Source organism: Nicotiana tabacum, chromosome 23, assembly GCF_000715075.1.
Source record: "Nicotiana tabacum cultivar K326 chromosome 23, ASM71507v2, whole genome shotgun sequence".
NCBI classification, from domain to species: Eukaryota; Viridiplantae; Streptophyta; class Magnoliopsida; order Solanales; family Solanaceae; genus Nicotiana; species Nicotiana tabacum.
Genome location: NC_134102.1, coordinates 72,844,459 through 72,916,547, shown reverse-complemented (window position 1 = coordinate 72,916,547; position 72,089 = coordinate 72,844,459). Strand labels below are relative to the sequence as shown.

The window sequence follows — 72,089 nt, the reverse complement described above, 5'->3', positions numbered from 1 at the left end:
CTCAGGCCGAACTGGGACAACTGGCTGCACTGGTATAACCTTTGGGGCATGGTCAACTTGGGCCCGTGGCTCTGGAGTACGGGCGGCAGGAGTCTATGCTCCTCCATCGGCCTGAGATGTGGCAGGAACAAGTGGAATTAACCCTGCCTAAGCTAGAGTGCCAAAAATGCTCAAAAACTGGGCAAGAGTCTCTTGAAGTGCAGGAGTAGTAACAGGCGTCTCAGGTGTCCGCTCTCCAACTGGAGCTACTGGTGGCTCTGGTGCAGCAGCTCGTGCAGGTGCTCAGGCTGCACCACATGGTCTTCCTCGGCCTCTGGCTCGGCCTCTGCCCCAACCCCGGCCTCTTGCGGCTCCAATAGGGGGCACAGGTATATGATGATCGAATCCAGTTGTGCGTGTTCTCACCATCTGTGAGATAATAGAAAGATAATTGTTTAGAGCTTTGAAATCAACAAAGGCGCACGATAAGGAATCAAAGAAGTGAATATTTCCTAACAGTTCCATAGCCTCTCGAAGATAAGTACAGACGTCTCCGTACCGATCTGCAAGACTCTCCTAAAGTTGCTTGTGACTCATAACACCTATGAACCTAGTGCTCTGATACCAACTTGTCACGACCCCAAATTCCCTTCGTAGGAGGTCGTGATGGCACCTAGTCTCTAAGACTAGGTAAGCCTATCAATGCGGAATAATCATAAATATCTGAAATAAATAAACTACAATTCAAATAATTAAACCTCCCAAAACCCGGTAGAAATAAGTCATAAGCTTCTAAAAGTTTATTCTCAATGTCTTTATATATCAAGTTCTAAAGAAAAACAAGGAAGCAACATAAAAATGATAGAAGGGGACTCCGGAGTCTGCGGATGCTGGCAGATATACCTCGAAGTCTCCATGCGCGGGTAACTCACTGACGTCTAGACTGGTAAGATGTACCTGGATCTACACAAAAAGATATGCAGAAGCGTAGTATGAGTACACCACAGCGGTACCCAGTAAGTGTCAAGCCTAACCTCGGTAGAGTAGTGACGAGGTCAGGTCAGGCCCTACTGGAGAATAAATAATGACATGGGAAAATGTTTAAACAATTTAACAAGATAAAATGACGATAGAAGTGAATGAAGTAGTATGTCACATTTAATTACACCAAATAATGGCAAATAAATACCTCGTGGAAACAAAACAGAATTTCTTTTCAACTTTAAGAAAAATCACAATAAAAATTAAAGGAAACTCCGGCCATAAATCAATATCAACAAGGGCACTACCGAGGTACCGCCTCGTAGTCCCTAATCATAAATAAATTCATAATATCTCATTTTCCTTATATCATCGCGGGAGCCTTCACAATTTATTTAAAGAAAATATTTTTTTCCGAAATAGCATCCCGCGTTTTAGCCACCCTTATCACACCGCATGACTTCTAGTAGTTTCCCCTACTAGCCATGCGTATCAAGTCACCATTATCTCACCGCATGCATTTCAATACCCAGACCTTATACCACTGCATGCGTATTAATATCATAATATATCATAATTTGTACCCCAAGTGCCCAAATATTTCAATTTGCCAAAACTAAATCAACGACAATATTTTCCACAATAGCTCACAGCTTATGCCAAAATAAATCATCAATAATATTTTTTTTCCACAATAAAGAGCTCACGGCTCCATCACAATGAGTATGAAAATCTTACACAAATATTCAGAAATAAATAATTCAGCAAAATAATATTTCAAAATCTTTAATACGTTGCTTCAATACCAAATTTAAAATGACAAATACTTCATATTAATAATATTTATATTAAACAAAATCAATTTCAATAATGCACAGAATAAAAGAAACCAAGTTTCAGCTAAACAGGTAAAACAATCAGCAGGAAAAGGTCAAGCAAATTTAAAGTATACAAATCAAATCAATGATGGAGAATATAACAAGATTTAATAAATTAATTAATACGCAACAGTGATCTTCACAATTTAAAAATATAATCCTTCATATTTAGTCTGTGTACACACTCGTCACCTCGTGTACACGGCTTTCATCACATTACAATTAATACCAATCCTAGGGAAAATTTCCCCCACACAAGGGTAGACAAGTCACTTACCTCGACTTGCTCCAATTTAACCAAGTAGTATGCTTTTTCCTCGATTTTTCTATTCCGGTCGACTCGTATCTAGTCATAATTAATTCGATACATTCAACAAAAATTATAGAATCAATTCTATAAGAAAATACTATATTTTTCAATAAAACTCCGCAATTAACTCAAAAATGGCTCATGGGGGCCACGTCTCGGAATCCGGCGAAAGTTACGAAATATGAATGCCCATTCAACCACGAGTCTAACCATACCAAAATGACTAAATTCCAATAACAGTTCGACCCTCAAATCCTCAAATCTATCCAAGAGGGCTTTCGAATTTTTCTAACTTAAATCACCAATTAAATGTTAAAAACAGTGATAGATTCGGGTAATCTAACAATGATTGAGTTAAGAACACTTACCCTAATGTTTTCTCTGAAAATCTCTCAAAAATCGCCTCAATCCGAGCTCCAATTTGTTAAAAATGGAAAATGGGTGCCCAGGCTTTTACTCATCGCGATCACAAACATCCACACGCGATCCCGAAGCACAAATTATTACCCAAATTAACTCTACGCGATCGCATATATCCTCACGCGATCACAGAGCACAGAGTTCCCATCTCTACGCGATCGCAGTCCTCTTCACGTGATCGCGAAGCACAAAACCTAGCAGCCCTCAATTAACCCTACGTGATCGCAAATAATGCCACGCGATCGCGATGCATAGACTAGCCCAACCTACGCGATTGCGGTTGAACTCACGCGATCGCGAAGAACAAAATTAACACTGCCTCAACTAACCCTACTCGATCGCATCCCAGTCCTCCCGATCACAAAGAAGGTTTAAAATACCAGAAATCAGCACCTACAAGCAGTGCCAAAATGAAGGAAAATACTCTGAATACCATCCAAAACACGCCCGAGCCCCTCGGGACCTCAACCAAATATACTAACAAGTCCTAAAATATCATACGGACTTAGTCAAGTCTTCAAATCACATCCAAAAATACTAAAACAACACATAGATTCAAGCCTAATGAACTTTGAAACTTTCAATTTCTACAAATAACACCGGAACCTATAAAATCAAGTCCGATTGACCTCAAATTTTGTACGTAAGTCACAAAATGACATAACGGAGCTATGAAAAGTTTCAAAAATGGATTCCGATCCCGATATCAAAAAGTCAGCTCCCCGGTCAAACTTTCAAACTTAAACTCCTATTTTAGCCATTTCAAGCCTAATTTCACTACGGACTTCCAAATAAAATTCCGATCACGCTCCTAAGGTCCAAAATCACCATACGGAGCTGTTGGAATCATCAAAATTCTATTCTGGGGTCGTTTGCACATAATTCGATATCCGGTCACTATTTGAACTTATTTTTTTTTATTTTTATCAAAATTCCATATCTCGAGCTAGGGACCTCGGAATTTGATTTCGGACATACGCCCAAGTCTCAAATAACAATACAGACTTACCGGAACTGTCAAAACACTAATATGAGTCTGTTTGCTCAAAATGTTGACCAAAGTCAACTCGGTTGAGTTTTAAAGCTCTAATTTACATTTTAATCCATTTTTCACATAAAAACCTTCCGGACAATTTTACGGATTATGCACGCAAATCGAGTAATGATAAATAGTGCTTTTTGAGGTCTTATAATACATAATTAATTATTAATTTTAAAGATGATATTTTGGGTCATCACAGTACAACATGAGGAAAAATCCATCTCTATGCTTGTATGTCATGTGTGCATGTCAATGCGATGTAACTCAGTGATAAAATCATATGCATACTCTCAGAGTATCATTTCACTCAGTCCTCCCAGTCACTCAGTCCTCATAGTCACTCAATCCTCCCAAATCACTCGACACTCGCACTCAGTAGGTACCTGCGCTCACTGGGGGTGTGTACAGACTCCGGAGGGGCTCCTTCAGCCCAAGCGCTATAATCTGCATGGATAACTCACATGCTATAATATCATATCCGAATCTGCACGGATAACTCATGTTCCATAATAAACCAATAAGGCCTGCTGCAGGCGGGCAACCCCGATCCATATAATAGTAATAATATATATATATATATATATATATATATATATATATATATATATATATATATATATATATATATATATATATAAGCTATATTCGCTGCGGCGTGCAGTCCGATCCCAAAAATATCCTCACAATCAAGCCCTCGACCTCACTCAGTCATCAATCTCTCCAGTCTCTCTCTCATGGGCTCACAATGTCATGAGAATAGTCCAAAAATGATGATATGATGTATCAATAAATAACAACAGAGACTGAGATATGATATGCAATGAAATGAATATGACTGGGTATGAATTTTCAATTTAAAACAAATAATTCACAGCAATATGAGCTCTGTGGGTCCCAATAATACTGGCACATAGCCTCAACATGATTTTTAATATGTTTTTCAGCTCAATTTATTTAACTCATAAAACTGCATAGAAAATGCCAAGATTATTTAACTACAAAATTTCACAGAAACAATTATGTCATAATTTCTATAGTGCACGCCCACACGCCCGTCACCTAGCATGTGCGTCATCTCCCAACAATTCACGAAATACATATATTCAGGGTTGATACCCTCAAATCCAAGATTATAAGAGTTACTTACCTCGAACAAGCAGAATCCAATGTCGAGCAAGCTAAACAATGCTCCAGGAATTCCATTCTGCGCGTAACAACTTCCGAACGGCTCGAATCTAGTCACAATTAATTTGATTCAGTCAACCCAAATTATAGAAATTTATTCCATATCAAAATACTAATTTTTTCACAAAATCCGAAATTATACTCAAAAATCGCTCGTGGGGCCCACGTCTCGGAACTAGACAAAAGTTACAAAATTTGAACGCCCATCCAACCACGAGTCAAACCATACAAATTTCACCAAATTCCGACATCAACTCGACCCTCAAATCTTCAAATAAAGTCATTGAAGTTTTTTACCATTTTCAACCCAATCTTTACCCATTTGAACTTAATAAACTTTCCATAAACCTTATTGATATATATAAATAATACTATTATACCCAAGAATCATACTCTTAATCACCCATCTTTACCCAAACTCGAAATTGAAGACTAGGGGTTAGAACCTTATCTCTTGGGTGAAGATCTTGTGATATTTCCTTGTTGGATTTCAAAGCTTGAACAAGATCTTGATGAAAAAAGCACTTGAGCTTCTTCCTCTCTCTAGAACACTCTCCCTTCTCTCTAAAAATGTCAGATTTTTGCTCCAAAATGAGTCCCAAAGCCTATTTATCAAAATGGGGTCGGGTTATGAAAATAAAAAAATTAACCCTCCGAAAGCAGGTCTGCAGTCGCATAATGGACCGCAGAATGGGTATGCGGGTCGAAAAATGGGTGCAAAAATCGGTGCCAAGAACTGGGGTGTTCTGGTCTATTCTGCGACCAGTTTGCGGTCGCATAACCACTTCTGCAGTCGCATAATGGTCGCAGAATTGCCGCAGAATCTCATTTTTCCAGCCTTTGGTAATTTGGTCATAACTTCTTTTAGGAATGTCCAAATGACAAACGGTTTGAAGCGTTAGAAACTAGACTCAAAGATCTTTCATTTGATGGGTAATAAACCATATAAAACTTTGTATCATGATAGTTATGATCATTTGAAATTAGATCTTGTGCGAACTCACTTGACTTTAGTCTATTATGAAATTTCTAACTTCTATATTCGATGCCGAAAGCGGACCTATTCCAATTTTCGAAATCGGATTCCGACCCCAATATCAAAAGTAAACTTTTGTCATTTCAAGCCTAATTCTACTACGGACCTTCAAATAATTTTTCGAACACGCTCCTAAGTCCAAAATTACCATACGGAGCTATTGGAATCATCAAAACTCCATTTCGGGGTCGTTTACACATAAGTCGACATTCGGTCACTATTTTAACTTAAGTTTTCAATTATGAGACTAAGTGTCTCATTTCACTCCAAAATCCTTCCGGACCCAAACCAACTAACCTGATAAGTCATAAATCAACTATAAGGCATAAATTGAGCAGTAAATAGAGGAACGGGGCTGTGATACTCAAAATGACCGATCGGGTCGTTACAGGACTGCAGCTTTAGAATAACGGATTTACAGATTAAAGGTATTACAACCCTATAGGCATGATATCTAAATTGTTTGCGCAACGAGGCAGTGAAACAATTTGAGAATTCAGAATTACCAGCGTTTGATTTTATAAACATGCTTCTTAGACGAGTAACAATATCTTATAGGCAGGATTTCTAATAGTTGGTGTTTGAACTTTGATTTTATCATGCTTGCCCTATAAGCAGGTCATCTAGGTGTGGAAGGATAACGGAAGCAGCTAATTAATTAGTTAAAACCCTATAGTCATGGTATCTAGATGAGCATTAGCAAAGGCATGTATTATTACATCTTATAGGCATGATGTCTAATGATTAAACAAGTAGTTATTGGCGTTTTAATCCTATAGACATGTTGTCTAATAGCGCACATTAGTAGACATGGAAACATGTACAACATTTACTTAAACTAACATGCTTTGGATAGCGTACACGCATTACACAAGTTAAGTGAAGTGTGTGATTTCCTATAGGCATGATTTTTATGTGTGACACGTCAAGCAAACAACAAGCAAGTCAATTAAATCATATATATAGGTTTTCTACCCGCTTATGCAAGAATTAGGATACCCAACCCCCTTTTCCCACTAATTTTCCCATCATTAGTTATTACAGATTATTACATGCCCAAATAGGATAATAAAACAATTACACATTCAATAGGGCGACTAAAAGCCCAAATACAGAAAATACAGGATACCCAGGTCTGTTTCCGGGCCTTCAACTAAGCCTGGAACCTTAGGTGATGAACAGGCCCACACTCCATGTGGGTATTAATATGCTTCAATTCTGAGTACTAAATTGGCCCAACAGCTAGGCCTAAACCTTAAGACAACTGCTTTGCTTACTCATGGAATACTAAGTAGCCATAACAACACAAGTGACAAGCTAGGTACTAAGCCAGCCAAATAAACTTTAAGACTTAGAAATTTTATCCCTTAATACTATAGCTAACAGAGAGCAAGGATTTCAAAGACACACAAGTAAGGTTACCCAAAATCCCTTACAGGCACATATGGCATAGACATAAACAAGTTCCCAATGACAGGTTTGAATATCATAGGACAACAAAAGCAGAAGTTCAAAGTAAGCATGATTCCAAACTAATCTCAGTTGGACTTTAGACATAGGAGTCTTGACATGGAAGCCCAGAAGAGCCATAATCAGAACAAACAAAGGGTGAAACGGTTTCACAAGAAATCTTTGGTAGGAGAGCCCAATGGTCACAACTAACTTGCAAAACTTAACATGTGAAATGTTCAGGCAAGTACCGGTCACAATACAAAGGTCCTAAATCCAATAGGTAAGCATTCATGGCAAATGATAATAAGCTAACTTCTCGATTAATAAGTCCAATATGCATCATTTGAAGAGGGCCAAGACTTATTCTAGTTGACATAGGGAGAACAGACTAGACATATATTGGGGTTCATCCTGGGAGTCTTAAGCAATCAGTGAGCACACAGCATCAAAGCAAAGAAATAAGTCTGCCTGGGAATTGTAACAATATTGGCATATGGAATTCATACAATAACAAGTTGATTTCAGGGAGGTAGCAAGTTGTACGTGAAAGACTTAGCAAAAACACATTCAAATAAGTTTTGGGCATGCATTAATTCCCTAGGATAATCTAAGTCATGGATTCATGATAAGCAACAGACCTTAAGTAACCAGTTATGCTTAAACATGAAAGTGAGCAATCAATTAGGCTGGACACTTATAATAGGCATGCATTATGGCTAGTAATGTTAGAAAAAGCATATTAGGCTAAGAATTTAGACAATGTCGTTGCATGATTTGCAGAGAAATAGCAAACTGTGCATAAACGATTCAATAGAGAGACATTCAGGCAATTTTGAGCAAGAACCTAATTTCCTACAGATACCAGAAATCAAGACAAGGTGCAATTGACATCAATCAGGTTTTAATTACAAGTCAGACAGGCATCATGAATCAACATAACTAACCATACATGAGTTAAAATCAGGACTTGAATAGAACTGAAGCTAGTGGAACTACAAAGGAGTACTAAAACAAGCAGAATTGTATACAAAGTAGCATAATATCGAAATTAACTCAAGGACATCCAAGTAGCATTAGTGCACAAACAGAAGGAGGTAGAATTGCGAGAGTATAAGGTACTAAGCAGTTGCAAACAACGAATAGTGAGAAACTCAAAATTTCTGAAATAGCAGTGATTGCGGGAGAACAATGAAACCCCAAATCTCCAGTGCTTCAAAGGTCACAAGAGCCTCGAAGTGGGCCCTGAACAGTACTTGCACTGGAGGAGGCTAATGAATAGATTCTGGTGGCCATGACTTTCAGTCGGCCAAAATCAAAGTCTCAGAATAATATAGATGAGTGAGAGTGAGAGAATATTGGTAGTAACAGTAGTCAAGTAATAGTCGTTAAGACCTAGAAGTGGAATGGGGAATGAGGGTTTATATAGTTGTAAAAATTGAACGAACAAACAAGGAAACATAGTTAATCGAACACAGACAAGGAAAGAAAAGCATGCAAAATCAGTCCAGGATCAATTTAGGAGAAAAATCGGGCAAACCCTAGTGTAAGAAGGAGAACACAATTAGTCAAAGATCTCACTGAATCGGACCCATATGGCCTGGTAGTGAATGTATATAGACGAAACACCGTCTGGATCTTGAAGATTTGGAGACGATTGCACTCGATTCAATATGTGGTACTTGCCAAAAATAGGCAAGTACTAGGTGATACCATAACCATGTAAGTAACGAAGAGACAAAGCACAAATGGAAGGAAATTCATGGAGAGATTCCATATTAGGGTCGGAGTTGGAGAGAACAAGGGAGGCGGCTGCTAGGGTTTGAGAGGAGAAGAAGAGGATAGGGAGTATTTGGGGGCGGCTTCTCAGGGAAAATGGGCATTAGGGTTTGGGTTTGGTTTATTAAAAATGGGTGATGGTTTGTGGGCTGTTGATCTTTGAGATCAACGGCTGAGATAGAGGGAAAGAGTGGGGCGGGTCATTTAAATGGGTGTTGTCCGGGTTTTTTAAGAGGGTTGTTTGGTCGTGGGCTGTTGAAGGGTGAACTGGGATGGGCCAAATGATTTGGGCCTGATTTTGGTCCGAAATTGGCCCTGTATTGGGCTATAAATTGAATATAAAAATTTATTTAAAATAATTTATAAAAAGTAAGTAACAAATAATTAAAACATTAATTATGCAGTAAAATAATTGAAAATAATATCTTAAAATTATAAAAATAAAAAAATACTATTTTAGCATAAATAATATAATAAATATAATTATGTATAGAATATAGGTTGTTATAATTGTGTAAATAGCTCAGAAATACAAATGTAATTATATGAAATGAAGTAAAATATTATAAAACATACATGTAGGTGTAAATAATAAATTTGGATGATTAAGTCATCACAAAATAATCTGAAAGGGTAATTAATAAATATTTGAACAATTTAAATGCAAGAAAATCAATTTTAAAGCTATAACAATTATGAAAAATTATAAAAAATACTTATATGACTCTTGTAAATTGGGTAATGATGCAAAATGATATTTTGAAAGTATATAATATTTTATAAAATATGAGGACGAAATTGGGTATCAACAGCTGCCTCTCTTTACCCGGGAATGATGAAAGAGTTGTTGGGCAAAGAAAAATGATGACCAATTTTGTTCGAATGAGCGAGGATGATGTGTTTGGGAAAAACGGGGGCCGAACCCTATTTCTGAGTTACCTACATATCCCTGGTGTTACGGGAATCAGGCCGGGTGTAGTTCTGGATCCAACGGCGAACGAAACCGATGGAGTTGTTATAAGAGTGGTCTTGTGTTTCGAAAAAGGATCTTGTCACGATCCAAACCGATGGACCATTACGAGTGCCCGAGTCCTACCTGTCTAACACCCCTAAGCATACGTCTAAGATATAAACACAAAATAGGGGTAAGTCATGCATAACATCTATCAATAAACTGCTAAATCATATGAATAACATACATGTGGAAACATGCCCAAAAGACATATATATATACAGAATACGGTAGGGCGAGCCGACAAGGCTACTATGGACAACTATATATCAAAATAGAAGCCGACAAGACCACATACTATCCAACTATACATGACTGTCTACAGACCTCTAATAGAGTGTACAATTGTATAAAGGACGGGACTGGGACCTGTCATACCCATATATGTATACAAAAATATCGTAGCAAAACCTAATAGCAGCTCCGGATCAAATGGAGCACACCAACTCTTGCTGAGCAAGGCTTCTAAGAAGGGGGACCATCAGCCTGTCTACCTACACCTGCGAGTATGAAACGCAGGTCCCCTAGCAATAGGAGCGTCAGTACGAATAATGTACCGAGAATGTAAGGCATAAAAATCAGTATATAAAAGACATGAAAGAAACATGAAGTAAAGGACTCAACCTGTAAGTCTGAATAACTCTGTGAATCATGGAACATTTATAATGTCGTGCATATGAGAATAAATGTCATATCATGGATAGGTATATGCGTACATAACATCATCAAGCTTCTGAGGGCAACCCATCATATCATCTCGGATTCAGTGGGTGAAATTATCAACATATGCCAGTTGATCAGGTGGTGGTGCATATATAATGCCATAACCTTTCCCTATACCCCATATACAAATAATATATGTGTATATAACGCCTTCTGGTCATGGGTCAATATACATGTATAAATGAATGCAATGCATAATGAAGTAAATCAATAAGATCTCTCAGAATGTCATAAGATCAATATGCCTTCGGTTAATATCACAAATAAACTTTATCAACTTACGTATTTTCTGAGACCCATGAACAGACGATATGATAATAGGACATATGGGGAATAAAGAACAAAGGCAACCCTAGTACTTCTAATAATAGAATTATTTGTGAAAGTTGCGTGTTTGCTCGTTTCATTGTATCATATGGATCATGCCAAAAGGAAAGATGGGATAGCCTTAACATACCTTATAGAAATATGTCCAATAACAACTCTTAACTCAGCTCAATGCACCTTAATTTACAACAATGACAATGAAGCTATTGTCAAGCTACGAATGGCTCTCTCCTTTATATAACGAAAGTAACTTAATCTGTAACAAAACGGGCAGTATTTTTCCTGATTTTACTTCTTTCTCAAGACTACTATAGATGAGACAACAACACAATACAATCAGCAACTCAAAAACATCTAACTACAATTCGGAACCTATAATACAACAAAAAGCCCAAATATACCATAACACACCCAATCAACATGTTATCAATTAGCCTGAAATTGCAATGACGAACAACCAGCCCACTATTCTACCACATGTGGAATTTCTCCACGCCTTTTATCCTTCCAAACTCCATAAATCAGCAGCATAAGAGGCCAACACGAGTGGACTACAAAACGGTCTACTACAAGTGGAATAAATCGAACTCACGACTTTCGATCACCGTCCCGTGAGTCCTAACTATTAGGAAACGAATTTATCAATCTTTCTTGAGATTTAAAAGCTTAAATACAGTAAGTATGTGTTTTCTTAACTATGAAGTACCTTCCGAAACTCAAACTACAAAGAAAAATAAAGGCGGTATAATGATACTTACGTCGTAGGGATACTAATCGCTTCTTGATTTCGTACCCGAGATGTTAATCCTTTTTGAAACCCTTGTATAAAGCTTAAGGGTAATTTTATGGGTATTCTCTGTTCATTGTCTATGGAAAAATGAAGAAAAAGAAGACTTAAGGAATATATATATATCCACTTTTGAAAAGTCAAAGAGGTGCCAGCTTGGCACCCTAGCATTGGTCCATCTTCAGACGCTTATATCTTTTTATCCAAACGTCGTATGAATGAATGGTTAATAGTATTGGAAACTAAATTCCAATACCTTAAATTTGGTATATAATATGTCCCTAAAAGACCTCATATATCACACAAAATATATTGCTCAAAAAACTTTATTACAAGGCAAATCCTTAGTCGGTTTTTCCGCAACTTAAATTCGATTTTTCTCAAACTTTATATTTTATATCCAAACATCATATATAGTCATATCATGACTTTAAACTCATTTAAATTATGAATAACAAGTCTTATATTCATCTTAACTTACTTAAGACTTCGGTAAACCTTTCTTATCCCTGTAGAAGGATTTCGTCCCTTTTTAGACCACAGAGATCTAGAGAAATTTTGGTAGAGTCTCCTATGTAACGGTACTACTACCAACCTGTCATGTAGAAAACCCAACAATACAAAGACACACGGGGCCACACTCATAAATAACACCAATGGCCTCATACAACCAATGACAATAACTAACATAAGAATCCAATATCATATACGCACCTAAAGGCTGTGATGTCTCAGTATGCTCCTCCTCCGGAAGCTAAAACAAGTGAAGATACCTAGACTTCATGTCTTATTCAGCTTCCCAAGTCATCTCCTCCACATTCTTGTTTATCCAAATTACCTTAACCGAAGCTACGTCCTTAGTTCTCATTCTACAAACATCTCTATCTAGTATAGCAATGTGAGCTTCCTCACATGATAGTTGCTTTGTGACCTGAACATCGTCAACTAGAACGACTATAGAAAGATCTCTGATACACTTACGGAGCATAGACACATGAAAGACTGGATGTACAGACTCCAAGTTGGAAGGAAAGTCTAACTCATATGCTACTTGGCCTACTCTGCGTATAATCTTATAAGGTCCAATGTACCGAGGGCTAAGCTTTCCTTTCTTACTGAATCTCATAACGCCTTTCATTGGTGATACTTTTAGGAAGTCCCAGTCGTCTACCTGAAACTCCAAGTCTCATCATCGATTATCTGCATATGACTTCTGACGACTCTGAGCTGCTAATAGTCTTTCCCTTATAAGCTTAATCTTCTCAACTGCATGTTGTACCAACTCTGGTCCTACTAACTTAGTTTCCCCAACATCGAACCATCTGATAGGTGACCTACACTTCCGTCCGTAAAGAGATTTGTATGGATCCATCTGAATGCTGGAATGATAGTAATTGTTATATGCAAACTCAATAAGCGGAAGATGATCATCCCAGCTACCCCTAAAGTATATCACATAAGTCCACATAGGGATAAAATGTTGTACTAAGATGACCGTCTGTCTGGGGATGAAATGTTGTACTAAGACTTACCTGAGTCCCCAATCCATTTTGGAAGGACCTCCAGAAATTAACTGTAAACTGAGCACCTCTATCTAAGATAATAGATATAGGGACACCATGGAGTCGTACCATCTCCTTAATATAAAGCCTTGCATAATCCTCTGCTGAATACGTAGTCCTGACAGGTAGAAAATGGGCTAATTTTGTAAGTTTATCAACAATCACCCATATAGAATCGAACTTACGCTGGATACGAGGTAAGCCTATGATGAAATTTATATTAATTACTTCCCATTTGCAAGTCAGAATCTCTATAGCCTGCAACAATCCACCGGGTTTCTGATGCTCAATCTTAACCTGCTGACAATTAGGGCATTGAGAAACAAACTCTTCTATAACCTTCTTCATTTCGTCCCACCAGTATATTTCCCTGATATCATAATACATCTTTGTCTCTCCTGGATGAACAGAATAACGAAAATAGTGAGTTTCTCCCATAACCTGCCGGTGCAGCCCTACCATATTAGGAACACATAATCGTTCTAGATATCTGAGGACTCCATCTCCTATAATCTCAAATGGTGCCTTCTCCTTTTGAGGGGTTGTATCTCTGTAATGAACTAGCACAGGATCCTCATACTAGTGTTCCTTCACTTTAGTTACTAAAGAGGATGTTGTCGTGTCCTAAATAGTAACTCATGTATCACTTGAATCCAGTAATTGAACTCCAAGACTAGCTAGCTGATGAATCTCATGGGCTATCTTACTCTTCTCTGGCTATAAATATGACAGGCTACCCATAGATCTACGGTTGAGGGTGTCAGCTACTACATTCGCCTTCCCTGGATGGTATAAAATATCAACATCATAGTCTTTTAGTAGCTCTAACCATCGCCTCTGACGTAAATTGAATTCCTTTTGCTTGACGATATACTGAAGGCTCTTATGATCCCTATAGATATCAACATGTATGCCATACAAATAGTGCCTCCGCATCTTTAGTGCATGAATCACCGCGGCTAAATCTAAATTGTGGGTCGGGTAATTCTTCTCGTACTTTCTTAGTTGTCTAGAAGGATAAGTGACAACCTTACCATGCTGCATCAATACACAACCCAATCCAACGCCTGAAGCATCATAATAGATAGCATAACCATCAGTTCTCGTTAGGAGTGTCAGAACCAGTACTGAAGTCAATTTGTCCTTCAATGACTGGAAACTCTGCTCACAAGCATCAGTCCACTGAAACTTAGTTACCTTCTGAGTCAACTTTGTCAATGGTGCTGAAAGAGAAGAAAAGCCCTCTACGAATCTCCTGTAATAACCTGCCAAACCCAGGAAGCTACGAACCTCCGTCGGTATCATGTTCTAGGCCAAGTCTTCACTGCCTCAATCTTCTGTGTATCAACCTGGATACCCTCACCTGAAATAATATGCCCAAGGAAAGCTACAGAATTCACACTTAGAGAATTCTGCGTACAACTTCCTTTCTTGTAGAACTCTGAGCACAGTACGAAAATAATCTGCATGCTCAGCCTCTGAACGAAAGTAAACCAAAATATCATCTATAAATACAATCACGAACAGATCTAGAAAGGGTCTAAACACACGGTTCATCAAATCTATGAATACTGTTGGGGCATTGGTCAAATCGAACGACATAACACAAACTCCAAGTGCCTGTATCTAGTCCTAAATTCTATCTTTGGAATATCTTTCTCTTTAAACCTTACTTGATGGTACCCAGACCTCAAGTCTATCTTTGAGAAACACCTGACACCCTGCAACTGATCAAATAAATCATCGATCCTCGAGAGCGAGTACTTATTCTTGATCGTCTCCTTATTCAACTGCTTGTAATCAATACACATTTTCAAGGAACCATCTTTCCTTCTCACAAATAACACAGGTGCTCCCCACGGTGATGTATTGGGTCTAATAAAGCCTTTTTCAAGCAAATCTCTTAGTTGTTCTTTCAACTCTCTCACCTCTACAGGTGCCATTCTATAAGGAGGAATAGATATCGGCTAAGTATCTAGTAATATGTCAATAGAAAACTCAATCTCCCACTCTGGCGGAAGGCCTGGAAGCACATCGGGAAACTCATTAACCACCAGGATAGACTAAAGGGTCGGTGACTCTTCTTTCACATCTTGTACCCAAACTAAGTGATAAATATAGCCCTTTCTGATAATCTTCCTTGCCTTGAGATAGGAAATAAACCTACCTCTCAGCGATGCAGTATTAGCTTTCCACTCCAGAACTGACTCCCCTGGAAACTGGAACAAAACCATATTTGATCTACAATCAATGTTAGCATAATAAGATTCCAACCAATCCATACCCATTATAATATCAAATTCTACCATATCTAACTCAATCAGGTCTGGCACTGTAGAACGACTATGAAATACTACTATAAAATCTCTATATACCTGTTTAGCTACTCAAAAGGTTCAATCAACTCAAGTTCTATCCCAAACTTACTAGCAACCAACAGAGTGACGTACGATAAGGTGGAACCTGGATCAATCAATGCATATACATCATATGAGGAGACTGATAATATACTTGTAACAACATCAGGTGACGACCCCTGATCCTATCGACCCGCTAATGCATAAATGCAGTTATGAGGACCGGTTGAGCTAGATGCTCCACTTCTGCCTCTACCACGACTGGCTAGTGCCTGTGAACCTTGCCCGGGGGGGAGGTACTGATGATGACGAACTAGTTATAGATCCCGCTGGCTGAACTATACCTGTACTACCTCTTGTCAGATAATCTCTCATAACATGGCTTGGATAACTACAAGTATAACAAACATCCAACCCCACAAGGCACTGCCCGACATGCTTCTTACCACACTGAGAACATCGTGGCAAGGGCAACCTCATCTAACTTGACTCACCCCTATACTGAGAACTAGAGGCCCAAGAACTATGATTGGGCCCTGAATATGTAGACCGATCAAATCTCCTACCGAAAAACTAGGGGGTGAACTAGCCGATGGCTAAGCTGGATACCTTGGGTACTGATGTCTCTGACCACATCGAAACTCACCAGAAGGACCTGAAGATCTTGCTCTCTTACTCTGGCCCATATCAAGCTTGCAATCGGCCCTATACTTCTGCTTACGCTCCTCTACACCCTAAGCGTATGCCTAAATACGAGAAATAACCATGCCTGGCTGAAGTGAGACCGACATACAGTTATTAAGTAGGTGAGGCTCCAACCCCATCACAAACCGGTGAACCCAATCCTCCATCTTAGCTACAATAGTGGGAGCATACCCAGCCAAAGAATCAAACTGAAGGATGTACTCCCGAACACTTATATTACCCTGCCGAAGGGTCAAGAACCTATCAACTCTGGCCCGTATAAGCTCTGGTGGAAAATAATGATGAAGAAAAGCCTCTGTAAACTACTGTCATACTGATGGAAGGGCATCCTCACCTCTGGATAACTCCCAAGACTCGTACCAATTAACTGTAACATCCCAAAGTCTATAGGAAGCTAGATCAACTGACTCAGTCGTAGTGGCCTTCATTTCCCTCAAAGTCCTCTGCATCCTATTGATAAATACCTGAGGGTCCTCATTTGGATCTGCTCCAATTAATACCGGAGGGTCCAAATTAACAAAATCACGAACCCTCACACTGATGGCCCTATATCTATGACCAATACCTACCTCCTGGCGCCGAGCCTGTGCGGCCACTAATAGAGTCAATATCTGAATAGCATCTCTCATCTCCCGGCCCGGTGTATATGGCTGAGGCGTTAGGGGGTACTGGGGCATGCGCTAGAGCTGGTGCCCCTCGGATCTCTTCTGGAGAGGGCAAGGTATGTGAAGTCTGAGATGGAGTCTCACTCTACGACTTTTCTCGAGCCTTGGTAAATTGTGGCGCTCAACTCGTAGTCTCATCAGTCATAGATTTTCCCTTCTGGGCGGCTGTGGCCTTATTAGGCATCACTGAAAACATAAAATATTGTTAGAAAAATGAATCCTTATAGCACACGATCAAAGATAAGAAGGGATGATAACATCTTATATGTCCTGCAACCTCCTTTTATAAGTGTGTTGCACAACACACTCATAAACAAGACTCCACTAGACACGGTCTGTAGAGAACCCTAGGACAGAACTGCTCTGATACCACTTTTGTCATGACCCAAACCGATGGGCCATGACGAGTGCCCGAGTCATACCTGTCGAACACCCCTAAGCATACGTCTAAGATATAAATATGAAATAGGGGTAGGTCATGCATAACATATGTCAATAAACTGCTAAATCGTGTGAATAACATACGTGAGGAAACATGCTCAAAAGACATATATAACATATACATATATATATATATATATAGACATATGTACATATACATGCGGAATACGGTAGGGCGAGCCGACAAGGCTGCTATGGACAACTATATATCAAAATAGAAGCCGACAAGACCACATACTATCAAACTATACATGACTGTCTACAGATCTATAATAGAGTGTACAACTATATAAAGGACGGGACCGGGCCCCGTCATACCTATATATGTATACAAAAATGTCGTACCAAAACCTAATAGCAGCTCCGGATCAAATGGAGCACACTAACTCTTACTGAGCAAGGATCCTAAGAAGGGGGACTGTCAGCCTGTCTATCTGCACCTGCGGGCATGAAACACAGGCCCCCAGGCAATGGAAGCGTCAATACGAATAATGTACCGAGTATGTAAGGCATAAAAATTAGTATATAATAGACATGAAACAAATATAGAGTAAATGGCTCAACCTATAAGTCTAAATGACTCTGTGAATCATGAAATATTTATAATGCCATACATATGCGTATAAATGTCATATCATGCATAGGTATATGCGTACATAACATCATCAAGCCTCTGAGGGCAACCCAACATATCATCTCGGCCTCAGTGGGCGAAATCATCAACGTATGCCAGTTGATCGGGTGGTGATGCGTATATAACGCCATAACCTTTTCCCATACCATATATACAAATAATATATGCGTATATAATGTCATCTGGTCATGGGTCAATATAAATATATAAATGATGCAATGCATAATGAAGTAAGTCAATAAGATCTCTCAGAATGTCATAAGATCAATATGCCTTCGGTTAATATCACAAATAAACTTTATCAACTTACGTATTTTCTGATATCCATGAACAGACGATATGATAATAGGATACATGGGGAATCAAGAATATAGGAAACCCTAGTACTTCTAAGAATAGAATCATTTGTGAAAGTTGTGTGTTTGCTCGTTTCGTTGTATCATATGGATCATGCCAAAAAGAAAGAAGGGATAGCCTTAACATACTTTATAGAAATCTGTCCAATAACAATGCTATACTCAGTTCACTGCACCTTAATCTACAACAATGACAGTGAAGTTATTGTCAAGCTACGAATAACTCTCTCATTTATATAACAAAAGTAACTTGATTTGTAACAAAACGGGCAGCATTTCCCCTGATTTTACTGCTTGCTCAAGCATACTATAGGCGATACAACAACACAATACAATCAGCAACTCTAAAACAACCTAACTATAATTCGGGACCTTTAATACAACAAAAATCCCAAATATGCCATAACACATCCAATCAACAAGTTATCAATTAGCCTGAAATTGCAACGACGAGCGACCAACCCACTATTCTACCATAGGTGGCATTTCTCCACGCCCTCATCGTCCCGTGAGTTCTAATTATTAGGAAACGAATTTATCAACCTTCCTTGAGATTTAAATGCTTATAGACAGCAAGTAGGCATTTTATTAACTATGAAGTGCCATCCAAAGCTCAAACTACAAAAAAATGAGAGGCGGTATAATGATACTTACATTGTAGGGATCGTTCTAATGTTATCGCTTCTTGATTTCGTACCCGAGATATTAATCTTTTTTGAAACCCTTGTAGAAAGCTTAAGGGTAAGTTTATGGGTGTTCTCTATTCGTGTTATATGGAAAAATGAAGAGAAAGACGATTTAAGACCTATATATATCAATATATATATCCACTTTTGAAAAGTCAAAGAGGTGCTAGCTTGGCACCCTAGTATTGGCCCATCTTCATACGCTTATATCTTTTTATACGGACGTCATATGAATGAACGATTAAGAGTGTTGAATACTAAATTTCAAGACCTTAAATTTGGTATATAAAATGTCCCAAAAAACCCTCATATAATATACGAAATATATTTCTCAAAAAGCTTCATTACAAGGCAAATTCTTAGTGGGTTTTTTCGCAACTTAAATCCGATTTTTTCCAACTTTATATTTTATATCCAAACATCATATATAATCATATTATGACTTTATACTCATTGAAATCATGATTAACAAGTCAAATATTCATTATACGTTACCTTGGGACACACAGGATGTAACAGATCTCTTTGACAGGATAGTGTCGTGAGTAACAGGTGATTTCGGTTGAAGTCATGAATGTGAATTTGAATGTTACGAGTATTTGAGATAAACGTTTGAGAAGCTACGGGACAAAGAGTAAATAATTGATGATTATCGGTTACGTTAGAGATATCAAAAGATGTGAACATTGTGAACGGAAAATGGAGCGAGAATTGCTCCCATTTGTAGAACGGTTACCTGCCGAGTTACCTTCAAAGCTTAAAACATGATGCACTTGAATATATAGGGTTATTGAGGAAATTTAAACATGATGGAAATTCCCTTCGGGCCATGAGAGTTGTCTTTGGACGCTGTGGATGATGTCCTTAGACCATGACGTCATGGGCCATGAAGCGTATGATAAGGGATTCGCAGGCCATGAAATGGTGTCCTTGGGCATGAGGATTATGCCTCTAGACTATGACACCTTTGAATAATGATATGAAGTTTCAAGAGATCCTCATGCCATGGTATGATGTCTTCGGGCTACGAAGATGATCCTTCGGACAATGTGGCGATGTTCATCCCGTGAAATGCAAAGATGCGGTGATACTGATAATTTGATAGAGGGAATAGGTGATGCTTAATCATTGGCTAGAATGAAACAAGGCAGCGCTTTGCCTTTGATCCTTGTCTTGATGCCTTGTTCGAGTCACCCTAAGTAACATCTGGCTACTACAGAAAAATAAAATTTTAAATATGCATTTATGATAAATCATTTGTGAAAAATGCAGTTGTTCAAAATATGTGATGATGCATAAAACAAATATTTTTTTTTGAATCGGAGACAGTGACACGTTCCGAGACATTGCAACCTTCTCAACTCGGAGTTTTGAGGACCCTCCTCAAAATTTTGCCCTAGTTTAGATACATGCTTCCTGCGATACACTTCTTGGCAATCCTTAATGTAATAAGATTGACAAAACTCGAAATCTTGCCTCTGTTTATGATCGTAGAGAGGAATGAATATTTTATTATGATGTGACCAAACCCACAAGGCTGCCTACGTATCCCCTCTTAAATGGGAATCAGGTTAGGCGTAGTTCAGGTTACATCAAAAGAAAGTGCAAACATAATCTCAAACATAATATCTCTTGACTGCGTCCGAATTAATAGTTTTTGGCCATATTTCTCCATCCATCTTTGCAAGTATAAGCGCTCCTCCTGTCAGTACTTGGTGAACGATGTAAACGCCTTGCCAGTTAGGTGAGAATTCTCTTTTGCTTCGTCCTAATACGGGAAGATCTGTTTCAACACCAATTGCCCCGGGGCGAATTGCCTCGATCTAACCTTTTATTTGAAAGCCCTTGCCATTTTATTCTGGTAGAGTTCACCATGACACACTGTGTTTATCCTCTTACCGTCAATGAGAGCCAGTTGCTCATACCGGCTCTGTATCCATTCCGCATCGCTGAGCTCGGCCTCCTGTATGATTCTTAGGGAAGGAATCTCCATCTCGGCAGGTATAACAGCTTCAGTACCATAGACCAATAGATAGTGGGTTTCCCCAATTGATGTAAGAACTATGGTGCGGTACCCGAGCAAAGAAAATGGTAGCTTTTCATGCCATTGCTTGTAGTTGTTCACCATCTTCCTTAATATCTTCTTGATGTTCTTGTTGGCAGCTTCTACGGCTCCATTCATCTGCGGCCTGTATGCTGTAGAATTCCGGTGCTTGATCTTGAATGTTTCACACATGGCTTTCATCATATCACTATTGAGATTGGCGGCGTTATTGGTAATGATTGACTCAGGTACTCTGAATCGACAAACAATACGATATCGAACAAAATTTGCTACGACCTTCTTAGTCACAACTTTATAGGAAGCGACTTCGACCCATTTTGTGAAGTAATCTATAGCCACAAAAATGAACCTATGTCTGTTTGAAGTAGCGAGTTCGTTTGGTTCGATGACATCCATGCTCCCAGGTAGAGAAAGGCCAGGGTGAACTCGTTGCATTGAGTTTGTTGGGCGGCACTCGTATCATATCAGCATGGACCTGACATTGGTGGCACTTCTGTACATACTTGATGCAGTCTGTCTCCATAGTCATCCAGAAATAACCTGCCTTTAATATCTTCTTAGCCAGAATGAACCCATTCATATGAGGACCGCAGGTTCCTGTGTGCATTTCTTCAAGCAATCTAGATGCCTCCTTAGCATTGACACATCGTAGCAATCCCAAGTCAGGAGTCCTTCTATATAGAACTCCTTCGCTCTGAAAGAAGTGGTTAGCCAATCTTCGAAGCATGCGCTTCTGAGTGTGTGTAGCATTTTTTGGGTATTCCCCTTTCTCCAAATATTCCTTGATATCGTGGAACCATGGATTTCCGTCAAACTCCTCTTCAACATAAGCTGGCTGCTTATGAATCTCTATCGAGATAGGATCGATGAAATTCTTGTCCGAATGTTGTATCATAGAATACAAGGTAGCCAATGCATCGCAGAAATAGTGTCAACATCTGGCTATCCATGTCAAAGCACAACAGGTGCGCTCCAACAAAGAGTATCGGGATTCGTAAGGTGTGAACTTCTTACTCAGATAATATATTGCCTGCTCTTTTCTCCCGATTTCATCATACTGCCCCAGGACGCAACCAAAGGCTCCATCCAACATGAACAGGTATGACAACAAAGGTCTTCCTAGCTCTATCAGGGCCAACACGGACGGCTTAGACAAGTACTTCTTGATTTTGTCGAAAGCCTTTTGACATTCTTTTGTCCAGCTCATCGAAACATATTTCAAGAGCATCTTGAAGATCGACTCACATATCACAATTGACTGTGCTATAAAATGGTTGATATAATTGAGGCATCCTAGAAAACTGATCACATCCTTCTTATTCTTTGGCGGTTGCAAGTCCTGAATAGTTTTGATCTTTGACGGGTATAGCTCAATACCACGGCGACTGACGATGAAACCCAACAACTTCCCAGCAGGGACTCCGAAAGCATATTTTATAGGATTTAGCTTTAGATTGTACTTTCGAAGTCGGTCGAAGAACTTTCTCAGGTCTGCTATGTGATCCGAACTTCTATTAGATTTGATAATAATGTCATCCATTTACACCTATATTTCCTTGTGTATCATATCGTGGAAAAGAGTAGTCATGGCCCTCATATAGGTAGCCCCAATGTTCTTCAAACCAAATGGCATTATTTTGTAACAATATATCCCTCATGGTGTGATGAAGGCTATCTTTTCGGCGTCTTCTTTGTCCATCCAAATCTGGCAGTATCCTGCGAAGCAATCCACAAAGGATTGGAGTTCATGCTTGGCGTAGTTGTCAATTAGTATGTATATGTTGGGCAATGGGAAATCATCCTTAGGACTCGCTCCATTCAGATCTCGATAGTCAACGCACACTTTGACTTTCCCATCCTTCTTTGGAACTAGCACAATATTGACTAGCCAGGTTGGGTACTCGACCACTCAAAGGACCTTGGCTTCGATTTGCTTGGTAACCTCTTCCTTTATCTTCAGACTCATATCTGGCTTGAATTTCCTCAGTTTCTGCTTTACCGCCGGACACATGGGGTTGGTAGGTAGCTTGTGAGCTACTATGGATATGCTTAACCCAGTCATGTCATCATAGGACCATGTGAAAATATCCTTATATTCCTTTAGAAACTTGATATACTCTTCCTTCTCTGACGGCAATAGATGAATGCTAATGCGAGTTTCTTTGACTGTTTCAGAATACCCTAAGTTAACTGCCTGAGTTTCTTCCAAATAGGACTTTGGTTTGTTCTTAAAATTCTCTAACTCTTTGATATTTTCCTCAGGTATTATATCATCCTCCAAATATTTCGAATCACTTTCCTTATGTTGCATGATCTCATTATATGTCACAGTCGTAGGTTCATAAGGATATGTAATAATTACGCTGAAACGAATGTAGAAAGATAATAATAAATAAACGAAAGCAATAATGCAATAAAAAACTTAAAATTATGAACAAGTAAGACTCGATGTCTCGAGTAATTATTTCAAAAACAAATACTAAAAATGTCTTAAATGCCCAAAACAATTGTAAAATAAATCATGCTAATTCTACCAAGGCTACCCAGGTACTCGGCGAGCCAGGGATGGTGCAGCAGTCCAGTTCTTGAGAACAACTCCTTCTCCCACTGTCTGAATGGTAAGGTCTTCCTCCTCCTCCTCTAAGATTGCACTGCAGTCCATATCTTCCTCATCCAAAAACAGCTTCCTCATACATGCCAAAACTTCGTCTTCCTCGGATCCCCAAATTATATCAGACGTCCGGTGCAACGGTGGTATGGGTTGTTCTAATGGATAGTAAGTGGCATGCAACAATAGTGTCCAATCTTGATATTCTTGCACGGTATATTCATACCCGAGGCCAAAGGTTGTTGCATGATATTATGGTCGTACCAGTTCCGTGATCCCTTGAAGTTTTCGGCCAAGACCTTTGCCTAGTTCATACCCCAACCACATCAGTATGCTTTCTATCTTATTACTCCACAATCGTCCCTTCTCTATTGCATTTACTCGCTAAAAGTGGTGGTATTTTTCTCCTCCTAATTTTCTTATGTTCTCGATAACTGGCACAGTTTGGTTGATGTAGATAAGGTTGCTTCCATCTTTGTGAATAATCACCTCTTGATGATTCTACTCAAACTTCACAGCCTAATGTAGAGTAGAAGCGACTACCCCAACTGCGTGTATCCATGGTCGTCCCACTAACAAGTTGTAGGTGGCAGATATGTCTAGCACTTGGAATTCGACCTCGAACCAGGTCAGGCCCATCTGCAGATCAAGGTTGATTTTTCCGAAAGTTGCTCTCTGAGATCCATCGAAAACCTTCACATTCATGTTTCCCATCCGTATCTCATTCAGGACTTTACCCAGTCTTTTCAGAGTAGTCAGCGGGCATATGTTCAGACTCGAACCCGCATCTATCAGAACCCTGACAATGAACTTGTCTTCGTATTGCACAGTGATGTGCAATGCTTTGTTGTGACTCAACCCTTCTGGAGGTAGCTTGTCTTCGTGGAAATTAATCTTGTGACTCTCCAGTACCTGCCATACCATATTAGCTAAATCCCTACTAGTGATACCGGTGGCTACATAAGCTTCACTTAATACCTTCATCAAGGCATTATTGTGTGCATCTGAATTTTGCAACTGTGATAAGATAGATATATGGGCGGGAGTCTTTTTCAGGTGATCAACAACAGAGTATTCCATCGCTTGTACCTTTCTCCAAATATCATCAGTGTGTGTCTCCACAACAGGTGGCTTAGATGTGGTCTCTTTGCTTATTCTTCCAAGATTCTCAGGTGTATAAACTCTGCCAATTCTGGTCATTCCTTGCGCAACACCTGTCTCTTCCATCTTGGTTTTTCCTTTTCTTCTTGCCTCCGCCACATAATCCCATGGGACATCATCATACATATAAGACGGTGTTAGAGCTACCATCACAGTGAAAGACGTAGCTACCTTAACTTCAAACGGTGCCTGGGTTTGCACCACAATCGGCGATAGGGTGACTAGAGATGTTTTAGGAGCATCCCCCTCTTAAATAAGTCCGATGGATCCCTCCTAATCCCATTCTTCATTTGTTGCTATCACATTAACTCGTCGCCCTTATGATCGGAAAGAGGGTTACATTTGGAGCGACCTCTTTTGCTTGTTTAACTTTGGTGTCAATCAGTGTCTGAATATTATCCTTCAACATGCGGCATTCCTCAATGGTATGAACCTTCATGCCTGAATGGTAGGCACAAGTTTTGTTAGGGTTAACCCACTGGGAAGGGTTCTTGACAGAAACAACAGGAATAGGGATGATGTAACCAATGACCTTTAGTCTTTCATATAGTTGGTCTATGGGTTCAGCAATTGGGGTGTATTGTCTGGGAGCTATGCGGTCAAAGTTTGGTTGTGGCTTTGGGTAGTTTTGGCGGGCGGGAGGAGGTGAATGGTAATATGTAGGTTGGGTATTATATGTATGGTAGTTGGTGGCGGGGTATTGGTATTTTGGAGGTGAGGGTTGATATGTGGGTGGAGGTATTTTGTATGTGAGGGGAGACTTAGGGCCTTGGGCTACCATCACGGCACCTACTTCTTTCTTCTTCGAGATGCCTCCTGATTGCAAGGCTTTGTTGGTGGCTTACAGTGCCTCCAAATTGGTCACCATTCCGCTCTTGATTCCTTCTTCATCCTTTCTCCTAACTTGATGATGTCTGAGAACTTGTGATTCTCTATAACCATCAGTCTTTCGTAATACTGCGGATCCTAAGCTCTGACAAAGAATTTGTTCATTTGTTCTTCTTCAAGTGGTGGCCTCACCTTGGCGGCCTCTGATCTCCAACGAGTAGCATACTCGCGGAAGGTTTCTATTGGCTTCTTCTTGAGGTTCTGGATATAGAAAACATTTGTCGCGTTCTATGTATTGTACCTGAATCTGTCCATGAAATCAGATGCCATGCTTACCCAATTTGCCAATTCTTTGGATTCTATCTGATATACCATGATAATGCATCTCCTGTAAGACTTCGCATAAACAATTTCATGCGGATTTGTTCATTCTTGCCTACTCCCACAAGCTTGTTAGAGTAAGTTCTCAGATGCACCTTAGGGTCACTGGTGCCATCAAACATCTCAAACTTAGGAGGCTTGTATCCCTTCGATAGTTCTACATCTGGTTGGATACACAAATCTTTGTAGTTCAAACCTTCAACACCCTTCCCGCCTTCAACACTATGGACTCTCCCTGTCAGTTTCTTGAGTTCCTCAACCATGTTTTGGATGAGCAGGTCCTTCTCAGTCGGTTCAGGTATATATATGGTTTGTTACGAGGTATGGGGTAAGGTTTCCATGTATATCGGGTTGTCTTGGTCAGTTTCTGGAACTTGGGTATATGGGTGATCATTGATCGAAGTTTGAGGGTGATCGAAGGTGAGTTGTGGTGCATTTTAAGGGATGTGATAAGTGGTGGTTTGAAAATACTAGGTTGGATGATGGTGGTGGTGTTGAGGGGTTTGCACTGGTGGCGGGTTAAGGTTTTTATGAGGTGCAGGATTGTGATACGTGTGCGTCATGGGACCATTTCTCGTCCTCGAGCAATCAAACTACATTTCTACATAGACACGACCTTTTTAAACAACTCCCATAACTCATCACACCAAGAATATTTAAAACAGATTAAGCACAATACCGTAACATCCTAGCCTCAAGATTTGACTCAAAAGCACCACACACTATTTATAACCCGCTCACTTAATCTAACACAAAGATCAAGCACTACCTTTCCTTCATGAATCAAGTGCGCTCACACAACAATAGAGAGTAGTTCCACACATAATGAAATTTAAGAACAATTTGGAACTCAAGATAGAAAGAATTCTCTCACTCTCAGAAATAACATTCATATGCCACAAAAGATGTACTATAGGCTTGCCTGTAGTATAATACTCTACTAATTGAGCTCATTCAGTCAAGGATTAAGTAGGACTTTCATTGGTTGTAATGTAGGCTGCGGGATGGGTAGGATACATTTGAATATAAGAGTGACTACACCTCCTTAAGCACTTTTAATACATACAATTATCCATTCAAAACTCCACACTTATGTCAAACCAAAACTCCACCTTCACATCAATATACATTAACTCCCTATTTCTTTAAGCACAATTACATCAAGAGTCACCACTATCAAGGAATATTTTGCACAACAATACAACTATTATTTTTTCTCTTTCAATTCAAGGGGCTCTTACTTTTTCAAAACACTGCACCTTTCTTCTTATTTCAATAGTTCCACCTTTTACAAATTTCATAACAAATTCAAGTGCTCACGAGAGGTAACAATTCAAATAGATGGTCAATTCAAACAAATGGGTAAAGCTTGTAATGTGGTTACCAAATAAACAGGATTACAGGCTCAAAGGGGCTAACTATGATACATAACAATTAGGTGGGTAAAAGCATATATCTGGCTTAACAAAGAAATACATATATCACTTCCAAGACTGAATAAAACTACTATTTCACTTTGCAAACACACGGGGTAAGTTCTAGACATCAAATGCAATGCACAACATAACACAAGACCTCACACACACATGGCACATAACTCAATTAGGATCGGACTATCAAGGCGCTCTAGTCAAAGCAGTTAGCCAATGTTAAGATCATACAATTTAAGGTACTTATACAAGAGTCAAAAACTGAGCATAAGCATAACAACTAAAGCACTTACTATTCTCAAGGCATACTAAAATCAAGAGATATTGCTTTCATTTCAAATCATAGCATAAGGTTCCCTACTCCTACAAAATAAAAAACTAACTACACCCGATTCAAACAAAACCCTTGAAAAAAAACCGCGGCACAAAAAAAAATCAAGGGGGAATTATTACACTACCTACAAACGAAAATCTTTTTGTCTTTTTTCTTTCGACTTTAATCCCTCAAGAAACCTTTCGATGATATCCATCGTCGGGAAAAAACAAAAAATTTAAAAAATTTATGTTTTTTTCTATCTCTAACTACTAAAACTAATATACATACATACATACATACATACATACATACATACATACATACATATATACATATAACATATCCCCCACCCCACACTTTAAGTTGTGGTATGTCCCCATGACACACAATTAAAAAGCATAAGGTAAAGGAAACTTCCCTGAATATCTAGTCGGGGTCTGAGTTGAAGTCGGGCTCCACTCCTCATGCCCGAACTAATACACACATCCATGCAGATATCTTCTTCTCAGCCTTTTTGGCGTACACCCCACATTTATCTTTCTCACTCGGTGCAGCCTTCTCTTTTGAGCCCTTCACCTTCCACTCAACACTTGCAGCTCGTTTGTCCTTTTGCACCCCCTTTCTACATTCATATCAAAAGTCACCATCTCCTCACCCACTCTAAGCATGAGTTTCCTCTCATGTATATCCAATATTGTTCTACCCGTTGCTAAGAATGGTCTTCCTAGGATGAGGGGGACCTCCTTTTTCTTCTCTATTTTCACCACTATAAAGTCTACAGGAAATACGAATTTATCCACCCGAATTAACACATCTTCTACTATCCCCTCGGGTATTAGATTCGTTTAGTCCGCCGGCTGCAAAGATATTGGTACTGACCTTATCTCTCTAATCTCCTTCTCCAGTTCTCTGTAAATAGATAGAGGCATTAAATTAATTAAGGCACCAAAATCATATAATGACTTAGCAAAATTAATAGAACCTAAAGAGCAAGGTATAGTAAAACTCCCTGGATCTCCACACTTTTATGGGAGTTTGTTTTGCAATATAACACCGCAATGCTCTCTGAGCTTCACCACTGAGGTCTCCTCGATTTTTCTCTTATTTGTAAGGATCTCCATCAAGAATTTGGCATAAGTAGGCATTTGTGAGAGCACTTATGTTAATGGCACATTTACATGAACCTGTTTTAGTGCATCCAGAAATCTCCCAAACTGCTTGTCCAACTTTTCTCTATATAGCTTTTGAGGGAAAGGTAAAGCAGGCATATGCTCGCTCTCATCATGTTCTTCCCTTCTTGATTTTTCTTCTTTTTCTTCCTCTCAATTTTCATCTGGCCTTTCTTCTTGTTGTCGTCATCATTCTTTAGCCGCGCCCCACTTTCCTTTTCAAGTATCACATCCTTTTAGATCTGGGTGGGATCTTTCAACACTTTCCCACTTCTCAGAGTTACAACATTCACTGTTTCGTAAGGATTTCTCTCAGTATCAGCGGGGAGAGTTCCTGGAGCCCTCTCAGATAATATTGTTGCAATCTGTCCCACTTGTCTCTCCATGTTTCGAAAGCCAGTGCCTAGTTCTTTGATAGCTACTCCATGGGCGTCCATCCTCTCATCTGTCTTGATAATGAAAGCCTTCATTAGATCCTCTAGACCGGGCTGAATGGGCTATTGAGGCTGATATTGTTTCCTCTACTGATTTTGGTATGCTGGAGCTCCTTATTCCTGGGGTCTGGGGTTATTTTGTTACCATGCATTCGCAGTACCCCCAGGTGAACTCCATGAAAAACCAGGGTGCCTCTGACCCATTGTAGTATAATTTCCCACAGCACTCACTTCCTCAGTTGAGGCTCGACACTCATGAGTAGGGTGTCCTCTTCCACATATATCACAAGCTGTGTGAGGCTCATTTTGTATTGAGGCTAAGGTCAGCTTTCATATTTCTTTAGCCATAGCATCAAGTTGTACCTGCACAGATATATTAGCATCAACTTGGTGAACACCAGTTGATCTTCTTCTTTCAGCACTCTTAGAGGGCCACTGATTAGCATCTTCAGATAACTCATCAAGAATTGTAACTATCTCATCTGGAGTCTTCTTCATCAAAGGTCCTCCCACTCCATTGCTCAATGTTCTACGTGAGGCCGGTGCCAATCCTTCCCAAAAATCCTGGAGTTGCATCCAGAGTTCAATTCTGCTATGTTGACACTTTCTAACTATCTCCTTAAACCTCTCCCATGCTTCAAAAACAGTTTCAGTCTCTTTTTGGCAGAAGTTATGGATTTCTCTTCAAATCTTGCACGTCTTGGCTAAGGAGAAATATTTATCAAGGAATTTCTGGTCATCTCCTCCCAAGTTCTAATCGAGCCACTGTGCAAACTCCGAAGCCACTCCTTAGCATCATCTTTAAAAGAAAAGGGGAATGCCCTTATGTACATTGCATCTTGTAACACCCCAATTTATTGAAAGGTGTTCATAATCTCCTCGAAGTCCATTAAATGAGTGTTTGGATTTTCGTTTGGCTTCCCTTTGAATACACATCAATTCTGAAGGGTTTGCAGCAACCCTTGCTTCAACTCGAAATTGTTTGCTGCAATTTTAGGTGGTCTAACACTGGATAATCCTTGATTGTAGACCAGTCTAGCATAATCGCCAAGTGGTCTTCCAGGCAAGGGATGATGTTGATTAAGTTTGATACCCCTCTCTTCTTCATATATATTCTATGAATCTCTAATATCTGCTTCCACAGTATCCCGTGCAGCTTTTTCTCGTTGTTGGATTGCCTCTCTTGCAGCCAAATCTACATCATTATCACCGTTTCCAGCTCGAAACACACACTTAAATTATGCTCGCTAATCAGTATAGTATAATATTCTTGTAGTTTCTAGCTTGATTGCTATCCAAGATGATCAACAATTGAGATTTTTATGAGTTCTAAATACAATTAACTAAGAACCTAAAGTTATTGACTAATGACAATCGCAAGAAAGGTAAGCAAGGAAGTTATCAATGGGGGAAATAGGGATTGATAGGATAGGTGCAAGATAATTGTTTGGGATCTAACTCTAGATAATTCACTTATAATGTTTAAGTGAGTCTCTCGAATTCACTCAATTATTAGTTCAAACATTCAGCAAAAACTCCTCTCTCGATTAAGCCTTAACCTCACAAGATGAACCAATTTAAGCACGCGACAATATGCAAGAATGCGTAGTGGATTGGTCTTTGAGAGAACCTCTCTCGATTATCCTACTAACTAGGTTTAATCAATGATTCAACTAGCCTCTTTTGATTACTTAGAAGAATCTATGAACTCAACCCACAATATAATGCAAAGATATCACAAGTTATACCTCTCTCGATTACATGAACAAGTGAATATAGATGCAACAATTAAATGATCCAGAAATGCTTCAATACATAAAACTAGAGTTATAATCCACAAACAATCATCAAAACACCACATCCATCAAACCCTAAAGATAACTACTCCATAGATATGGAGAAATTTATCACAAATATAATTAAAGTATAGGATAAGTTCAATCCAAACTCGTGTCTTGAGTGAGGAAGGAATAATGAAATCTTTGTGCTCATGTTCTTCCAACTCCTCCTTAGACTCCTTAGGAAGAATATGTGTCAAATGCTCAGAAAATAATGTTTTTCATGTATTTATACCAAGTAGGGTCGGCCCTATATGAAACCACCTTCTCCTAGCCGAAATAGGATTTTCACTCTGTAAAATTTGCACAGGCGTGCCGCATTGGGTGACGCGTCATACGGGGCATTAGTGGAGAAATCCATAGAGCTAGTTCTGATAGGCCGTAGAGATTTTCACAGTCGTGGCACCCCACGCGCCGCGGCAGTGAAGATTTCTCAGAGTCGAACTTTTCGAGCGTTTTGACGTCCAAACTTGGTCCTCGGCCCCTAACACGATCCCGGCTTAATACCTTGGACTTTTACTCAGACTTCAAAGCTCCAAATCACTTGAATTAATTCCATAACATCTACATAGCTCGGAATCACTCCTACAAGGCATAAAACACACAATAAGTGCAAAACACTATCAATTAAAGCTCAAACATGAATAAAGTGCAATGAATTAGAGTGCAATAAGGGACTAAAATACGCAATTATAGCTTAACATTAGCTGTTGTTGAGGGGTTTGCACTGGTGGCGTGTTACGATTGTGAGGAGGTGTAGGATTGTGATACTGGTGCGTCACGGGAGGATTTTGTGGAGCTATGGGTGGTGGATTTTGGGTTTGGGTGTTTTGCGGTGGTGCTTGGTTATGAGTGGTTGTGCTTTGCTGGTTGATGTCAGGAACATTTAGAGTAAGGGAGAGGTTTGCGAGATTTCGGACCTGCTTAAGCTCACCCTGCAACTCTAAATTTTTTTGTTCCAAATGTAGGACCAGCTCAATTTGTCCTGGCATGCTTCTTCCATCTGAGGTTCCAACATTATCTGCCATGGTAGCATTGTCTTTTCGGTTACTACTTAGATCATCCATCTTATTTTTGCCTTTGCCTTTGCTTTTGGGTTCACTAGGTAGAGGAGGATGTGGAGGACCTCTAGATCTGGTGTGGTAAGTTGATGATGCCAGAATGCACGAACCAACCTTTGGGAATTGGAATAATCAAAAGAAAGAAAAATAAAAGGTAATCAAGTCAGTGAGACGAAGTAAAAGAGTGTTTGCAATATTTAAGCAGGTATCATGTAAGGCCATGCAATAATTTGTGTCCTAATTTGGGGACCTTATTGTGCCTGAGGTAGGCCTAAGCGACACATAGACTTGGAAAAAATTTATACCAACGTTTCCTCATTCCATTAATGCAAAAGTAAGCCAAATCAATCTTTCACTAAATCGAAATAATAATTATAAAGTCACTAATGGAATTAAGCCTTATTACATCGAAATCTAATCTAGAAAGTAGTAAAGAACATCATCTCCTAGTCTACTTGGTTCCCAAAGGACCTTCTCTATGCTTGGCTCTCTTGGCTCCATCAATCACATTTCCTAGATCGTGCATGTCGAGTAGCAAGTAAGCCATTGCCAGCTTCCCTCCTTCATCAAGATCAATGACTTGACAATCCCAAGCCTCTTTCTCATCTTTCCACCTAGCTCCATCAATGCATGCTCTAGATGTTTCAACCTCTCTATCGACTTATTTGCATTCTCTTTCCATTCTCTGATCGCCTCCATATCCACCTTATGTTGTTCTAGATATTTATTTTCAGATTCGAATACTATTTTGTATAGCCTCTTGTGCTTCATATGTGCCTCATCCACCTCATCTATGGTCCTATCTTTCAGATTAACCCCCTGTTTGACGTCCCCAGCTATGTCGTCTTCTAACCACGAGAGATAGTAGTACATATGACCTGCGTGATACCAGTCTAGCTCAATAGTCTCTCCCTCCACGATGATATTTTGGTTCCACATGTGTTGGGCTTCAAACTTTAATGGGATGACATCTCCTTTGAAATCTGCCTTATACTGAACCATGTTAGAAACTCGAGGTATGACTTGTTTCCTCCCAGCTTGCCTTATTACCCATATATAAGCATAAAGGTAAATGCCTCGCAGCCCGATCAGTACTAAGTGAGTGGTTCCTTTGGGCCTGATGATGAACTCGCTACTAGGAAACCATCAAATATCCAATGCACTTGCTTGTCTGTCAGGTTACTGAAGAAACGCACTCAGCCTACGGCATTTTCAGGCTTTGCAAACCTGTTTGGAATGAATGTCATCTTCTTAGGATGATGACTGGCTATGTAGTCATTCAGCAGCCTTCGTAGAAGCTCCTGGCGATAATCACCCCTCTGAAAGTGTTCCAGCAGCCAAACTTGTAGTAAGAGATTATAACCCTCAAAGTGTCTGAACCCATGCTTGCACCAATCCAGTGCACGGTACATCTCAACTAAGATCATCGGGATATATTTCTGCCCCTCGATACCTTCCATTAAGGTCTTGGTGACCATAGCTAAGCGAGTATGAATTCTTCCCCCTTGTATTAGGAAGATCAACAAGCCCAAGAAAATGACTATGAAGACATAGACCCGACGGTGCACCTATCCTAAAGAGGTCATGGCTAGCTCCTCATGATTTAGGCGATATGATTTGCTATACCCATACCGCTCATAGAGAAATTCAAAAGGGATATATGATTTCTTCAGGCAGACCAATTCGTTGTTCTTCTTAAAACCCAACTTATTTAGAAAATCGCGTGGGGTGCGATTTTCTGGCACCAATAGACCCAGACTATCCCATGGTAATTTGGCGAAACCTCCTATTTCTTCCAGGAGAGGAGTCATTTCTATATTGCCAAATCGAAAAATAACTCTCTTTTCATCCTAGAACATGGTGGCTGCCTAAATTAGTCCCCTATTAGGTTGAATATTCAGCAAAGATGGTAGGTTGCCCAGTACTCTCCTCACATAGTTTCTGTCACAGGGTGCAAGGTCGTTCCACCAGTCAATTAGCAGAGGTGGGATATTCTTGACCATACCAAACCTGGGGATTTAGTACTTCATTTTTTGCAAACAAATAAAAGTTAGCCTTTTCCCCCTCCAGATTCGACTATTTACGCAATAATGATGAACATATTGGCATATTTTCTCCATGTAATGCACATAATATGATGTTGTCCTTTGGGATTATGGAAATAATCTTGGACTTTGGACAAGGTTTATCTAAGAGGGTTGATGCGTCAATGACGTCTAAATCCATACTAGGTTTAGCATGATGCATGTACATTTTAAATCAGAGTGTGGTTTCTTGAAGGGTCTAGACTGGTACCCTCAAGTGGATGATTTGAGAGGGAAAGGCACGAAATCGTCGACTACTCTGTTGATCAACTAGTCTACCACTAATAAGCCTTTCCGATTTAAAAGGACAATTTTTAGAAAAGCGCGGACACTCATCAAGCGCCGATGTGTTGATAATAAGCACGAGTGGAGTATGATGTTAAAAGAATGCTTTATGCAAAAAATAGTAACATGTTGCCAGATATTTGTATGATGAAAGTGCGTAAAAACAGTAAATAATATGAACATGAGAAAGAAAAGAAAAAGGAAATACAAAAGAGAGAAGTCAGTTTAACTCATGAAAATGTGCGAGAATTAAATGAAGCAAATAGGGGGATAGTTATGGGAGAGACATAATATAGTGGCTTTAAATAAGATGAAGGAAATGGAGAGAAGATGCACATGGAATAGCAATTTAAACAGGTAAGGGAAATAGGGAGGGGATGTATATGTCATTGCAATTTTAAACAAATAAAGGAAAATAAGGGAAAGGATGTACATAGAAACTTAAACACATAAAGGGAAATAAAGGAGGGGATGTGTATGTTATCAAGTAATCCTTTAATCCACAGAAATCAACTTCATTATGGTAAGAACCTAAGTATATCCTAAGCAGAGTTGCCATACTGTCGTGCCCCGTTTTCTCGCGAAAGCAGGTTTCGACATGTGACAACTCTTTTAAATGGGTATTAAAAGAGAAAAGTCGTCACCTAATGATTTTTAAGGTGCGTTAGGGCACCTATTTGCAAATAACTCTGTTTAATTAGTCTACGTCATCAAAGATTGGGTAAGGGCTCAAATTACCTCAAAGAGAAGGTGTTAGGCACTCTTCGAGGTCCACAACTGTGGATCCCGGCCGAAATTTACACTCTGTGGGATTATCGAATTATAACTATCCTATGTGATCATATAAGCGAGGGAAGACAGGGAATTTAAAAGTTCTACTATGATGTAAACAAGAGAATTGCACAAAATTATATAAATAATCAATATATGTGTCTTTGGAGGTTACAGGATACAACTTAATTTTTCAAGAGATGAAGTGCGAACATATAAAGAAAGGGGGGTCCTAAGTTTTTTAGCCTAAAGGATCACCCTGTGCAATATAAATAATACTTCGCAACTCCCTTAGGGCAGGGGTTGCTCATATTATTCAGCTGGCACAGACTATCATCTCCTGCTACCCGATTACTATGTTAAAGTTCTTTACCTAAGAGCGCTCTAATTCAATTCTAAACCGTGCCCTATCCGTGCACTAACTGTCCCACACCTATGGTCTAGGAGGCTTTGGACCTACTATTTGGGTGGTTCTAGACTTTACTTAGGGTGCTCAAAATGATATAACAAGGCGCACATTCAAAACATATAGGATTGCACATAAAGATAATAAATGGCCCAAGTTGGCCTCCAGACATAAGCAACAAATGCACGCGGGCAGATTCTTATATTTGGCAGCAGACAGTTTCAGAATTAATAAGAATTAGAGTCGTTGAGTCCTATAGCCATGGCTTCTATGCGATTTTTATTTTCAGTATCATACAGGTAGTACTGCAGCTTTAGACTAACAGATTTGCAGATTAAAGGTATTACAACCCTATATGCATGATATCTAAATTGTTTGCGCAACGAGGCAGTGAAACAGTTCGAGAATTCAGAATTACAAGCGTTTGATTTTATAAACATGCTTCTTAGGAGAGTAACAGTATCTTATAGGCAGGATTTCTAATAGTTGGTGTTTGAACTTTGATTTTATCATGCTTGCCCTATAGGCAGGTCATCTAGGTGGGGCAGCATAACAGAAGCAACTGATTAATTAGTTAAAACCCGATCGTCATGGTATCTAGATGAGCATTAGCAAAGGCGTGTATTATTACATCCTATATGCATGCTGTCTAATGATCAAACAAGTAATTATTGGCGTTTGATTCCTATAGACATGTTGTCTAATAGCGCACAGTAGTAGAGATGGAAACAGGTGCAACATTTACATAAACTAACATGCTTTGGATAGTGTACAAGTATTAGACAAGTTAAGTGAAGTGTGGTTTTCTATAGGCATGATTTCTATGTGTGACACGTCAAGCAAAACAGCAAGCAAGTCAATTAAATCCTATAGACAGGTTTTCTACCCGCTTATGAAAGAATTAGGATACCTAACCCCCTTTTTCACTAATTTCCCCATCATTCGTTATTACAAATTATTACAAGCCCAAATAGGATAATAAAATAATTGCAAACTTAATAGGGCGACTACAGGCCCAAATACAGCAAATACAGGATACCCAAGGCAGTTTCTAGGCCTTCAACTAAGCCTGGAACCTTAGGTGATAAACAGGCCCACACTCCAGGTGGCTATTGATATGCTTCAATTCTGAGCACTGAACTGGCCCAACATCTAGGCCCAAACCTTAAGACAGCTGCCTTGCTTACTCATGGAATACTTAATAGCCATAACAACACAAGTGACAAGCTAGGTACTAAGCCAGCCAAATAAACTTTAAGACTTAGAAATTTTATCCCTTAATACTATAGCTAACAGAGAGCAAGGATTTCAAAGACACACAAGTAAGGTTACCCAAAATCCCTTACAGGCACATATGGCATAGACATAAACAAGTTCCCAATGACAGGTTTGAATATCATAGGACAACAAAAGCAGAAGTTCAAAGTAAGCATGATTCCAAACTAATCTCAGTTGGACTTTAGACATAGGAGTCTTGACATGGAAGCCCAGAAGAGCCATAATCAGAACAAACAAAGGGTGAAACGGTTTCACAAGAAATCTTTGGTAGGAGAGCCCAATGGTCACAACTAACTTGCAAAACTTAACATGTGAAATGTTCAGGCAAGTACCGGTCACAATACAAAGGTCCTAAATCCAATAGGTAAGCATTCATGGCAAATGATAATAAGCTAACTTCTAGATTAATAAGGCCAATATGCATCATTTGAAGAGGGCCAAGACTTATTCTAGTTGACATAGGGAGAACAGACTAGACATATATTGGGGTTCATCCTGGGAGTCTTAAGCAATCAGTGAGCACACAACATCAAAGCAAATAAATAAGTCGGCCCGGGAATTGTAACAATATTGGCATACGGAATTCATACAATAACAAGTTGATTTCAGGGAGGTAGCAAGTTGTACATGAAAGACTTAGCAAAAACACATTAAAATAAGTTCTGGGCATGCATTAATTCCCTAGGATAATCTAAGTCATGGATTCATGATAAGCAACAGACCTTAAGTAACCAGTTATGCTTAAACATGAAAGTGAGCAATCAATCAAGTTGGACACTTATAATAGGCATGCATTATGGCTAGTAATGTTAGAAAAAGCATATTAGGCTAAGAATTTAGACAATGTCGTTGCATGATTTGCAGAGAAATAGCAAACTGTGCATGAACGATTCAATAGAGAGACGTTCAGGCAATTTTGAGCAAGAACCTAATTTCCTACAGATACCAGAAATCAAGACAAGGTGCAATTGACATCAATCAGGTTTTAATTACAAGTCAGACAGACATCATGAATCAACATAACTAGCCATACATGAGTTAAAATCAGGACTTGAATAGAACTGAAGCTAGTGGAACTACAAAGGAGTACTAAAACAAGCAGAATTGTATACGAAGTGGCGTAATATCGAAATTAACTCAAGGACATCCAAGTAGCATTAGTGCACAAACAGAAGGAAGTAGAATTGCGAGAGTATAAGGTACTAAGCAGTTGCAAACAACGAAGAGTGAGAAACTCAAAATTTCTGAAATAGCAGTGATTGCGGGAGAACAATGAAACCCCAAATCTCCAGTGCTTCAAAGGTCACAAGAGCCTCGAAGTGAGCCCCGAACAGTACTTGCACTGGAGGAGGCTAATGAATAGATTCTGGTGGCCTTGACTTTCAGCCGGCCAAAATCAAAGTCTCAGAATAATATAAAATGAGTGAGAGTGAGAGAATAGTTGTAGTAACAGTAGTCAAGTAATAGTCATTAAGACCTAGAAGGGGAACGGGGAAGGGGGTTTATATAGTAGTAAAAATTGAACGAACATACAAGGAAACATAGTTAATCGAACACAAACAAGTAAAGAAAAGCATGCAAAATCAGTACAGAATCAATTTAGGAGAAAAATCAGGTAAACTCTAGTTCAAGAAGGAGAACACAATCAGTCAAAGATATCACTGAATCGGACCTATATAGCCTGGTAGTGAATGTATATAGATGAAACATCGTCTGGATCTTGAAGATTTGGAGACGATTGCACTCGATTCAAGACCTGGTACTTGCCAAAGATAGGCAAGTACTAGATAATACCATAACCATGAAAGTAACGAAGAGACGGAGCATATATGAAAGGAAAACCATGGAGAGATTCCATATTAGGGTCGGAATTGGAGAGAACAAGGGGGCAACTGCTAGGGTTTGAGAGGAGAAGAAGAGGATAGGGAGTATTTAGGGGCGGCGTCTCAGGGAAAATGGGCGTTAGGGGTTGGGTTTGGTTTATTAAAGATGGGAGATGGTTTGTGGGTCGTTGATCTCTGAGATCAATGGTTGAGATAGAGGGAAAGAGTGGGGCGGGTCATTTAAATGGGTGTCGATCGGGTTTTTAAAGAGGGTTGTTTGGTCTTGGGCTGTTGAAGGGTGAACTGGGATGGGACAAATATTTTGGGGCTAATTTTGGTCCGAAATTAGCCCTGTATTGGGTTATAAATTGAATATACGAAATTTGTTTCAAAATATTTATAAAAAGTAATTAATAAATAATAAAAGCATTACTTATGCAGTAAAATGATTGAAAATAATAGCTTAATATTATAAAAATATAAAAATGCTATTTTAGCATAAATAATATAATGCATGTAATTATGTATAGAATATAGGTTATTATTGTAAAATTGTGTAAATAGCTCAGAAATACAAATGTAATTATATGAAATGAAGTAAAATGTTATAAAGCATACCTGTGGGTGTAAATAATAAATTTGGATGATTAACTCATCACAAAATAATTTAAAAGGGTAATTAATAAATATTTGAACAATTTAAGTGCAAGAAAATCAATTTTAAAGCTTTAAATATTATGAAAGATTATAGAAAATACTTATATGACTCTTGTAAATTGGGTAACGATACAGAATGATATTTTAAAAGTATATATAATATTTTATAAAATATGAGGGCTACAATACAAAAAATAACCGGTCGGGTCGTTACACTTTGAGGCTACTGACTTCCTTTTTCTTGAAGACCTCTTCTTGGGTGTGGCTGAAGAGGATTCAGCATTTTTCTTTCCTTTTCTTTGAAGAAGGACTTTGTCACGCCCCAAACTCAGGGAGTGCGACCGGCGCTCAACCGAGAGAACCCAGCCGAGCAAGCCTATTAGACTTCCTTCTACCCAAACTCATACATGAATAAAGAGGAGATGTACTCCATTAATCAATCACTGAAAAGATTTTATTAACAACTTCCTTTTCATTCCCATTAGCAGCTTCATTCATAATTTTCAAAACATTACGAGTTTATAGAATTAATAAAAAAACATAATTTCCAAGTACCAACACTTCTAGTTCAATTTCCAACATCAACCATAACCTGCAACCTGTCTACGGAACCTCTAAGTACAATAGAAGAGTAATGTGAAAATGCCGACAACAAGGCCCCGGCTGTACTCAAAACACAATACATGAGAAACAAAAGATACATGACCCCGAAATGAAGTGGGGCTCACCAAATCAGCTGAAAAGAGTATACTGCTATCATTGATCAATGCCGCCTGCTAAAGAACCACCTGCATCCATTAAAGATGCAGCGCCCCCGGCAAAAGGGAAGTTAGTACTGTCGAATAGCACTAGTATGTATAGATAAAAATCCTCTTTCAAAATAGAATGCCCATATAAGAAAAGGCAACACATAGAAACAGCAAGTCACAATCAACAATATCCAAACGTCCAGTTAAAACATAATAATGTTCAAAATACGAACTTCATATATAATTTTGGTTGGGAGATCATTAGCACTGATATACCACCGTCTTTGTTAGCACGGAGTCCGATCACGCCCGATCGGCTAGGACATCTCCCTACGAACAATGTGGTTTGACATGTGATGCAAAAGAAAGTTGTTACCAAGAGTAGTACCACCAGATGCGCAATATGGCATATGATCTCCACCCGATCAGCTAGGCCGCCTTCCCACATATCTCGTGTGGGTTGACTTCTCCAATCCACAAAGGTTCCAGTTTCATCCCAATTAAGGAGAATAATATCACAATTTCCAAAGGTTCCAATTTTATCCCAAATAAGGGGAATAATCCTAATCCACCCCTATACTGGCACGTGTAGTTTCAGGTGTGGGCCTTATGACCCACTCTTCCTCGGTATTGCTAATGATGCTCCCAAAAATAGTTTTGATTTGATTTGCAAACAGAAATATCATAAATACAATTGTACTCACCTCAACATCTTTCACATTATATGAATTCTCATTAGTATTTTCAGTCATTCACAACGACAATATTTCCTTGGCTCATTAGGCTATTCACAAGATTCTTTATTCCTGGCACGATGGCCGTATTTCATATTCCACACTTTCACCTCTTTCAATTTCAAAGATCACCATCAAGTATCAACATATAGGATATTTTAGAAATCATATACTTCAAATCCATTTGAAATGGAAACTTCTAACACAAATGGTTTCTTCCCAAAGAATGAGGCATACCAACCAACAATAGAAACACACATGAAAAATCATAAACAGTCAATACACCATTTACTCTTGCAATACTCTTTCCCAGAAATGACAATGTACAATTTTAACACATGAGTATATAGAACTCGAATCACACTGGATATATTTATAAATCAAAGCATTAGTTAAAGCAGCCACTAATGGACATGAATTTAGTACAAAAGCTTTTAGACAATTCTATCTTCGAAGTCATTTTTAAACAATTGAGTCGAGGCTCATTTCACATTCTTTATCGCATCTTCTCAAATCATTTGCACTACTAGACACAATCATAACTTAAATTCTTGCCACGTTGTCCACACTCTATATCCCCAATTAACTTATTTCACTTCTAACCATCTTTATAGATTATCAACAATAAGACATTTCCAAATCAAGACTTTAGGTACACATATGAGCAATTAAGAGTCTTAAGAATATTAAGATTTTCTCACACAATTTGGCATACTATCTTTCATTAAAACACGACTCAAAGCCATAACCTTTTAATGCATAATCCATACTTTGAAACTTACGGAAACATTATGAAATTCAATTCCAAGAGAGAAAGTTTAGCCAACATAACTCAATCGAGCTTCCTTAACTCTAGAATGATCCGGAATTCTTAGCAATCCCGATCTATTTTGAGACATAACAAAATTGAACCGTAATTAGGAAGATATTCATGGTCTCAGCTCATTTGAGCATTTTATGAGATACTAGGTGTGCAAATTTAACCACAAGATTCTTCTACAAGATTTCCTTCACTCCACAACCTAATCCTTACTTATTTCAGATCAACAATCTTCCCACAATTTTTATTGGTACATGCATGTATAAATAATAATCTCATACCCATGAATCATACTCCTAATCAACCATCTTCTACCCAAATTTGAAATTGAAAACTAAGGTATGGAACCTTACCTCTTAGATGAAGAACTTATGGGTTTTCCTTGTTAATCTTCCTAGATTTGAGCAAGACTTGATGAATAATTAGCCTAGGGTTTTTCTCTCTCTAAAACATCAAATTTTTGCTCAAAAATGACCCAAAGCGTGTATTTAATGAAGTAGGGTCGGGTTTTAAGAATCCAAAAATGGAGCTCTGGAACAGGTTCTGCGGTCGCATATGCGACCGCATAATGGATATGCGTACCACATATCGGTCGCATAATTACAGACCAAAACGATCAAAAATATGTCCGTGTATGCGGTCACTATGCGGTCCACATAACTGTTATGCGATCGCATAATGCACCGCATAACAGTTATGCGGTCGCATAGCCGACTGCATAATTTCGCCCATACTGGCCCTTCTCCTGCTCACTTCTACGGCCATTATGCGGCCCGCAGAGTAATTATGTGGTCGCATAATGGACTGCATAAACGCGCTTTTCTGCCAAAAAATTTTCTTTACTTTCTGGTGCATTGTTCAACCCAAAAAGTCCGAACCGCGGTGAGCTTGTGAGCCGCGAAGATTTTATACCATCCTCAAACACGTAAGCCTACTCCGGCACCACGAAACCTTAAATTCACTTGCAAAATTTACGGTGCTTTACACTAAAATACTTCAAACTTTTCCGGGGTATTACAGACTTCCTCCTCATCCTCTTCTTCTTCATCATCCTCTCCACTCACGAGATCAACTTCCTCTACATCAGACTTATCAACAAGCCTGAACTCCTCTCTATCTTTTTTCTTTTTTTTACTCTCTTCTAATGACTTTTCAAGTGAAGCCCTAGTCTTCCCTCTAGTGTTTGGAGTTCTACCCCCAAGAGTGACCCATCTCTGAGGCAACACTTCCTCTTTGCTACAGCTTTCACTCTCCTAAAGGTGGTCCTTGCCTCACTTTGTTTATTTTTCCTCATTCTGGCTATCACGTTTGCCAGGGCTTTATCTTCACTATCACTACTTTCTTTCCTCACTTCTGTCTCTCCTTCCTTTTCTCTTTCTTCCTCAATGTCAGTCCAGTCAAGAGATTCTGATTTTTCAGGATCTGCGTTCAAAGAACCAGGTTCTTGAACCTGATCAGTTTCTTTCTCAGCAATCTTTTCAACATCTCCTACCCTGCCCATTTCTCCCTCACCAGCAACCGAAGGACCTGGTTGTTATCCAGGGGCTTCTGATGTTTCTACTGCAACACTCCACTTCCCTTCTACCGCTTCTTCCCTAGGTTCTGCCATTATTTTTTTAGTCCCTCTACTCACATCACTGACAGTTTTCTCTCCCTCTTTTTCTTTTAACTATTCACGGACTACATCTACCTCCTCCTAAGTTTTAACTTCCACTACCCCACTCTCCTTCACTCCTACCACCATCACCTTCTTTTTCCTTTGAACCATTGACTCCATACTAACATTTATTTTTGTTGGTTCAGTACTAACCTCCTTCTCTGGTTCATCGTCTCCTTCCCCCTCAATTTGTGACTCCTTTACTGCTAGGTTTTTACCATTAGAACCTTCACTTTCTTCTTCGTCAGAATAGTCAACTAAGCTAGCAAAGACTTTTGGGGATTTTTGTGAAGAGTATTGATCTTGGGTAGACTCGATTGGAGTGGGTATGGTCGGAGGTGTAGTAGAGTCAGGTGTAGTGTTTGGTTCAGGAATTTCAGAGGTGACTTGACTTGGTGAGTTCAACATTATTAAGAATTCAAGGTTTTTTTGAAGGATTGAAAAGTTAGGGATTCAGTTCTTTCTTGAATTTTCTTGAGCAATCTGATAGAATGAAAGAGAATAGGCAAGAGAGAGGATTTTATAGAGATTGATTTGATAATTTTTTAGCTTTAATTAGTCACCCTAATTGCTCCTAATCCGGTTCTAAGAGGGAAAGAGGGTAACTGTCAGATTTTGAAATTTAAAAAGGTGATTATGGGCTTTAATTAGGTGGAAGATACGTATTCAAGGGAGTTTAGAAAATTTGTCCTAATTTCACGCGGACTAGAACTAGTAATAATTGCCCTAAGACTGATGGTTTTTGTTTAGGAACCTGATCCCCTTTTAATTTCATGAGTTATAGGGAATAAGCCATAGGATATAAACAAGGTAACTGGGAACCTGGTTTTAATGACGTGACAATTTAACCGTTAAGTACAACTATCAATTGGAAAAGGGGTACATACCTGAGTGTCACACAACCAGGTTCCTTGACTAATTTCCTCAACTTGGCTAACAAAAACCTTTTTCAGTCTAGGCTTTTGTCATAAGATCAAGCATACATGCCCTAGAATCAATGACATACGTGCATACCCTGTAATAGTATAAGACTGAGTTAGACATTATTCTGCACATCAACTCACTAGACAGTTTATTAAGACATAGCCAATCATTGAGGGAAGTCAAGAATGTCTGAATCCATTTTGATCAATCCAAGATCCAAGTGGTTTCTTTCAAAGTGATGCCTGCTCAAAGTTTTGGTGAATATATCTGCAATCTACGCCTCTGTCTTGCAGAACTCTATAGAAATATGACCCTTCTCAACATTGTCTCTTAAGAAGTGGTGCCTCACATCAATACGTTTGGTTCTCTTGTGGTGGACCGCGTTCTTTGACATGTTCATAGTACTTGTGTTATCACAAAATATGAGAACCCGTTCAACTATCACTCCATAGTCTTCCAGTTGTTTCTTAATCCATAATAGCTGAGCATAGCATGAGGCAGTTGTTACATACTCAGCTTATGCAGTTGATAGAGCCATAGAGTTTTATTTCTTTAATACCCATGAGATCGAACATGACCCAAGGAAATGAGCCATATCTTATGTGCTCTTCCTATCCATCAAATATCCGGCATAGTCAGCATCTGCATACCCAATCAAATAAAAGGAGTCTCCAGTTGGATACCAAAGAACCAGGTCTTGAGTACCTTTAAAAACCTCAAGATCCTTTTAACAAACTTCAAGTGCGATTCTTTGGGACTTGAGTGAAATCTTGCACACAATCCCATTATATACACAATATCTTGCCTACTAGCAGTTAAGTAGAGCAGAGATCCAATCATGCCTCTGTACTTCTTTTCATCAACAGAAGTACCAGATTCATCCATATCCAACCTAGTTGTTGTAGCGATAGGAGTATTAATTGTCTTTGAATTGTCCATGTCAAACCTCTTAAGTATCTCCTCGGTGTATTTTTGTTGGTGCATCATAGTTCTTTTTGCAGCCTGCTTAACTTGAAGTCCAAGGAAGAAATTCAATTCTCTAATCATGCTCATTTTCTTTCATAACAAGCCCTTAGAGCCTACTTCAAACCATATAGCACCTTGTCCAATTTGTACACAAGATTTGGAAATTCATGACTCTCAAATCCTGATGGCTATCGTACAAACACTTCCTCTTTCAAATACCCATTCAGGAGGGCACTCTTTACATCAATTTGATATAGTTTGAAACCCATATAGGATGCAAAAGCAATGACCATTCGAATTGCCTCCATTCTTGCAACTGGAGCAAACGTATCATCATAATCGATACCTTCTTCTTGAGTGTATCCTTGTACAACCAATCTTACTTTGTTTTTGTTGATTTCCTTGATCATCTAGTTTGTTCCTAAACACCCACCTGGTTCTAATGACCTTTTTGTCTTTTGGGCTAGGAACCAGGTCCCAAACTTTATTTCTTTCAAACTGATTGAGTTCGTCCTGCATAGTCACTATCCAGTCTGCATCTTCAAGTGATTCTTTAATATTCTTAGATCAACCAATAGATATACAAGTTTTGAAGGCAATAATATATTTAAACTTTGATCTAGTCACCATCCTAGAGTCAATAGCGTTATCACATTAGTGAGTGGATGAGAACTCTGATGTTTCCTGGCCCTTGCTTGTAGACCTTGAGTGCCATTGTTTCCTTCATGCTCAGCAGTAGAATCAAGTGCAATACTTTCTGCCTAATTTTCTTGACATATTCCCCCTATTTGTGGTACATCTTGCTCCGCTTCCAGAGGACCTAGTTTTTTCCATAACTCATCAACAACCTCTGGAAGTCTTTGGTTTGATTATTCCTCATTGTTTTTCGCAGTACCAAACTCTCCATCATCAGCAACATGTATATCTTTCTCATCTAGATGGTTAGATTCATAAAAATTCACATGTATACTTTCTTCAATATAACTAGTTCTTTTATTGTTTACTTTATAAGCTTTACTATGTGGTGAGTAACCCAGAAAGACACTCTCATCACTTTTAGCATCAAACTTTTATATAGCCTCTTTACCATTATTATACACAAAACACTTACTACCAAAGGCTCTTATGTGAGTCATATTGTGTTTTCTGCCCTTACATAATTCATAGGGAGTCTTATCAATTATTGGCCTAATCATGCATCTATTGATAATATAGCATGCAGTGTTCACAACTTCAGCCCAAAAGATTTTAGAAAGTCCACTAGCAATTAACATGGTTCTTGTCATATCTTCTAAAATTCTATTTTTTTCTACAACACCATTTTGCTTCGGTATCCTAGGTGCAAAACTAATTATGATCTATACCATTACCTGCGCAGAACTCAAGAAAGTTAACATTTTCAAACTCAGTTCCATGGTCAGATCTAATGCTAGCTACATGACTATCCATTTTTCTTTGTAGTTTCTATATAAAAGTCACAAACATATCATATGTTTCATCTTTATTTGCCAGAAATATAGTCCAAGTAAACCTAGAATACTCATCAATAATTACAACCACGTACCTCTTTTCACCTCTACTTTGAACCCTTATTGGTGCATATAAGTCCATATGAAGTAATTTCAGAGTTCGAGAAGTACTTACCACTTTCTTTGATTTGAAGGATGATCTGACATGTTTACCTTTAGCACATACATCACATACTTTATCTTCCTTAAATTTTGATTTGGGCAACCCAAGCACCAGGTCCTTGGAGATCAGTTTGTTCAACTTAGAAAAACTGACATGTCCCAGCCTCTTGTGCCATAGAAAGGAATTATTATGTAGTGCACTAAGACATGATAGTTCACTTTTAGGAGAAGACATCATGTCAGCTTTATAAATATTTTTATGCCTTTTTTTCCTTGAGAACCAGGTTTCCAGAGGTTTCATTTGTAACCATACAGTCTTTAGAAGTAAGAGGACCTTGTTCCCTTCGTCACGCCTTTGGGAAACACTCAACATGTTGTGCTTCAAACCTTTAACATAATACACATTTTCAATAACATGAGAGTGGGACTTACCAACCTTACCTATGCCGATTATATTTCTTTTTTTGCCATTGCCAAAGCCCACACTCCCTCCTTGGTAGGCTTTTAGTGAGAGAAAATTATTTATATTCCCAATCATGTGGCGGGAGCAAGCATTGTCCATATACCACCAGTACTTACTTCCTCTCACTTTAACCAAAAAATATATTTAGGGGTTAACTTTAGGAACCCAGACAAGCTTGGGTCCCTTTATTTGAGTAAAAAGATGAATCACGTTCTTCTTAGCCCATCCTGGTAGTTTTTCACTTTTCAGTGAAGAATCAGGTTTCATCACTTTCCTTTTCTCAACATATGCAATATTTTTTAGGTCTTCTTGAATTCTAGATGTGCATGTTTCTTTGAGGTGTCCATTATTACACAGTGTGTGAATAGGCGATTATCAGGAATGTCGACATATTTGCTATGAGGATTGTATGAAAATTTAGCCTTAGTATTCCCTAGACCCTCTTTGCTACTGTGATTTTCATGAATTTTAAATATTATTTGGGAAAACCTGATCCATTTTAAGTTCTTTTCTATTTCAAAATTAGCCTTATCCAGATTTTCTTGAAGCATCCTAATCTTTTCAGATTCAACTTGAAGATTTTTATTAACTTCATTTAGTTCACTTTCTAATTTCTCCTGAATATCTGTGGCTAGGTCTTTACCGTTATTTGGAGCATTGAGCAATTTATCTTTCTCAATTTTTAAGGCAACCTTTTCATCTTCCAAAACAAGGATCTGGTCCTTGAGATCAACCATAAAGACTTCAAAGTTTTCTCTACTTATTTTCAGATCTTTGTATTCAAACTTAAGTGATGCATAGTCATTCATTAACTGTTCATTTTCATTATAAACCTTTTGATACGCATCAATCAAGACACCAGATAAGGAGATTAATTTCTTTTTAGAGTAAGTATGTATTTTGTCTTTGATGTCTTGAAAACTTACCTCGGGTTCTTATTCCTCATCAACATCAGAGTCTGAATGTGCCACTAATGCTAGGAGATCTTCAGGTTCTGAATCACTGTCTTCCTTGGCCATCAGTGATTGATCATCTTCGTACTTTCATCATCATCATCATCATCATCAGACTCATCAGTTGAAGATGATTGCATGACAGCCATAACTCTTGCTTCAGTAATTGCATTGACCTTGCTATCCCATGGGGAGGCAGTATGCGTAGCATTTTCCTCACAATTTTGTTTCGAGGGATAACTTCTCCAAGAGATATCAATTCATTGATAATCGTTGTGAGCCTTGTATGCATATCCAGGATGGTTTCTCGCTCTTTCATCTTAAATCATTCATATTGCCTAGTTAGAATATCAATCTTTGACTGTTTCACTTGAGACGTACCTTCATGAGCATATTGCAAGGCATCCCATATAGATTTTGCATCTCTGCATGCTGAGATCCTATTGTATTCATCTGGACCAATATCACATATCATAATCTTCTTGGCTTTAGCATTCTTTTGAACTCCTTTAACATCCTCTTCTGAATATTTTCTACTGGCTTTGGTCCAATGGGGATACCTTTGTCATCAACCAGCATAGGAATCTTTAGGCCCTTTTCAACAATATCCCAAAGCTCCAAGTCTTCTCCTTCCAAGAAATCACACATCCTTTCCTTCCACCAACCGTAATATTTTTCATTAAACAGTGACAGCTTGACAGTTGATTGTCCTTCTTGAGCATCCGGCGGTGCAGCCATTGTAGATCCTTTCAAGGTGTAAGTCTCTTATAAAAGAACCTACTCTAATACCAATTGTTATTTTATGATGCACCTAGACATAAGAAGGATGGTTGAATTGTGTCTTACCCATCTTTCGTGATTTCAAAGAACCTGGTTCTTTGAACTATGCAAATAGACACAAACAGAAATAATTGCAAAAATTTAACCAACACAAAGATTTTTACTTAGAAAACCTCCTTGCTCAATGGAGTAAAACAATCACGACCTACCCAGTATGATTTTTCTCAAAACTCCACGAACTTCAAAGAGCAGTTTTAGGTTACAACTCTATAATCAAGGGGACTAACTCAAGTACCATAATCCCTACAATCAACTCAATTTTAGCAACCCCTTCCCAAACTAACGCTAGTCTAGGAAGCTAACAAAAACTCAAAGTTTCTGCACTAACCTATTGATTACACTTCCCAAAAGCAAATAGGTTACATTTTAAAACACCTTGACTCAACCTAACAACTAAAGAACTTGAACAGCTTCATCTTTAAGAACCGGTTCTTCAATTTATCAGCTTAAGTCTCCAGAAGTATCTTCTTGTTGTGATTGTTATTATAGGAAGTAATTCTATGTGATTTCTCTCAATAGCAGTAATCTTAAACGGTGGCAAAAAGTCTCCTTTTATAGTTACAAAGTTGGCCGATACTCTTCTTCAATTATGCTCCAAAACCTAGAATATTTCGGTTAAGGAAAACCTCTCCTATTTAGATTTGGTTTCCTTATTTGCTTCCAACTCTTCAACCTTCTCTTTCCTTATTTGGTTTCCATATTTCTTTTAGGGCACGGGCAGGACTTTCTGAGGAATCCAACTTGCACAAATATTCTAATATTCCGCGTCTGATCAGCATTCTGCTTTTGGTCTGCTACGAACCTAGTTCATTTGTCATCTGCATCTCTCATCTGCATCCAAGCTTAGTAGCAACCTGGAACATGAAACCTGGTTCTCTGCTCTGGTTTGTTAATAATCAAAATATAATTACATACTCAGCTAAACAATTAGCAAAAAGTGTTGAATATTTATGAATGCCATTGGATCAAATTAGTTGCGACATAGGGTGTATTTGGTATAGAGAAAATTATTTTAAAGGAAAAATAACTTCCCTAGCAAGAATGGGGAAAACAATTTTTGAAACTCTCCAACCATGCTTTCAACCCTCCCACATCCGCATTCCCTCACCCAACCCACCTTGCCACCCCCACAAACTTGACCAACCCTCTGCCACCAGTACCTTCCAGCAAACCCAACATCCCACCCTAGCCCCACACACCACCACCCTATCCACCACCCCTCAACCTCGACCACCACCCCTACCCCCTATCACACAAATGCCACCCCATTCCCCAACCCCCATCCCCAACCACAAAGACCCAAACCCGCACACCAACTCCAATATCAAACCCTGACCTTCCCCCTTCCTCCCTCGACCCCGACCTCTGTTCGACCCTCAACCCTGACCCTCGACACCTGACTGACCCCAACCCTTCGACCTCTCGATCCCCCAACTCCCGACCCTGCACCTACCCACCCCGTCAACCATAGTGTTTGCTCTTGGGATAATATTTTTTGCTTACTAGTCAAGACACTAGAAGATCACTTATTTTCTAGGAAAACATGTTCCTTCATGCCAAACACACCCTTAGATTGATATTTTGAGTCTATTTTACTATGCAACAGCCTATCACAGCCAGCAACTATATGTTTTACTTATTTGTTTTGTTTAATTTCATGAAGATATCTTTTCAGACCAATGAGAAGGCCCAACTCAGATTGATATGTGAATGAACACAAATAATGACTACAAACCATCATGTTTTGGTGTGTAAAGTTCCAGCGGAACAACAATAATCACCTTTTACATGAAGTTGACTTCCATACTTCCTAGTCCCATTGAAGATATTATGGCATGTGTATTGCATTGATTCACGACAAAAATTTGTAGAAAAAAGAAAACTCAAAAGATATTTTAGTATAATTTGGTAATTTGAGTAGAAAGTAAAAATAAACTAAAATTGTTGGCAAAGAAATACGACTGAAAGCTGAAAAGAAAGTTTCTGCAGATTTTTTTACTTCTGCAGGAAGAGTTTTTTGTGGAAAATTAAAGAAAAAAACTTGATAAAACTGCACTACATATTATCATTTCTTTTAGCAGTGAACTGCACTACATATTATCATGAAGGAGATAAAGAAAAGGACATACAAATGATATCTGTAGCACTATCTAATCAGTGATCTTTGATATTGAGGAAGAAGGAACAGAGAAAATGTGTCCTATCTGATATGGGATTAGAGGATCCGTCATCCGAGGAGTGTGAGGAACAGTTCCCATGGATGCCTGCCTCTCTCTGTAAGATGCCCAAGTTACTAAATAAAGCCCAGCTATAATGAGAAGTCCTCCTAAAATGCTGCAATCACAAAGCGCTGGGATATCTTAGACTTGAGGCTAACGACGAACAACTAGAAATGGACTATAAGGAAAAGATCATATGAGCGGCACAAATGTTCAGCAAGTGGAATATTGCATAGTTTCACAAGAAACAATCTCCAAGAGAAAGCAAGTCAATAAAGGAAACATGGCAATTTTCCAGCGGGAGAATTTCGCATCACCCTCACACCATTTTGGTCCTCATTGTGCCAAAACGACTATAAAACAAAGAAATGAGAACATAAGACAGATATAAAAGTGGATTTTAAATATATTAGAGCACTAACCTTCCCAGATAAATAGGGCTCCCGAGAAAAATGCTAGATAGAATTGCTGAAGCAGCAGGTTGAAGCGGATTGTATAAAGCAACTAAAGCAGGGCCAAGAATCTTATTGCACCATGTCATAAGTCCATAGTTCAGGGCTGATGCAACAATCCCCTGAAAAACACTAACCATTGTGAAGAAACTCTTTTCATTTCACCCAACTAAAAACATTGTCCGTCTACATACTAACCATATGGTATGAGATGTTATAGACAGATGAATGAGAATCCACTATGCAACATTAAAAACTATCTTTAACAAATGCTGCATTGACGATTGCAAATTGAAAGAGCAACACAGGGGAAGGAAGTATGAAGAGCATTGATGTGTCAATTGTTTAGGTGCATGCTACATCATCTTGGTACTGGTAATCGCCTAGAACCGGTGTTTTTAGAATTAGAAGTGAAACAAAGCAAATAAGCAACAAGGTCCATGGGGCTTGAAGCAAAAAGTGAGAAGTGAAGCGCATAATCTACGAGAAATTTAAAAATATCAAACATCTATGAATTTAATACAGTAAAAATAAAATTGCAATTAAAATATCAAATTTAGTATCCAACATACAATAATCCTGATATTAATATAAGGACTCAAAGTTGAGATTCAAATAAGGGACTAATCCTTGTTGGAGTTCTTTGTGCACCATTATTTGAAGCACAAATTTCTCTAAAGCGCATGGCTTCACCCCTGAAGCTAACACTCCTCGTTTCGCGTCACTCATCGCTTTAAGCAACAAAGTGATGACTTACACTGATACTGGCTAGAATACCTCAAGGCGCCCCATTTTACTGTGAATGTGAAAGGAAGATCAACGAAGTGGGTTGAGAACCTTGAGGTCTCAAGTTCAAATCCCAACGGAGGCAAAAAACACTAGGTAATTTCTTCCCATCTAGTTGGACAGAGTTACCTAGTACCTGTTGCTGGTAGGAGGTAGCAGGTATCCGTGGAATTAGTCGAGGTGCATACAAGCTGGTCCGGACACCACAGTTATCGAAAAAATATGCTCATAATAAGAAGTTTCATTTAAACAGTGTATAGAAGGGTCTTCCATACTCCCATAATTAGCATATTTCAAACCTTATAACAATAAGCACTCAAGTCAGACATGAAGAGGATACTAAAGAGAATCTTACAGCATAGCACACAGCGAAAACTTCAGATTTTGTCAAATACCAGTCTGTTGATCCATTGGTCATAAAGAATGATGTCCCTATCATCAATAGAACGCCAAAAAAGTATGAATATGCTGTCAATGATAAGCCTGCAGGGTATTTTGCCAAAAGTGGAGCCTGCAAAAATTTCATAAGCCACTCAACTCTGCATGCATTTCATAACAATACAAACACATACACTGACAAACTCAAGGATTTTCCAGAACGGTTCAAGCTAGCCCAAGATCTAAAGCGTCAATGATATCTACGAAGGAACTGTATGTACCAATCCTGACTGGAGGCCATGCTACAAACAAAATCAGATTGTTTCTATGGATTATTTAACAAAAGTAATTAGTATTTTTTTTTTTTTTGGACTATTGTGTGGATTATGTTACAAAAATAATCAGTCTTTTCAAAAATTGATTCTGTTAACTGAAATTGGTATCTGGTTATTGTTCAATAAAGTCATCTTTCTAAATCAATTATAAAAGGTGTCCAACATAAGGCAGACATGCCCAACATAAGCCAGATGGATGCAAATTAATCTACTTCAGATGAATAGCAATTGATAGATAAAAGTTCACAAGAGCAGAAAACAACTACGAGAAAAAATATCATGAAACTGAAAGTGATAACTTTTAACATGGAAATGGTAAAGTGATAACTTTTACGTAGCAATATTTTTCTTTTCAAAGATTGTACATTAAACTTTTTTATCAGGCTTTAATCAATTGTAAACATTCACCAATTTAAAAAAATTCAAAGACCCCCTGCAAATGCTAGTGCATCACAGGCCACTCAACCAAAGCATGCCAAAATCACCTTCATTAGCATGTTATTAGAGGAGGTCCATCGTGAAAGATCATATATACAATGGAAGATCGGGGGTAAACTTTTTCAACCGATGCCTAGACACATATTTTATATATGCGCATAGCCTTTCAGTTTAATCTTTGGGAACGGCCTCTGCTATTTATTCCAATCAAGTAGATCTGAATTAGCAATTGAAATGATTATCTAGTTACCTGAATAGCTAAGTATGCCGCCATGCACATACAGTTTCCTATTAAGCATAAGACGCCAAGGTGCCAATTATCAAATCCCGGCTCCAGAAAACTAGACATTAGCCATCCAGCAGGCTCGGGTTGACCCTTAGCACTTATCTCAATGTGGGCTGTGAAGTCTGATGTGCCATCTCCAAACACCACTGGACCACGGAATACAGCCATTAAAATAGCGCCCGACACACAAACAATGGTACCTCCAACCTTTCCCTGACCTTCCACAGTAAGAAGCTTCACTGTTTCTGTACTGCATAAATAACACATACAAATAATGTTGAGCAGGTCAACAGCTGCAACAGATAAGTTATGTGACAACACCAGAAATGCACAAATTGAAGACAAATAACAGGTAAAGAAAGGAAGCCATTATATGGACAAGAAACCAAGACTAGAAAAGGAACGAACCCACTACCACTAGCCAGGGCTTGTGGCTTCCATTTGGGAACTTGCTGTTTTAGATGATAGAAAGATCAATGTTCTAAGTAAATAGCACCAACAGAAATACAGAAGGTTACCTCATTAGCACTCTCCTTTGACATACGAAATGTAAAAGCCACTGATGCATATTTGTTCTTCTCATAGTACCGCTAAATGATAAGTAGTTGTATATTTAAGTTTCTTTGAGGAGAACGTAATTAATTTATACAGAGCTAGCTTCCTTGTTTTTAAAGAAGCTAAGGCAGTAGGGTTCAGCAGTCCCTTCAACAAAACTATCTAGACCATTCCCTATCTGAGATTCTGAAGTCTAACATCCAATCGTCACTAAACATTTATACATAATCAAAATGTTCCTGAACTATAAGACGTTTAACTTCACTGCCGTATATTTGTGATATAATCAAGCAATGAATGGAGCACAACGATATCGTTTTGGGGCTATGACTTTGCTGACCACTACTCCAATGGAGCTTGCTTGAGGATTCAATCCTCTTTAGTAAATTAGATGCTTTCTTTGATTCCATAATTGAATGTATTTGGTTCCTTTTACCATATGGCATATTAAAATCAAGTTTGTCTCTAATTCAAATCTTCTTCTACTCCTATCTATTTTTATCTTGTGTCTGTGTTTGCTTCAAGCTATCACTTCTCTATGTCTCATCTATATAGTGCCATTTTTTATCCTCTCGGCAGGAGTGTTTCTGCAATTTAATTTCTTAGAAGGTCCAACTCTCCAAGATAGTGACTGAGATTTATCTCGGTGTTGCATGTATCAATTTGGAGGATAAAGATTCTCGAATTGACTGTAATTATTCTCATTCTATGCACAAAAATAAAGTACTTGTGAATTGTGATTGCTCCAAGCCTCCAATTTAAAGCAACAAAACAATTTTGGTATTAAGAATACAACATCTGGACCATCAAGGAAGCCTATATTTTCACAACTCACAAAGTTAAGCAGCACAACATAACTTATCAAAAAAAGTTTAAACAACGCAAGATTCACTCAACACCCAGGACATGCAAGAATTGTGAGTGATGGAAACAAAGAAACAAAATAGAGAGATGAAGGAAGGTTGATGTTTACTGACCCCATGAGCACAGCAAATATGAAAGTAAAGACTGGTATTGCAGGTTGCAAAGCAGCAGCATAAGTCGGATTCGTGTAGCCAAGACCAATAAGGAACAAAAGTTGGTTACCAAAAATACTGTCTCAGTGCCAAAAGAGAAAAAAGGCATTTTCAGGAATAGGCTTTAATTGAGTGTAACAAAACTAAGGAAATTAACAAAACAAATCCAAATATACACGCTTAGCACATCAAAACTTACCCAGTTAAACCTAGAATGAAGAATGACAGTAGAAGCCGTTTATTCAGAGGAGGCCTCGACCTCCTATACATAGAGAAACGTAACACGTAAATTTGTTAGTGATGCTATTATAATTGCAAATATCATAACTAACCTTTCGAAAGAGCTTATACAAAAGAATATGTGTGTGTGTGTGTGCCTATGTAGATAAAACAAAGGATATCTGATGAAAGAATGAGAGGGAAAATTTGTTATGTTTGTCGAGCGAACTGCCATACAGTGATGTAGTAACAGACTGAAAACATACAACATACTATAAGCAGCAAGACCCTCAGTTTGAACTACTATACCCACTTGTCAATAGTAATGCTCTCTTTTTTTTGGACCAACCCAACCCACACATCATCATTAGAAAGCTAGACCTCCGATTCTACTGGTATCTAATTAGCCTAACTATTAGTCTATTACGAGGTTTCACACTCAAATCTCCAATTGGAGAACAGCAAAAAAAAAAATTCATTTTTGGTCTTTGCTTCAATTCTTATGGACTTAACAAGTAGTTAATAAAACAAATATTTCAATCAACCACCTACTCATAAAACAATTGGGGCCGTCTATATGAACCCTCTCTGTCCATTTCACTCTATTCAAGCCCATTTCCTTCCAATACTGGAAAACAATTTGATTCTTCAAAAAGGAAATAAGGATTCTCTAAAACTAAAGGTTCTCTAAATGTCCTATTTATTCCTATATTGACAGTAACATAAAATAATTAACAAACTAAAAGAATTCTTGGCAAACATTAGACTTAATGTACGTGTAACAACAATAACTAAGCCTTGATTTCAAATAGTTGGTTTCACCTATATGGACTCTATACTTTCATTATGTTCTATTCTTAGTAAAACACCATTGATTCCACGAAAATGCAAATTCTTTGTGGTAATTTCTTGTGTTTTAGGTCCACATTGTCCCATTTTAGAACATTCAATTATTATAGCGTGAGTGTTGCACCTACTAGTATGTTTCGAGGTATATGGTCAAGAAAACCTTCTCTCAAGATGCAGCTACTTTCAAACTTTGTCTAATGTGGTCATTTCTAATCTTGTCCAATTTATATGACCAAACCTCCATCTCAACATCTACATATCTACGACATAAATCATGGATATGTTAGGCCTTAGAGATTCAAACTTGCATTTTACATTGTTCAGCCCCTTGCTATCGCATAACACTCTTTTAACACTCCTCCATTTCCACCCTCGTACTTCAATTTTATGCATCACATCTTCATCTATCATGTCATTCTCTTGAGAAACTAAACCTTCTTATATAAATTGTCTGCATTCAGACAACCTAATGCCATCAAATCTTACTTCACTTCATTCTTCCCAAAGTGTTAAATTTACAGTCATATTATGTCTTACTGTTACTAAATCCTAAAACTCTTATTCCCTAGAGTGCTTCTCCTTGACTTAATAACTTTTGGTTGACTCGTATTAAGTTCGTCAATTAACAATATATCATTTGCAGATAGTACGTATCATGAAACTTCATCTTGTATATAATTGGTAACTCAACTGGGTTAGCAAGTAGGACACATCAAGGCAAATCCCCGATGTAACCCATAGTTATGGCCTTATAGGAAGAGTTATTATTATCCCCTACTATTTACGAGTATCCACCAAGGATGTTCTTTTAACAAAGTAAAGGGAACCCACTAAGGACTTTTTTAGTAATCTATCATATATTTTCTCTAGGTCAATAAATGTCATGAGGAGATCCTTCTTCCTCTCCCTATACTTCATTCATCTCTTCAAGAAAGATATAGTTTCTATTAATTAGATCCAACAAGCATAAATTCAACTGGTTCTGTGTAACTGTTATATAGTCATTAAGTCTATGATCTATCATCTTTTTCCGATGTTCCATTGCATTACTCATAAGTTTATTACCATGATACTTCGAACAACTTTGAATATAATCTATGTGTGTATATGTATGTGCTTGTGTCTGTGTGTATATGTGTATGTGTGTGCATATATATGTGTGTGTATACACACACATATTGGAGCTAAGGTAGTCCTTCACAGTGCATCAATCCTTCATAATTCATATAATGTTGAATAGTTTGATCAGTCATATTGCTCCAACCCCTTCAATGTTCCAAACCTCTATAAGGCAGTGTTATCAAAGGCGCGCTTAAGCCCTGAAGTGAGGCCCAAAACATGTTGAGTGCTTCGCCTCGCTTAGTGGGTGCTTCAACATTTTCATCAAGGCTCTAAAAAATACGTTTCCTTGCCAATGAGCATAATCCTTAAGAGACGATACTAAACAATTGATATATCACTTTATTGTAAATTTTCTTCAATTTCTTTCTCCATATATTTGGTATTCATGGTTATAGATATTAGTCTTGGAAGACACGTACATATTTGTAGTTTTTCTCCATTTGCGCCTTTGTTATTAAAACCCATGCTTTATTTGTGCTTTGCGCTTAAAGCTCCAACAGACCTTAGAGATTTTTTGCGCTTTTCGCCTTTGATAACACTGCTATAAGGATACAATATGTACCACAGAATTTTCTAACCCTTGCGATTTGTATTGAGCAATTGATCAAGTAGCCCCTCCATCCATTTTTATCTCACTATCTCCTTTCAAATATTTGGAATCGTGCTTAATTGTATATAGGGTGAAAAGTAGCATGGAAGGGCAGAAAACAAATTAACAATAACCACTTTAGCCAAGGTTGACTAACCAAACTTCAACAACAAAAAAATAGTTGTTTTTCCAATAATAAAAATTAGCTCTTACCACAAATCTTCAAGATACAATGTGGCATTATTTTGGGTGGAACTTGCAGGGGGCAATTCACAACTATCTCATAAACACACAATAGTCGATATTGCAGCATCAAGTAGTTTCATTAGGTCCAGACTAACCTACTCTTTTTATAAGGTAAATTTTATTAACAGTGAAAAAATCTCCAATATTACAAGCAGTATACCAAAAGGTAGAGAACCTACAAAAGAATATGATTCTCCATAAAAAGTCACAAATAGCTTGTTTGGTCAAACTTCTGGGAAGCCAAAAGTGCTTCTTTGAATTTAAAAAATGTTTATTTTAGAGAGTTGAGGTGTTTGACCAAGCTTTTAGGAAAAAGTTAAGTGTTTTTGAGTAATACCAGAAGTTTTTCATAAACTAAAAAAAGTACTCCCTCCGTTCCAATTTATGTGAACTTGTTTGACTGGGCACGGAATTTAAGAAAAAATGAAGACTTTTGGAATTTGTGGTCCTAAACAAGTCAAAAAGGGGCCCACAGTATTTGTGTGGTTATAAAAGCTTCTCATTAAGGGTACAATTGTAAGTTTAAGCTAAATTATTACCAAATTTAGAAAGTGGTCATTCTTTTTGGAAACAGACCAAAAAGGAAATAGGTTCACATAAACTGGAACAGAGGAAGTAATTTTTTCCCATAAGTACTTTTGGAACCTTGGCCAAGCACAAGTTGCTGCTCTACTATTTGCAAAAAGTGATTTTCAAAATGATTAGCTAAACACAAACTACTACTCTCCAAAAATACTTTTCCTAAAAATAATTCTGACAAAAAAACACTTTTCAAAATAAGCAAATTTTGAGAGCTTGGCCAAACAGGCTATAAGTCTTTTATAAAAACTAAAACTTCATGGCTACATTTTTTTAAAAAAAACTAGGGATAGTAATAGTAGAAGGGTTTTCCTCTAATATACAAGATTATTTCCTCACCCCTCGAAAGCTCTGATATTTCTTTCCTTGCATGGATCCACATGAGTGCTAATGGAGCCACATCCAATGCCCAGCATCTTCTCCTTCCTATAAAGGAGTAGTTGAATAATGCCTCTTTCACTATGTCTGTCATTGTCCATTGTCCACTGTAGTCCGAACCATTTCAAAATATCCCACTATAAGAGAGTTGCTACCTTGCATTGCAAGAGTTGGTGATCCATGTCGCTGCCCCAACTTTAGCACATAAAACAGGAGTTAACGGATTACTTAAATTGTCAGCTCATAAGATCACTCCCCTTGATACCAGCTATGGAAAGAAGCGTATTTTCCTTAGCGCCCTAGGAATTCAAGTCGATAAGTGGGGGAAGCCCGAGTATTTTCTTACCAAATGGTAGTAAGACTTAATCATGAACAATCCATCTCTCCCCTCTCCCACTTCTGTATATTTTAGCCAGTAAGTCGTGTTGTGCTTGTAGACCATTTCAAGAATACATGAAATTCAGCAACCTCCCAATCCTAGGTTCCTTTTAAACATTAGGTTCCAGTGAATTACCATTTACTCCTCTCTTAGGATTTGTCGTACTACTATCTCCTTTTGCGTTTTCTGTCGTCCTACCTATGATCTCAAAAACTGAATCTGTTTCCATACTTAATCTTGAAATGGTACGTTGACATTGAACTCCTCCAACTCCTTCATAGTATTGCTTCAACGTTCGCACTTAAAATGGAATTGTAATGTTTTTAGTCCACCAACCCTCTTCCTCGATCCCATATCTTTTATTGCCTCCCTCCAGAAAGGTGTGCTCCTTAATCCTGAACCTCCATATCCACTTTCCTCATAAAGCATGGTGGAAACAAGGCAAACTTTCACCCCAAGGCCTCCCCACCTCTTTGGGGGCGTGATGATCTCCCAACTTACTAAATGGAACTTCCTATCTCCATTTGTTGAGTCCCATATGAACTTCCAATGGAGTCTTTACAATTATCCGGTAAGCTAGCTGAGTGCCCAGTGGTATTGAAAGAGTATGTGAGAGTGCTAAAAATGTGCTTTTAGTTAACACTTCCTTCCACCTTTTGAAAAGTATTTGTTCTACCAACCAGCTACTTTCCATGATCACAGGGTTCCATGTTGTTTGGTCTTTATTGGAAGCACCCAACGATAAGCCAAGGTAAACTACTTCCACATTGAATTCCAAAAAAGAAGTCAATGAAGACTTGGCAAATTGATTCTGATGGTGGTGCTGAGACAGGTTCGAATGTCATGAAAGTACGGGTTTGTGTTAATGTCGGTATTCTCCCCACCAGTGTATGCTAGAGGGTGCCTATTTCCTGTTGTTTGACCACAAAAAAAAGACAAAAAAAAAAAAAAAAAATCCTACACATAGTGGAGCAATTACGTTATCACTATCGAATATTTTCTGAGTTGTGTTGGGTAAGCTAATATTTTCTTTTGGCTATCTACGCGTTTGGTAAACGTTAGTTTAATCAAGATTTTACTACTTTATCCTTGATATTCTTTTTAATTCTCAAAATACCTAAAACAAAATCCCTAACGGCCTCCCCAATCCATATACATCATTCCTCTTTTTCACAAAGATCTACTAAATTAATAATTTTTTTGAGACATTGAAGGTTGTTTGAGCCATTCTAACAAAAGAATAGCTTATCAACACCTTTTTTACCAAACATATCAATTGTTTGTTATCAGTTTCGGTATTCTATCCAAATACGCAACTGCTTATTTATAAAATCAGTTGCAATATTTAAAAGTGCTTATCAACATTTAATCAGCTATTTACAACAAGCTAACCCAAACGGGCTTGAGCCAGTAATTTGCTCGCAAATCACAAAAATTCATGCTTTATATTTACATCAGTGCAATTTTTTATCTACAAAGAGGCTGAATATAACTAGATCTATGCTTACTGTTTGCAAACAAGAGAGACTACACTACTTGGATTGCAGAATTAAGAGAAACAATGAAAAGGGATATAGGGAAAGAGATAAGAGGAACTAACTTTTCGCGGAAATAGGCAAATGGGGCAAGAATAGAAATAGCAAGAAGGTCCCGATACAAACAGAAGACAATTTCATTCATGCCCACATTTAGAGCCACCTTTGTAATCACATGGTACCCAGCATTGAACAGTTGTACCATTGCCATTGTACCATGGGCTTTCCATATCTCACCCCCATTTCCTACTGCAACTGCTGCCATTTTGTTCATCTCATCCACTCCACACCCACCCACCCCCTATATATTTAGTCACCAAAGCGTAATACTGGGTAGGTGGTGATGGGGTAGGTGTATCTTAAGACTTAACTATAAAGACTAAAAGAAAACGGCAATAGGACAAAAGGAGAGGACTTGTTGCAGGAACCTCACGTTGTTCTACTGAGTTTGTCTTATGGGTTTTTTTTGTCACAAAACACTAAGGAAGCTTTAGGATAAAATTTTTGTAATACCTTTCAACCAATTTGAGGTTTAAGCTTTCTCACATAAACAGATGTGTGTGTTTTCTCCTTGTGTGTCACTTGTCTGGCATGTGTCCAGAACTATAGGGAATAAGGCATAATTTTCTTCTATTTCCTTTTTGTTGGGACAACAAGTAATACAAACCACGGCTCGGCTGTTTCATATTGAAAAATCACACCAAATAGAAAATCGAACCAAACTTATTTGATAAATCAAATTTTCTTTTGGTTTTATATGATTTTGGTATTAAATGTGAAAAGATAAATTCAATTTTATCCCTGAACTACTCAATATGATCCATATATGTACTCCATTAATAGTCGGAGTCAATCATGCCTTTGTCATTACAAAAGTGCATTACATTTGCCCTTATTGAAATAGTACAATTTGCTGTCAGGTGTCCAAATTTAATAATGGAAAAACGGTCAAATTTACCCATAAACTATGTGAAATGGTCTATATATGTCGTGCCTTAGTCCATGCCCGAAACCCACAAAATTTTCATGCTTTATATGTACATCAAACAATTCAATTATCTACCTACATAGAATCTTTGGCGAGTTCTTCTCATTTGTATGTCTTATTAATAGAGTTATTCGGTATTTGTACGGATAGTACCTGTGCGGAATGACTGTGATGACCCGATAGGTCATTTATAGTTTTATCCTATATTTCTGTGTTCCGAGATCTTGAATAGCTCTGTTTAGCCTTCCTCGATTTGCATGTGCAGTCCGTGACTTTTTTTCCGGAAAGTTTTTTATGAGAAAATTGATGAAAATATAAAATCGTTCTTTAAAACTCATTTGAGTTAACTACGGTCAACGTTTTTGTAAACGGACCCGGATCATTATTTTTGACGGTCCCGATAGGTCCGTATCATGATTTGGGACTTGGGCGTATGCTCAGAATCGAATTCAGAAGTCCTTAACTTGATTTAACGTAATTTGTTAAAAACTAGCAATTTAAAGGTTTAAAGAAGTCATAAGTTTGACCGTACGTTGACTTTGTTGCTAGCGGTTTCGGATTTCGGTTCTGGAACTTGGTATAGGTTCTTTTCAATAATTATGACTTTGTCTATAAAATTTGGTGCAAAACGGAGTTGATTTGACGTGATTCGGACGTCCAGTTGTAAAATTTCATGTTCTTGAGTTTTTTTGAAACTTTCAATTGTTTTGGTGCCTGATTCGTGGTTCTGGGTGTTATTTTGCTATTTTGATCAAGCAAGCAAGTCTGTATGATGTTATTACACTTGTGCGCATGTTTGGTTTGGAGCTCGAGGGGCTCGAGTGAGTTCCGGATAGGCTACGGGTGATTTTTGGACTTAGGCCATTGTTGGTTTCTCACTATTGTTGGCACATGGTACTTTGTGCTTCGCGATCGCGAAGGGAAAACTGGGGCTGGGGTGGTTTTCTTCATCGCGAACGCGATAGCTGGGTCATGAACGCGGAGCATTGGGGGATTTACCCTTCAGGAATGCGACCAGCCTCTCGCGAACGCGTAGGGTTATGGGCCTAGGAAGGGCGCATCGCTATTACTCTACGCGAACGCGAGGCCTAGATCGCAAATGCGAAGGCCTGGGGGAGAAGCATTCACGAACGCTGAGGAACCTCGCCAACGCGTAGGCCGTTCTGGCTGTTGTGCTTCGCGAACGCGTCAGGCCCTTCGCTAATGCGAAAAAGGCCTGACGCCCAGTCAATTAAATATCCCAAAGACGGGATTTCATCCATTTTTCACCATCTTCTCATTAGAGCTCGGCCTAGAGGCGATTTTGAAGGGAAATTTCATCACCATTTCTTAGGTTAGTGTATTTTAACTTGTTTTCTTCTATTTCCATCAACACTAATTGATTTCTAACCTTAATCTATGCTCTTTCATGGTAGAAAATTAGGAATTTGGGTAGAATTGATGGTTTTTGTAAAATTGTTATTTAGACCTCAAATTGAGGTCGGATTTCGAAACTAATCACATAATCTAGCTCCGGGGTGAATGGGTAATCGAATTTTGGTCTGAATCTCGGGTTTTGACCAAGCATGCCTGGGGTTGACTTTTGTGAACTTTTTTGGGAAAAGTGTAAAGATCTTAACTTTATGTATTGTAATTTATTTTTCTAGCATTGGTTGATGTTATTGAGTCGATTTTGGTAAGATTCGATTGTTTTGGAGGAGGATTTTATAGGAAAGGCCCAGTTTGAGCTTTGATTTGCTTGCGGAGCGAGGTAAGTGTTGGTCTAATCTTGATTTGAGGGAATAGGAACCCTTGATCTTGTGTTATATGAATTACATGTGTAACGGCGTATATGCGAGGTGATGAGTGTATATATGTCGTCAAAATAATTATTTCCATGCTTTCCCGTATTTCGTTAATTATTTTATTCCATGTTTTAATTGTTACATGCTTTAATTGCTTCCTATGTCTTAACTTGCTACTTGTCACTGATTATTCTCGTATTAAAATATTTATTTCTTCCATGCTTCCATGACTAATTGCTACTTGTCTTAATTGTCTTACTTGTACACTTTAATTGTCATATATATGGCTTGTCTTGTTGCTTTGTATTAATTATAGCATTCCTTGATTTGGTACGAGGTTCCTTAATGGCTTTGCTTTCATATTCTTTAGTCGTAGAGATTCTTGTGAATTGAGTTGTTGAATTGATTACATTTGTTGATTTTGTTTATGGATCGGGTTGCACACCACAATGGATGGAATAAAGGAGGATTGATATTGATATGGTGGGATCGGGTTGCACGCCGCAACGGATTTTATATGTGATTTTGATATGGTGAAATAATGGAGGATTATGATATTGATTCTGATTATATGGTGGGATCGGATTGCACGCCACAACGGATTTTACATGTTATTCTTGATATTGATATGGAGAAATAAGGGAGGATTGTGTTTGTACGGTGGGATCGAGTTACGCACCGCAACAGATTTGTATTTTGTTTTCATTGTTGCATTGTGTTAACTTTCAGTATTTTCATACGAGATTCTGAGGATTGATGTTTCTGGTTTTACTAATTTTGAGGATTGAGTTTATTTTCATAAGTTAACTACCTTACTTTGCCTGTGTTCCTGTAAGTGACCTGCCTTAGCCTTGTTACTATTTCGTCGAGGTTAGGCTCGACACTTACAGAGTATATGGGGTCGGTTGTACTCATACTACACTCTGCACTTCTTGTGCAGATTTTGGAGTCGTTCTTAGCGGTGGTCAGTAGGTTGCTCAAATTGATTGCGTGACGGAGACTTGAGTTACAGCTGCTCGGCGTTCACAACCTTGAAGTCCCCTTCTACCTTATTCTAGCTTTTTATATCATTTCAGACAGTTATATTTTTAATTCAGACCATTATTTGTATTATTCTAATCGCTCGTGCACTTGTGACAACAGTTCTGGGATTGTATCTAGATATTGCTGTTATTATGGGTTTTCTCGCTCTATTTTAATTTTATTTCAGTTTACTCAGTATCAGTTAACTTGAATTGTTAAAAATGGCTAAAAATTATTCTAACGTTGGCTTGCCTAGCAAGTGAAATGTCAAGCGCCATCACGGTCCCGAGGGTGGAAATTTCGTGTCGTGACAAGTTGGTATTATAGCACTAATTGCCTAGGTCTCACGAGTCACGAGCAAGCTTAGTAGAGTCTGGAGGATCGGTACGGAAATGTCTGTACTTATCTTGTAGAGGCTATGGAGTTTAGGAAAAAATTCACTTCTTTGTTTCTCTATCATGCGATTTTATTCTATCATTGATGATTGAACTATTCTATTCTTGTTCTCTCGCAGATGGCGAGAACACGCACTGCATCTATAGCTGGATAAGAGCTGAAACCCCCTGTGGCAGCTACTACCGTAGAGGTCGAGGTCGAGGCAGAGGCAGATCTCAGCCTAGAGCTCGATCAGCAGCACCCGCAATGGAGCCTCTGATTGATCACAAGGAGGAGGTTCCAGCTCAGGTCCCGGAGGGATTCATAGCCACTCCAATTCTTCAGGACTCTCTAATTCGTTTGGTGGGCCTTATGGAGAGTGTGGCCCAGACCGGTACATTCCCAGTGGCACCAGCCGTCTCTCGGGCTGGGGGAGGAGCATAGACTCCCGCTACTCACATTCCGGAGCAGGCGACTCCCCAATATCAAACTCCAGCAGCCCCGCCAGTTGGGGTGGTTCAGTCGGTTGTTGCAGCACAGGCCGGTGATAGGCTCGCTATGTCTTCTGAGGCTTTGTTGAGGTTGGATAAGTTTATCAAGCTCTTTCATGTTCATTTCAATGTGCACCTTCTGAGGACCCAAAGGATTATCTAGACCGCTTCCACGAGGTGCTGTAGAACATGGGTATAGTTAAGACCAATAGGGTCGATTTCGCAGTGTGTTCAGATGATTGGTTCCGCCAAGAGGTGGTGGAGAGATTATATGTTGACTAGACTAGATGGTTCGCCTGCACTTACCTGGGATCAGTTTTCACAGCTATTTCTAGAGAAGTTCATTCATGTCACTCTGAGAGAGGATTATCGCAGGCAGTTTGAGCATCTACATCAGCGTAGTATGACTGTTACCTAGTACGAGACTCGATTTGTGGACCTAGCTCGCTATGCCATTATCTTGCTTTCTACTGAGAGGGAGAGAGTGAGAAGATTCATTAATGGGCTCACTTTCACTATCAGGCTATAGATGGCCAAGGAGACTGGAGATGATATTACTTTTTAGAGGGCCGTAGATATTGCCAGACGGATCGAGATGGTTTGTGCTCTGGAGAGGGGGCCGGTATCTGATAAGATGTCTCGTCATTCCGGTAGTTTCAGTGGTGCCTCATCTGGAGGCAGGGGTACTTTTGGTAGGGGCCATCCTCCTAGGCCATTTTAGTCAGTGCTTCAGGCATCTCATAGTGCTTCAGGGAGTCGTGGCCCTTATGTGCCTCATTCCGGGGAGCCAGCCTACCGTGCACCATCAGCTCCTATCAGTGCGCCTCCGATTCAAAGTTATCACTACGGTTATCCGGCCCATTCGGATCAGCTTCAGCTTTAGCATCTATAGCAGCAGGATGAGTTTTTTGAGTGTGGAGGTACTGGTCACATCAGGAGGTTCTGTCCGAGATTGTTGTCCGGTGTCCGAGATTGGCTGGTAGAGTTCTTGTGCTATGGTTCGGGCACCGGTTGTTCCTCTGCCCGCTCAGCCAGCTAGAGGTAGGGGTCAAGCAGCCAGGGTGGAGGTCAGGTTGTTAGAGGTAGAGGCCAGCCAACTAAAGGTCGTCCCAGAGACGTAGTTCAGAGTTGTGGGGCTTAGCCCCGATGTTATGCTTTCCCAACTAGGCCTGAGGCCGAGTCATCTGATGTCGTTATCACAGGTATTATTCCAGTTTTCCATAGAGATGCTTCAGTGCTATTTGATTTGGGCTCTACTTATTCCTACGTGTCATCCTATTTTGCTTTATATCTGGTTGTGCCTCATGATTCTTTGAGTGCTCTTGTGTATGTGTCCACACCTGTAGGAGATTCTATTATTGTAGATCGCATCTATCACTCGTGTGTGATTACTATTAGGAGTCTTGAGACTAGCGTAGATCTCCTACTTCTTGATATGGTAGACTTCGATGTTATCTTGGGTATGGATTGGTTGTCACCTTATCATGCTATATTGAACTGTCACGCCAAGACAGTGACCTTAGCCATGCCAGGGTTGCCTTGATTAGAGTGGAGAGGGACTCCTGACCATTCTACCAGTAGGGTTATTTCCTATGTAAAGGCTCGACATATGGTCGAGAAGGGATGTCTAGCATATTTGGCCTATGTTCGTGATTTGAGTGCGGAGGTTCCTTCCATGGATTCAGTACCAGTTGTGCGTGAGTTTCCATAGGTGTTTCCTAAAGATCTGTCGGGGATGTCACCCGACAGAGATATTAACTTCCGTATTAATTTGGCTCTGGGCACTCAGCCCATTTCTATTCCACCATACCATATGGCCCCACCGAAGTTGAAGGAACTGAATGAGCAGTTGCAAGACTTGCTTGATTAGGGATTCATTAGACCTAGTATCTCGCCCTGGGTGCGCCCGTGCTGTTCGTGAAGAAGAAAGATGGGTCGATGAGCATGTGTATAGATTATCGGCAGTTGAACAAGGTCACTATCAAGAACAAGTATCTGTTGCCGAGGATTGATAACTTATTTGATCAGTTTCAGGGTGCCAAGGTATTTTCGAAGATTGATTTGAGGTCTAGCTACCATCAGTTGAACATTCGGGCATCTGATGTCCCTAAGACGGCTTTTCAGACTCGGTATGGGCATTATGAGTTCCTAGTGATGTCATTTGGGTTGACAAATGCCCCTGCAACATTTATGGATTTGATGAACCTGGTGTTCAAGCCCTATTTGGATTCTTTTGTGATTATATTCATTGATGATATCTTGATCTACTCCCATAGTCGAGAGGAGCATGAGCAGCATCTTCGAATTGTACTTCAGACTTTGAGAGATAGCCAGTTATACACCAAGTTTTCAAAGTGTGAGTTTTGGTTAGACTCAATCGCCTTTTTGGGGCATGTTGTATCGGCAGAGGGCATAAAGGTGGATCCTAAGAAGATTGAGGCAGTCGAGAACTATCCTAGACCTATTTCAGCTACAGAGATCTAGAGTTTCCTAGGTTTTGCGATCGTCGGTTCGTGGAGTGGTTTTCATCCATAGCAGCCCAATTAACTAGATTGACCCAGAAAGGTGCCCCATTCAGATGTTCGGATGAGTGTGAGTTGAGCTTTCAGAAGCTCAATACAGCTTTGACTACGACGCTAGTGTTGGTATTTCCCACAGGTTCAGGATCCTACACGGTGTATTATGATGCATCCCGTATTGGGCTAAGTGTAGTATTGATGCAGGATGGCAGGGTGATTGTATACGCATCGCGACAGTTGAAAGTTCATGAGAAGAATTACCATGTTCATGACTTAGAGTTGGCAGCCATTGTTCATGCACTGAAGATTTGGAGGCACTATCTTTACGGCGTGTCGTGTGAGGTATTCACGGATCATCGGAGTCTACAGTATTTGTTCAAGCAAAAGGATCTCAACTTAAGGCAGAGGAGGTGATTGGAGCTGTTGAAAGACTATGATATCAATATTTTGTATCATCTGGGGAAGGCCAATATGGTGGCTGATGCCTTTAGTAGAAAGGCTGTAAGCATGGGTAGCCTTGCGTATATTCCAGTTGGTAAGAGGTCGCTTGCAGCAGATGTTCAGGCTTTGGCCAATCAGTTCGTGAGGTTAGATGTTTTAGAGCTCAATCGTGTCCTAACTTGCACAGTCTCTCGGTCTTCCTTGTATGAGCGCATCAGAGAGCATCAGTATGATGACCCCCATTTGCTTGTCCTTAAGGACATGGTGCGGCGCGGTGGTGCCAAGCAGGTTACTGTTGGAGATGATGGGTTTTACGGATGCAGGGTCGTATTTGCGTGCCCAATATGGATGGGCTTCAAAAGTTAATTCTTGAGGAGGCCCATAGTTCCCGATATTCTATTCATCCGGGTGTCGCCAAGATATATCAGGACTTGTGACAACATTATTGGTGGAGGAGGATGAAGATAGATATAGTTGCGTGTGTAGCTCGGTGTCTAAATTGTCACCAAGTAAAGTACGGGCATCAGAGGCCTAGTGGTTTGCTTCAGAGGCTAGAGATTCCTAAGTGGAAGTGGGAGCGTATCACTATGGATTTTATTGTTGGACTTCCACGGACTCAGAAGAAGTTCGACGCGGTATGGGTCATTGTAGACAGGTTGACCAAGTTGGCACATTTCATTCCAGTGGCAATTACCTATTCTTCAGAGGGTTAGCTAAGATCTACATCCGCGAGATCGTTCGCCTTCACGGTGTGCCTGTGTCTATCATTTCTAATCGAGGTACGCAGTTCATCTCGCACTTCTGGAGGGCCGTACAGTGTGAGTTAGGAATGGAAGTTGAGTTGAGTACAACATTTCACCCAGACGGACGGACAGTCCGAGCACACTATTCAGATATTGGAGGATATGCTTCGCGCTTGTGTTATGGATTTCGGGGGTTCTTGGGATCAGTTCTTGCCAGTTGCGGAGTTTGCCTACAATAACAACTACCAATCGAGCATTCAAATGGCTCCCTATGAGGCATTATACGGGAGGCGGTGTCGTTCGCTAGTTGGATGGTTTGAGCCCGGGGAGGCTCGGTTGTTGGGTACCGATTTGGTACAGGATGTCTTGGATAAGGTCAAGATTATTCAGGATTGACTTCGCACCGCTCAGTCTAGGCAGAAGAGTTATGCTGACCGTAAATGTTTGTGATGTTGCGTTCATGATTGGAAAGAGGGTATTGCTCCGTGTTTCACCCATGAAGGGTGTGATGAGGTTCGGAAAGAAGGGCAAATTGAGCCCTAGGTATATCGGGCCCTTTGAGATTATTGAGATAGTGGGTGAGGTAGCCTACACGCTGGCATTGCCACCTAGTTTATTAGCAGTCTATTCGGTGTTCCATGTGTCCATGCTCCGAAAGTATCACGGTGATCTGTCCCATATGTTAGATTTCAGCTTAGTCCAATTGACAAGGATTTGACTTATAAGAAGGATCCACTAGCTATTCTGGCCCGACACGTTCGACAATTGAGGTCTAGGAGTTATCCTTCAGTTCGAGTGTAGTAGAGAGGTCAGCCGATCGAGGAAGCCACGTGGGAGTCCGATTCGGACATGCGGAGTAAATATCCACACCTTTTCACCAGTTCAGGTGCCTTTCTATGTCCGTTCGAGGACGAACGTTTGTTTTAGAGGCGGAGAATGTGATGACCCGATAGGTCATTTATAGTCTTACCCTTCATTTCTGTGCTCCGAGACCTCGAATAGCTTAGTTTAACCTTTCTCGATTTGCGTGTATAGCCCGTGTCCTTTTTCTGGAAAGTTTTTATGAGAAAATTGATAAAAATATAAAATCATGCTTTAAAACTCATTTGAGTTGACTATGGTCAATATTTTATATAAACGGACCCGGATCAGTATTTTGACGGTCCTAGTGGGTCCGTATCGTAATTTAAAACTTAGGCGTATGCTCGAAATCGAATTCGGAAGTCCCTAACTTGATTTAACGTAATTTGTTAAAAACTAGCAATTTAAAAGTTTAAAGAAGTCATAAGTTTGACTATAGGTTGACTTTGGTACTACCGGATTCGGATTTCGGTTCCGGAACTTGGTATAAGTTCTTTTCAGTAATTATGACTTATGTGCAAAATTTGGTGCAAAACGGAGTTGATTTGACGTGATTTGGACGTTCGGTTGTAAAATTTCATGTTCTTGAGTTTTTTTTTTGAAAATTTCAATTGTTTTGGTGTCCGATTCGTGGTTCTAGGTGTTATTTTGATATTTTTATCACGCGAGCAAGTTCGTACAATGTTATTACACTTGTTTGCATATTTGGTTTGGAGCCCGAGGGGCTCGGGTGAGTTCCGGATAGGCTACGGGTGCTTTTTGGACTTAGGCCATTGCTGTTTTTTCAGTGTTGCTGTCACCTGGTGCTTTGTGCTTTGCGATCGCGAAGCCACTCTCGCGATCACGAAGGGGAAACT

At 39.0% G+C, this 72,089-nt stretch overlaps 1 protein-coding gene and 1 non-coding gene across 4 annotated transcripts; one reads left to right on the top strand and one right to left on the bottom strand.

Moving 5' to 3' along the window:
• Positions 1-30,292: 30,292 nt before the first annotated feature.
• LOC142177815 (small nucleolar RNA R71) lies at positions 30,293-30,399 on the top strand. Its single transcript, XR_012706366.1, has one exon. It is a non-coding gene; the product is annotated as a small nucleolar RNA R71 (small nucleolar RNA).
• Positions 30,400-51,587: 21,188 nt separating this feature from the next.
• Positions 51,588-62,645, bottom strand: LOC107781448 (WAT1-related protein At4g19185). Of its 3 annotated transcripts, none has more exons than XM_016602147.2 (7): positions 62,073-62,645; positions 56,311-56,373; positions 56,073-56,189; positions 54,505-54,790; positions 53,459-53,614; positions 52,288-52,439; positions 51,588-52,218 (listed from the first exon to the last, which is right to left on the bottom strand). In XM_016602147.2, the coding sequence occupies exons 1-7, from the start codon at positions 62,279-62,281 to the stop codon at positions 52,185-52,187; spliced, it is 1,017 nt and encodes a 338-aa protein (XP_016457633.1). In that variant the 5' UTR covers positions 62,282-62,645; the 3' UTR covers positions 51,588-52,184. The 3 variants fall into 3 exon arrangements, with proteins under 3 accessions (XP_016457633.1, XP_016457632.1, XP_016457634.1); XM_016602146.2 differs by having other exon boundaries at positions 51,588-51,980; XM_016602148.2 differs by lacking the exons at positions 56,073-56,189; positions 56,311-56,373 and having other exon boundaries at positions 51,588-51,980; positions 62,073-62,615.
• Positions 62,646-72,089: the final 9,444 nt, after the last annotated feature.

Coding starts and splice junctions, on each gene's coding strand:
- LOC107781448 (XM_016602146.2), bottom strand. CDS start 62,281: ATGAACAAAATGGCAGCAGTTGCAGTAGGAAATGGGGGTGAGATATGG. Junction 56,374..62,072: donor TTTGCCTATTTCCGCGAAAA/GTTAGTTCCTCT, acceptor CTCTATGTATAG/GAGGTCGAGGCCTCCTCTGA. Junction 52,440..53,458: donor TTTTCGCTGTGTGCTATGCT/GTAAGATTCTCT, acceptor AGTGTTTTTCAG/GGGATTGTTGCATCAGCCCT.